The 68966-nt window shown below is 50.1% G+C and overlaps 1 protein-coding gene and 1 pseudogene across 1 annotated transcript; one reads left to right on the top strand and one right to left on the bottom strand.

Moving 5' to 3' along the window:
* Nucleotides 1-7136: 7136 nt before the first annotated feature.
* LOC138074239 (bifunctional phosphoribosylaminoimidazole carboxylase/phosphoribosylaminoimidazole succinocarboxamide synthetase-like) lies at nt 7137-31328 on the bottom strand (annotated as a pseudogene).
* A 99-nt stretch (nt 31329-31427) lies between these two features.
* Nucleotides 31428-43476, top strand: PGF (placental growth factor). The gene is made up of 7 exons (XM_068966214.1): nt 31428-31511; nt 32718-32760; nt 37057-37253; nt 38405-38481; nt 40402-40431; nt 40537-40599; nt 43431-43476. Exons 1-7 carry the CDS (start codon nt 31428-31430, stop codon nt 43456-43458), a joined length of 522 nt encoding a protein of 173 aa, XP_068822315.1. The 3' UTR covers nt 43459-43476.
* Nucleotides 43477-68966: the final 25490 nt, after the last annotated feature.

The following is a 68966-nucleotide window of genomic DNA, read 5'->3' on the forward strand; positions in this document are numbered from 1 at the left end:
GTAAAAACACCATGTTGCATATTGGCAAACAGCCCCCATAGCAGGGGAGATTCTAATAATAAACAACATCACCCCTCACACTTAGAGGATCTTGCCTTTAAGTCAAAGATATTCACAGGCCTGTCTCTTTTGGTCCCGAAAGAGCCCTGTGAAATGGGCTGGCTCTGGTCAAGAGATCAGTCATTCCACAGCTGATAGGTCCATTCTAAGTGAGACTTGCACCAAGCACATAGGTAGACGAAAACAGTCTGTGGTTCTGGGAGAAAATACGTGGAAACCAGGGCCCACCATTTTCCTCTTAGCTATGGTAGCAGTATATGGAATGTTAAACTGTTCATATACTTGGATTTGAATGTCATGTAAATCTCAGTTTAGATCTTAGTTCTGCCTCTCTGAAACTAGGTGATGTTATCTGTCAGGGGAGATGATAACAGCAGTGACATTAGATAAGAGTAGTGATTTTAAAGATTAGTGTAACTGAGTGCTAAGGTGCTTCAGTCATGTCTGACTCTGTGACCCTATGGACTGTAGCCTGCCAGGATCCTTTATCCATGGGATTCTCCAAGCAAAAATACTGGAGTGGGTTGCCATGTCCTCCTCCAGGGGTTCTTCCCAACACAGGGATCAAACCTGTGTCTCTTATGTCTCCTGCATTGGCAGGCGGGTTCTTTACCACTAGCACCACCTGGGAAGCCCTACTGTAGCTACCTGTGAGTATTTCAGAACAGCTACAGACACTGCATGACGATGCAGCCCAGTCAGGAAGCCTGGGTCCTGGGTCCCAGCACTTCTTACCATTTTTGGTGCATCTGTGACGCTCAGCCACTAACCTGCAGGCAGAGGCTACTGGTGGATCACAGGGGCCCAAGGCCACCCTCTTTCATCTGGCTCCCTCCTTCTTTCCCTGGAATAGTTTCTATCTGCTGGTTTGATGGTTTGATGCCTATGGCCAGGAACATCCTTAACAATGCACGGTCGTCATCTAACTCTAGAGGGCAATGTGATTGACTGGTTCCTGACCAGAGTGGAGAAATGAAAGGTGAGGGAGCTTCTCAAGCATGCTGGCCACATTGTGCAGAACCTGGTGGGTGGGAAGAACTGAACTGAGTCCTGAGATCAGAAAGTTCTTTCTAATCACAGCTTAGTTTCCTTCTTTGGGCTTGGGTAATAAAAATCAGTATCCTCCACTATTAAGCACCACACCTACCTTGTGCCAGAGACTATTATTATAATTACATCAAAACCATCCAAGACTCTACAGGATAAATGTTAATGTCTTCATTTCACAGTGGAAGGAGCTGAGGCTCAGAGAGCTTAAATGCAATGCCCAGGCATGTAGCCAGTGGGGCAGAGGTTAAGTTCTAACCCAGGTTTGTCTTCCCCAGAGATTTCCACAGTGCCTCCTAATTCCACATCTGTACCCTTCATGCTGGAGTGGAGGAATGGTCTTTAAGGGTCAGGGGGCCAGGCTCCCATCAGTCTCTGAGGTCTTCAGAATCTTGGGGATATAAAGTTCTCTGTTCCTACCCTGTCACATGTTTAAGCAGCTGAAGGATGAGACTGGAGCCGATGCTGAGAAAGCTGAGTGACAGGCCTCTGAAAGCTGTGCTCTGGCCTTACTGGGATGCCCTGCACACACCTGAGGGCACTGGGGTTGGTTAGGGGAATCTCCCTGCCAGCCCCTATCCCCTGAAGGGAAGACTGCATAGAAACTTCCCAGGGCTCACAAGCCCTAGCCTGGAGTGGATGGATCCGTGAAGCCCAGTGGCCAGTCATACCCCGTGGGAAAGCCTTGGCCCTGGCCTGCCTGGGAGCCACGGTGGTGCCGCCTCCTGCCCACGGCTTGGCTCAGCGGGTTCCCAAGTGGCTTGACTTCCTGCCCCCCCATCCACCACCACACTCCCCCACCACCATCCCCAGGGAGCCAGGGAGGCCACTGGCAGAGTTGGCTCTCAGTCCCGCAGGACTCCCAAAGCCTGTTCTTCCTACACCTTGGAGCCAGATTTCCCCCCAGGGAAGCAGGAGAGGAGACCCTCCAATGCCCCTAGGTCTCTTTGGGGCTTGCAGGCCCCATCCCCACTCCTTCTGCTGCACGCTGAGGCCCCAACTTCTGGGCTGCAATAACAGGGCTTTGGGTATGGGCTGTTGTTTTTGCAGCTGGGCCGGGGCGGAGCAGCAGGGGGAAGGCTTCGCGGGTACCAAACATCTGAGAAAGCCCTGAGCCCACATTCCCACTAGGGCTGTGACAGCGCTTCAGACTAGCAACTGTAGTGTTCCTACAAGAGAGGCCCCTGGGCAAGGTTCGGAGTGTGGAGGGAAGGCAGAGAAAGAGGCCAGCCAAAGGGGAGTGAGAGCGTAGGGGAGACCCCGGGGCCTTCTCTGAGCCAGCCCTTCCCCAGCAGGCTGTGTTTCTCCCCTCATTTCCAACTGCAGCTGGACGGAGCCTCTCCCGCCAGCCCCACCCCCGCGCACATCTGGGAGATGCTGGAGCAAGCTTCCTTAAAACAAACAACAAACAAACAAACAGAAATACCTCATTTTCTAGGGCAAAATGACAGAAACTAAAAAGAAGAAAGATCACCCCATAATCCCTTTACTCAAAAATATTTATTAAGGGCATTTTGAAGTATTTCCCCTATGACCTCCTTTTTTTTTTTTAATAGAGGTAAAATAAAATAAAATTTACCATTTCCACCATTTAAAAAAATACAGTCATTTTAAAATGTATATTTATATTCTTGTGCAACTGCCATCATCGGCGCTTTTTATCTTCTCACATTGAATCTCTGCATGATTAAATAATAACTGTCCACTCCCTCAAGCCCCTAGCAACCACCTCTGTCTCAAAGAATTTGACTACTTTAGGTACCTCATATAAATCATACCGTAATTGCCCTTGTCTGCCTGGCTTATTTCCCTTAGCATAATGGCTCTAAGGTTCATTCATGTTGGAGTATTTGTCAGAATTCCTTTCTTTTTGAGCTGATAATAATGTTCTATATATTCTTTCATGTTTTGTTTCTCTATTCATAACCAATTTCCCACATAATTAAGATAATACTTTGTCAGTAGACATCCTGATTTTTTTTTTCACTCAAATGTTGCCATGTCTTAGAAAATTTTTTCCTAGACTCAACTTTTAGTGCTCATTCTTTAATTCCTTACGTAGATGATATAGCGTAATATGCTTAACCAGTCTCCTCCCACTGGATACTGAGATATCTTCTTTGTATGCTTGCTACTAAATGACACTGAGAAGAACATCTTTGACGACATTTTTTCCCGGCCTTCCTAGAGCTCTGCCTGACTTCTGACGTTTCAGATTATTTCCCAAGATAGAGTACCAGAAGTGGAATTGCGCATAAAGATGATAAACACTCCTCAGTCTTCTGATAAAAATCACCCCAAACTTGCCAGAAGAATCCTGCCTACTGCTCCTCCTTCGAGCAGTATAGGAAATCCAGAGCCTTTTCCTTCCTTCATCTCGTATTTTCCACATTGCTGAGCACTCATGTGTCTGGCCCCAAGGAGCCAACAATGCTCGTGCTTCGACTTCTCTTTCCTGGAGAAAGGTCGAGGCCTCCATTAGCAGGGGCCTCCGTGGTGGCCTGGTGATAAAGAATTGGCCTGCCAACGCAGGAGATGCAGGTTCAATCCCTGGGTCAGAAAGACCCCCTGGAGAAGGAAATTGGCAACCCTCTCCAGTAATCTTGCCTGAGAAATCCCATGGACAGAGGAACCTGGTGGGCTACAGTCCATGCGGTCGCAAAGACAGTGACTAAGCACCAACAAGGCCCAATGACTCCTCTCACAAACCCTAGGCCACAGGCACCTCTGCTGTCTCCATTTTACTGACAAGGCAACTGAGTTCCATGACCATTTGCTTCCTCGTTCAAGGCACGCAGCTGGTGCGTCACAGAGCTGGGATTCGTGCTCAGATGTCTCTAGCGCTGGACCCTGTGTTCCTTTTTCCTGCTTCTTCTCACAGGGGCACCCCCAAGGAAGAGAGAGGGAAGGGACGTGGACTCGTGATGGTCTATGTGTTGAGATCTGGCTCTGCCCTCTCCGCCCAACCTGGCCAAATTCGAGACCAGAGACCCCTGGCCATTGGGAATGGGGAGTGCGCTATGCCCCCAAGGGGACCTGGGTGGGGCAGGGATGGGGGCAACCAGATAGAGTGGCTGGGGACCACACTGCACACAAAGAGTCTGCTGTGTTGCAGCCTCTGCTCTTTGGGAAAATGAGCATCATGAAGTCTTCTTGTTTTGGACAATCTGGTATCCCAGAGACCTCAAACCAAAGAAGACATGGACTGAGGACCCAGAGCAAGCAATACTGAAGCCTGCAGGTGAAACTGGCCCTTCTGGGGTTGCCCAAGGGAGCGCTCGCAGGTTCTCAACTGGAATGCGGGTGCTAATGACCAGAACAGACTCCTTGCCTGAGGCTCCTTCAGGTCCAGTCAAAGGACTAAGCCTGGAGCTAAGGGAATTACTCCACAGACAGATGGAAGCCACTGGAAGCTCAGAGATCCGATGCACATTCCCTGGGCTCCGTTGCTCAACCTGGGGAACACGCCCTGAGATGAGCAGGATAGGGGCCAGCCAGGCCTCAGGTGGTCTACAAAGCAACCTGCAAAGCAAGGGAAGACAGCTCAGTGAGAACCCCGGCAGGGAAGAGTGATCTTTTTTTCCAGAACAGGACTCCCTGCGGGGTGCAGAACAGAAGTCAGTACGCGCTAGAGTCCTGGACAAGCCTGCTTGACTCAGTTTGGGTCAAGAGGGCAGCCCACGGGCCTGGCCTCGCCAGCCAAAGCCAACACAGGAAATGCCAAGCGGACCTCAACAGCCGGGTACCTCATTTGCACTGGCTAGCAGGGAGCACCCGCCTCCCCGGCACCGCTGGGACTTAGCCATGGCATTAGCACTCAGGAGATGCACAGTCCCAGGTCTGCCCTGGTAGGCCCTCTATCCCAGGGCTTGGAGGAGCCAGGCAAACACACAGGAGGCTAGCAGGCAGTGAGAGGAGTCAGGCGTTAACCTGGATGACAGCCATCGGATTGCTGTTGTTTCACACTCCTACTCCTTGGAGGGGAGCTGTGAGGGGTCATCCCCTCCGACACACCCTGGGAAGGAGACCGATGGGCAGACAGTTGTTACTCAGGCCACCGGGGTGATTAAGGCCACTGTAATTGGCCTCACAGACAGGCAGGGGCCAGGCCTGTCCGCCGTCAGACCCCCGGGGTGTACGGGGCAGGGGAGGGGACCGAGGCACAGGGAAGAGCAAGTCCTATAGCTGCTTGTGCTGATCAGATTCGTTTGTGAACTGACATCCCATCCTCCTCAGAGGTTTTCTTTTCGGGGCCCCAGTGAGGGCCAGAACTGTGGGAGTGGGTGGGTTTTGGGCAGGGAGGGGACATGAGTCTTTGGGGCTCTTTTTACCTGTGCACTAGCTGGGGCAGCCTCCAAGGCGAGACTCTGCATCCTAATTGTGGCCTCAGCTTGGCCAAAGACCACTCTGAGCCCTGCAGGGACTGCTCGGCCCACCCCAGGTGGAGGGGTCCGCTCATCTCTTACTGGTTGGCCCCCTCATTCCTAATGCAGGTGCACCCTGTACTCCCAGGCTCAGCACGGTGCCAGGCACAGAATAGGTTTGCCAGAGATCTTGGCAAAGTGAGCACATTGGTGTCCTCTTGTGTCCACAAGTACCTTGTGGGAGAATGTCTGTGATCCTCTTTGAGGTCTAGGTGGTCCTTGTGGGCGCATTTTTCAGACAGCCTCAGTTATAGAGAGCTCTCAGGCCACTAGCCCTGACCCTGCTTCTCCAGGCAGCATCCTTTACACCATCTCTGATGGGCAGATGTCCTACATTTCAGCCAAGTTCTTCCTTTCTACATGAGAGTGTGTGTTTGTGTGTATGTGTGTGTGCGTGCACACAAGGGTGCACATCTGTGTGTATGGCTGGGGGAGACTACGTGTGCAGCCCTGGGTATTTTCTTTCCTGTCCAGCCTCTGTGTTCCCTCCCTTGGAGGTCCCAGGCAGGGAGGAGAAAAGCGAGGTGTCTGGTGTGGAGGCTTCTGGGTCAAGGCCTTTTCAAAGCCTGTCTTATTTACACTTCAGTCTGAGGAACAGGTTAGGCTGGCCTCTCACAGGCCTGTTTCCTCAGCCCCCTCTCTGAGGGGGTGTCCTAAGCCATCTGAGAGTAGGAGCCGGTCTTGGCTGCTCAGGGTCTTGGCTGGGATCCCTCTCCACTGGAGGAAATATCAGAGGCCAGGTACCTGGAGCCCTAGAGAGAGAACAGAGGCCCATTAGGTCAGCACCACAGTTTATTGTGATCCACACAGTCAAAGGCTTTGGCATAGTCAATAAAGCAGAAATCGATGTTTTTCTGGAACTCTTGCTTTTTCCATGTTCCAGCAGATGTTGGGAATGATCCCTGGTTCCTCTGCATTTTCTAAAACCAGCTTGAACATCTGGAAGTTCATGGTTCACAGATTGCTGAAGCCTGGCTTGGAGAATTTTAAGCATTACTTTACTAGCATGTGAGATGAGTGCAATTGTGCGGTAGTTTGAGTATTCTTTGGCATTGCCTTTCTTTGAGATTGGAATGAAAACTGACCATTTCCAGTCCTGTGGCCACTGCTGAGTTTTCCATATTTGCTGATATATCGAGTGCAGCACTTTCACAGCATAATCTTTCAGGATTTGAAACAGCTCAACTGGAATTCCATCACCTCCACTAGCTTTGTTGGTAGTGATGCTTCCTAAGGCCCATTTAACTTCACATTCCAGAATGTCTGGCTCTATGTGAGTGATCACATCATCATGATTATCTTGGTCGTGAAGATCTTTTTTATACAGTTCTTCTGTGTGCCTCTTGAGAAACCTGTATGCAGGTCAGGAAGCAACAGTTAGAACTAGACATGGAACAACAGACCGGTTCCAAATAGGAAAAGGAGTACGTTAAGGCTGTATATTGTCACCCTGCTTATTTATTTATTTATGTATTTTTTATTCACTTAAAAACTTTATTTTTCTCTCAATGATTTAAAATCTTTTCATCTTGATTGGGGAGGGGGAAGGCAGCTAAACTAGAAAATTATAGTTTTCCTCCTAAAAAAATGCAGTGATATTCTTTCTTATAAATTGGCCTCTCTGATTTTCTTGTCAGCCTGCTTCAAGGAAATCCATGTATTTAATACACTTGCTCACAGTCGGGCCCAGATCAAATGGTTATTTAATCCAAATATCTGAGCAGCAAACTGAGCTGATCCTTCTGGAGAAAGGATGGTCGAACAGCCAAGACCACTGGGTAATCAAAGAGAAGACCACACATCCTGAGCTTCCCAGTCTGGAGTGAGAGGAGGACAGCTGATAACTGGATATGCAGTGTTACCAGACAACACCGGCCCTAAACCATTGTTTCTGCCTGCCACTGCCACAAATACAGTAGGAATGCCATCCCCTTCATACTCAGCTTTAATCCTCAGAGTTTCATCTGGTCCTTTATGGGCAGAGGTGACCCTAAGTTCACATGGAATGCCAAAAGTTCCACAAGCCTTCTTAATTTTTTCACAGTGACAAAGATCAGAGGTTGAGCCCATCAATACTATAACCCTGCACTGACTTTCTGGTTTCAGAAGCAACTCTACTCTTTCTGCAACCCACTCAAAATTTTTCTTTACCATCTGTAGCCCTTCAGGAGTTACTTCCTTGAGATCACGATATGACTGTTTGTCTTTTTGCTGGCTTCGATCTCCTGATGGCCAGAGTCTCCAGGAATCATTATCAGTAACATCAGCAAGAACGATTTCTCTGGTGGTTACATCAACACCAAATTCAATCTTCATATCAACTAGTGTACAGTTCTGGGGCAACCAGGATTTCTCCAGTATTTCAAAAATAGCCTGTGTAGCATGACTCATGATATCCACTTCAGTTTGTCCTATAACAAGTCCAGCAAAGCAAAAATGTGCAGCAATTAGCTGTTCCTCAGACCACTGTGGATCATTATTGGCATCATCCTTAAAAAACATCTCCACTTTAGGTGGGTAGAACTTACATCCTTCCTTAACACCAGGATTTCTTTTGAGAAAAGAACCAGTTGCTATTCTTCTACAAACCCATTCAATTGGAATCATTTCACACTTAGGTGCAATGAAAGCTGTCTCCCCACATTTTCTGGTGAAAGCAGTTTTGATACCTGCTTCCTGTAACAACTGAAAAATACAGCTGGTAATTTTATTTGAGATTGCAGCTTTTCCTTCAAGGTGATTCTTTCTGGCTGTGTTTCCTGCTGTAATCTGGTCCTTGGACTGCAGGAGGACTCTTCCTGGACTATCCAACAATTCATAGACTTTTTTTGTTTTACCCTCATAGAGTTTCTTACCAATCTTCAGTACTTTGATGCCGCCATTGTCCGGAGTGGTCTCCCTGCTTATTTAACTTACATGCAGAGTACATCATGAGAAACGCTGTGGAAGAAGCACAAGCTGGAATCAAGACTGCTGGGAGAAATATCAATAACCTCAGATATCCAGATGACACCACCCTTATGGCAGAAAGTGAAGAAGAACTAAACAGTCTTTTGATGAAATTGAAAGAGGAGAGCGAAAAAGTTGGCTTAAAGCTCAACATTCAGAAAACGAAGATCATGGCATTCAGTCCCGTCACTTCATGGCAGATAGATGGGGAAACAGTGGAAAGAGTGTCAGACTGTATTTTTGGGGGCTCCAAAATCACTGCAGATGGTGATTGCACCCATGAAATTAAAAGACGCTTACTCTTTGGAAGGAAAGTTATGACCAACCTAGAGAGCATATTCAAAAGCAGAGACGTTACTTTGCCAACAAAGGTCCGTCTAGTCAAGGCTATGGTTTTTCCTGTGGTCATGCATGGATGTGAGAGTTGGACTGTGAAGAAGGCTGAGCACTGAAGACTTGATGCTTTTGAACTGTTGTGTTGGAGAAGACTCTTGAGAATCCCTTGGACTGCAAGGAAATCCAACCAGTCCATCCTAAAGGAGATCAGTCCTGGGTGTTCATTGGAAGGACTGATGTTGAAGCTGAAACTCCAATACTTTGGCCACCTGATGTGAAGAGCTAACTCACTGGGAAAGACCCTAATGCTGGGAAAGATTGAGGGCAGGAGGAGAAGGAGACAACAGAGGATGAGATGGTTGGATGGTATCATCGACTCCATGGATGTGGGTTTGGGTGGACTCTGGGAGTTGATGATGGACAGGGAGGCCTGGTGTGCTGGGGTTCATTCGGTCACAAAGAGTCAGACATGACTGAGCGACTGAACTGAACTGAGGTCAGCACCAATGGGCAGGGGCAATGGCCAGCACCTACCAATGGTGTTAGAGGAGAAATGCCCCTTCAAGCATAAGAACACATGTGCCCCAGCTACATTGGGGACTGAAATGCAATCCTTCCTTCCCTTGATAAAAATGTATTTATTTTTCATTGGAGGATAATTGCTTTACAAAATTGTGTTGGTTTCTGCCATACATCAACATGAATCAGCCATAGGTATACACATGTCTCCTCCCTCTTAAACCTCCCTCCCACCTCCCACCCCGTCCCACTCCTCTGTTCAGTTCAGTTCAGTCGCTCAGTCGTGTCCAACTCTTTATGACCCCATGAATTACAGCACGCCAGGCCTCCCTGTCCATCACCATCTCCCGGAGTTCACTCAAACCCACGTCCATCAAGTCAGTGATGCCATCCAGCCATCTCATCCTCTGTCGTCCCCTTCTCCTCCTGCCCCCAATCCCTCCCAGCATCAGAGTCTTTTCCAATGAGTCAACTCTTCTCATGAGGTGGCCAAAGTACTGGAGCTTCAGCTTTAGCATCATTCCTTCCAAAGAAATCCCAGGGCTGATCTCCTTCAGAATGGACCAGTTGGATCTCCTTGCAGTCCAAGGGACTCTCAAGAGTCTTCTCCAACACCACAGTTCAAAAGCATCAAGTCTTCGGTGCTCAGCCCTCTTCACAGTCCAACTCTCTCATCTATAAATGGCCACGGGAAAAACCATAGCCTTGACTAGACGGACCTTAGTCAGAAAAGTAATGTCTCTGCTTTTGAATATACTATCTAGGTTGGTCATAACTTTCCTTCCAAGGAGTAAGCGTCTTTTAATTTCATGGTTGCAATCACCATCTGCAGTGATTTTGGAGCCCCCCAAAATAAAGTCTGACACTGTTTCCACTGTTTCCCCATCTATTTCCCATGAAGTGATAGGACCAGATGCCATGATCTTCGTTTTCTGAATGTTGAGCTTTAAGCCACTCTCCCCTTTCACTTTCATCAAGAGGCTTTTTAGTTTCTCTTCACTTTCTGCCATAAGGGTGGTGTCATCTGCATATTTGAGGTTATTGATACTTCTCCCGGCAATCTTGATTCCAGCTTGTGTTTCTCCCACTCCTCTAGGCAGCACTATTTACAATAGCTTGGACATGGAAGCAGCTTAGATGTCCATCCACAGATGGATGGATGAGGAAGTTGTGGTACATATACAGAATGGAATATTACTTAGCCATCAAAAAGAACACGTGTGAGTCAGTTCTAATGAGGTAGATGAACCTAGAGCCTTTTTTGTTTGTTCGTTTTTGGCTGTGCTGGGTCTTCATCGCTGTGCGGGCTTTTCTTCAGTTGAGGAGAGCAGGGGCTACCCTCGAGTTGCAGCGTGCAGGCTTTTCCTTGCAGTGGCTTCTCTTGTTGCAGAGCATGGGCTCCAGGACTCGTGGGCTTCAGTAGCTGCAAGTCCTGGGCTCTAGATCACAGGCTCAGTTGTTATGGCACATGGCTTTTTTGCTCTGCAGCATATGGGATCCTCCTGGATCGGGGATCAAACCTGTGTCTCTTACACCAGCAGGCAGATTCTTTACCACTGAGCCACCAGGGGAGCCCCCTACAGGGCTGTTGCCAGCTTGAAATGTTAAGGGACCTTTATTCAATGAATGAATAAATGATGGATGAAGGCCCGCTACCCATCTGGCTCAGTGTATGCTTCTCCCACCCGCACCCCCGCCCAGCTAACTCTGACTCCCTACTTATCCATCTTCTTCTCCTGAAGGGGTTAAAACAGCAGCACTTCCGAAGCAGAGTAAAGGGAGTCCAGAAGCCCCCCGGCGAGGCCTCAGCAGGATGTGTGGTGTGACGGGGAGGTGGCACCCCCGGCAGGCTGCTAGGCCAGCCCTCTCTGCTCAGCTTAAGACCTGCTTCCAATTACCCATGAAATCTGAGCTGGAAGAGACCTATTAAAGCCCCATTTAGTTTGATCCCCTTGGGGGCCAGGGATCTTTTCCGGCGACATCCCCCTCCTTATCCGACTGGGACTCCAAGCCCTTTGGATGTTATCTCCTCCTGGGTCAATATTGTGACAACTCCAGCTGTGACCCAGGCCACCCTGGAGCCAGAGCTGATCTGAGCCTGCTGCAGTGCAGGAGGGCCCCAAACCCAGCTCCTTTTCTACCTCAAGGCTTTCAGAAGTAGTGGGCAGTCACAGGAAGCTGCCTGCCTCTTGCCAGAACCCAGCCCAGCTTGCACCCTTCATTCCCGGCTGGTCTGCAAGTGGCTGGATGGCTCCTGGCCCACCTGGTCAATCCCAAGGGGAGTTCTTACTGGTAGGGACCATCTTTCATATATTCCCAGTAGTGCCTGATATAAAATCCCATGTTTCATAACCCCCATTACTTAAGAAATAATAAATAATGATGATTAATGACCTCCTCCCCAAGTCCCTGAGCTCGCCTGGGTCAGACCTCCCACGGATGTCACAGGAACTCCAGGAGGAGTCCAGGGTGTAGAGGATACCCACCCTCCATCCACACCCGCCCCCCCCCAAACTTCTCCATGTCCTCTCCCACAGCCAGCAGGAGCAAGAGGAAGCCACCAGTAAACACATGGCAGGGGCCCCACAGTCTCTCAGAAGAGGGGACCCAGCACGGAATTGGTGGCCCAGGGCGCAGTCTCCTGTTCAGTCGGCTTTGGTTCCCTCGGAGCCACCCTGGTAGGGTGCCCTGTGCCCACCGAGGCCTGCCCTTTCCTCCTAAGGCGCCCTGCCCTCCCGAGACACCCCTCCAAGTCTTGGCCTCCAAGTACTGTTTCTGTGGCTGGGAGGCGCAGGGCTGCACTCCAGGGACCAGGCAGGACTTGGCTGGCCCTTTGGGGGTGGTCTGCTGGCAGATTCTGTGGCTTCTTTCCCAAATTCTGCAGCAGCAGAGAGGGAGCAGGGAAGCCACTTTGGGGGCAAGGCTGGGGCAACCCCTAGGAGGTGAGGGGAGGGCTGCAGGAAGTGGAGGATAAGAAAGTTTTTGGCAGGAGGGGTAGAGGGAGGTATCTTGGGGGCAGTGAACGAAGCCAGCCAGGCTGATCCTCTCCTCAGTCTCCCCCACTGGGCCCAATCAGGGCTGCAGAGGACTCCTGGCCAGTCTCCTGCCTCTGACCTCCTCCACCAGGTCGTGAATGGATGTGGATGCTGTCTGGGAATCTTCGCGGATGTGGATTTTATGGCCTTGGTCAATGAGGGACGCTCCTTCCTTCTGTCTAGCCTAAGCTTCTTTGCTGCGCTGTAAACTTGTAGCTCCTCATCCCCCCTAAAGTGGGTTCACACAGACGGACCCTCACTCAGCACTGACTTGTTGCATTGTTCCTCTGAAGTTCACTTCCCAGAGGAAAGAGGCCCACAGAGCCCTGGCATTCCCTGGGTACTCTGGCCCTGTCTCTGTCCCCCCACCTCCAGTAGCCAATATATGCAACCCAGGGAGGGTTCCTGTTGCATAGGAATAAGCACAGAGCCATTACCTCTCTCTTTGACGTATTTATGTATTTCTGTTTGGCTGTGCTGGGTCTTCACTGCTGTGCAGGCTACTCTCCGGTTGCAGCACGTGGGCTTCTTGTTGCGGTGGTTTCTCTTGTTGGGGAGTACGGGCTCGAGGACACGCAGCCTCCAGTAGCGGTGGCGTGTGGACTCAGTAGGCGTAGTTCCCGGGCTCTGCAGCGCAGGCTCAATAGCTGTGGGGTGCGGGCTCAGTTACTCCGCGACACGTGGGATCCTTCTGGATCAGGGATCAAACCCGTGTCTCCTGCATTGGCAGGCGGATTCTTTACCACTGAACTACTGGGGAAGCCCGAGCCATTACCTTTTTGCTGGACCCTTCCTGAGCCCTCCTAGGCCTGGTCACTGGCTACGTGGGGCACAAGGGGTCCCGAGGGCTGGGGGCCGGGGGCCAGGGGCCAGGTCACCATGGGACCAGACCCCTGCCGCTCACAGATGATCGTCACCACAGCTGGACAACCACACAGGAAAGATTCATTTATCTCTGTCAAAAGTCAGGATGCAGTGTGCAGCCCCTCCTCACACCCCTGGAGGTTGGGCATGGGTGGTGTGTGGAAAGCAGATTGTTTGGGCCTTGGCCTTGCCCAGTACCGTGGGCAGGGCAGAAGGAAGTACAACAGGATATGGACACCGGCATGCACAGATTCTCCAGCAGAATTCTCCAGCACACGCCTTCTCTACACACACCCCCAAAGCGCCTGCTCTGGTCTGCGAGTGCAGGATCACCCGCACAGGCTCACGTGCACACACGTGCACACACTCACTTTCACACAAGCAGAGGCACACTCATTTCCACACATTTCCAAACCCACACATAGCTCCGTGTGCTCATGCTGCCTTATATCTTCCCACGAAGGTATAAATATTCATCTCCATACAATGATACGCTTCATATGGAATCACACGGAACATTAAGGGAAGGTTTTCAGCTGCTGCTTGATTTACAATATGGACTATACCATGGAAGTTATTCCAAAGCCATTAACTCTAGACAGCATGGGAAGAGGAACCCTGGGTCCACAAGGGAAGTTTTCTCCCATGCCCTTTAGGGAGCCATCAGTCTCCCAGGGCACGAGGAGACCCCAGGCCTTGCAGAGTGGGTAGAATTTCAATAGGTAGGCGTGGTGACGTGTTCCAGGAAGAGGGTCTGGTCGGAGCAGGGGAGCAGAGAAGGAAGAGTTTCAGGCCAAGATTAAGGCAAGGCTTGGGGACGGCTTGATTGGAGTAGAGGGTTCTCTGGCACAGCCTAGGGGATAATGCAGCAGCTAGAAAGTGTAAGAGGTCTTTTGTGATGGAGAGCCATGGCAAATGTTTGAGCTGGAGAGTGTAAAGATAAGAATGGCTCCTTAGCAAACTTCGTTCACTCTATGCCTTGTGAGACGAGAGCCCAGAGCAGGGAAATGAGCGATTCTACCTGGAGCTAATGTGGGGAGAGGAAACAGCTTCACATCTGACATGAGCTTTCAAGGATGGACAGGAGTGGTCCAGATAAGGAAGGATGGGAAGAAGTCCTGAAGCTGGACCTGGCAGCTGGGGAATGGGGAGGAGGGCTGTGTTATTTTTCACATGCTGCTCATAGAGCCAAGCACAGGTTGTCTTGAGGAGCTGAACACAGCATCTAGTCCGGAGTCAGGAGTCCCAACAGCTATGACCAAGTTCACCAGGACACCCAAAATGAGGCCAGTGAACAGTGCATGATGTTATCCTGGAGCAGGCTGACCTGACCTCGAGAGGAGAACTCTTCTGAATGAGTGAGAGCCCTAGGGTGAGGACGCAGAAGGGGCCTTCAGGGCCAGTTGGCTGGCCTTCCTGAGGGACCACTCATGTCTCAAGGTCACCTGGATAGAGAACAGGTAGAGCTATGGGGACCACCTGGCTCTGATCCTTTGACACATCCCCTCCCTTGGAAACCTCACTAAAGCCATTCTTGCCAACCTCTACCCCACTGTAACTCTGCCATCCTGCAGAGGGCTGTGGCCAAGAGGCCCAGGGCCCTAGGCTGCAAACCCACCAGAGTGGGAAACACCACATCCCAGCTGTCTGACCCAAATTCATCCAGAGGCCAGCCAGCTTGGCTGGCTGAAGTTCAGCTTAGCCCAGATCCAGAAGACACTGCTGGGAAGAGGCAAGGGCTGAAAGAAAGCTGCTGGGTCAAACCCCTTCTGAGCCCTACAGTGTAGGATTCCCCCTGGCACATCCATGGGCTTGTCCATTGCCAAGTATTTCTCCAGGCATTTCTGTGCAGTCTTAAGTGATACAGGTTGCCTTGACAGCTGGTGGTTGGACCCCAACCTGACTGCCAAAGGCCTGGAGGTCTGGCCTTGACCCCCACTTAGGACAAAAGTGAATCTGGTTGAAAACTCGCAGTCCCATCTTGCAAATTTGGAGAAAGCTTGTCATCATGCAGAGACCCTCACTCTGATATCAACTCCCTCCTTCCTCCTGGCCCTCCCTTCCCACCCCAGCCCTACCCGCAGCCAACAGCTTGCATCAGCAGCAACAGCTGTTGCAGCCCTTGGGACAGCCTGGGGCCACTACCGCCACTGCAAAAGATGAAAGGAGGCTGGGCGTTGTTGGGAGGGGGGAGCGGTCATGCCGGGCTGCTGCCTCCTCCCTAGTTCTGTGGAGTAGGCTCCGCTCATCCTCCAGACACCTGCCCCTGGGCCCCCAGCCCCCGAGCAGGCTCCTCGCTCCCTTCCCTCTGCTTTCTCCTCCATCCATGCAGCTCCCAGCCAGGAGACACTTTTCTGCTGCCCGTGGCCTCTGGTGCCTTCTCCCGTCTGCCACATTCCATGCATACTCCCTCTCAGCCCCTTTTGCAGAGAGAGGAGCCATAGGGTCCCAGAGTCAGAATCAAGCAGCAGGGTGGAGACAGCCAGAGGATACAGCCTCTGAGACAGTCCCCGAGGACATCTGGTCACAGAAGGAGATGCAGAAGTGGATGGCGAGACAGAGGCCCAGGGTCAGGTGACTCCCACCGAGCAGCCCCCATGAGTGTCGTTGTGGGTGCTCCTGTGGGGGGCAGAGCCAGTGCTGAGACAGTTTCATGAAGGGTGGGCCTGAGTGGGCCCGCCCCTCCCAACGTTCCCATTGCTACTTGCCCACCGGGTCTGGGGTTCTAGATGGATCACTCTGTGGGCTGGTGTTTGGGATGGCTGAGGATGCAAGCTTTGGAGTGAGACACTTAGACCTGCCCTTCCAAGGCTATGTGATGTGGACCAAGAGCCTTCATCTCTCCACGCCTTGGTGACTTGGTGAAAATGGGTCTGCTGTTGTACCCATGATTCCTGTGGGGCGCAGATGAGTTAGTGTTGCAAAATACTCTGCAGAGTTCCTGGCACCGAACAGCGTGATCTTGGGGTTAGGCGATTATTACCCTTGTTTTCTGAGCTTTGATTTCCTTGCTTGTCAGAAAGAAAGTGAAAGTGAAGTTGCTCAGTCGTGTCCGACTCATTGCGGACCCCATGGACTGTAGTCTACCAGGCTCCTCCATCCATGGGATTTTCCAGGCAAGAATATTGGAGTGGGTTGTCATTTCCTTCTACCTACATACCTCCCAGTGGCTGTGGGGAGTGAGCAGGTAGACATCAACTCGTGGTCCCACTCTAAGCCTGAAGGCTGTGGGGCCAGGACCCACCCCTGTCCCAGCCCTGTGCCTGACTGGCCACTGAGGTCCCCAGGCAGGCTTCATGCCCAGCCAGGCAACAGGTGTCAGGGCCAGCCCGGCGCAGGTGCAGCTTTGTTGGGGGATGTAGTGGGGGTTGTCCCTCCCCACCCCACCGTTTCCTCCTCAGGCACGGCTTCCCCCAGCTGCTGGCTGGATGAGCTGTGCCCCGGAGGAAGGCTGGGCGGAGGGAGGCAGTCAACGTGCATGCGGCCGGGGCTGAGTAAGCGCCGTTTCCTGCTGCCACCGTCAGCAGCTTCAGCCCCACTGGCCAGTGGGCGGCTTACAATGCTTGCTGGGGCAGGCGCTCAGCCACGGGGCAGGGTCACTTCCCTGAATTGTCCCGGTCACCGGCTACCCCAGCACACCTGGCAGGCCTGTCTTGGGGAGCCGTGGGGTGCCTAGCCAGGCCGGAGAATGTCATACCAAAGGACAGCCAACCCCCACAAGGCCAGGGGGTGGGGGGCTTGGTTGGGCATGGGGTCCACAAGAGAGCCAGGGAAGGGGGGGGGCCTGAGTTTGGCCCCAGCCCACTATGCCCCCTGGCAGCAGCAGCAGGAGTGTCCGGATAGGACTCTACACCAAGACTGGACTCGGGCCAGCCTTCTGGCAGCATCTCCCACTATCTCAGTGGGCTTGGGGTATCACAAACACCCCAGCAGAGTACTTTGAGACAACCAAGAGGGGTGGGATGGGCTAGTAGGTGAGAGGGCGGTTCGTGAGGGAGGTGACATATGTCTACACATGGCTGATTCATGTTGATGTATGCAGGAACCGGCACAACATGCTAAAGCAATTTTCCTCCAATTTAAAATAAGCAAAGAAATAAAACCCAGCAGACAGTGAGAACAAATGCAAGTGGCTAAAGCTCATTTGGAGGGAGAATGTTCAACTCAACTCCCCAGTAACCAAGAAAACGTATGCAAAACAATCCCAAGTCTTTCCCAGACCTAATGGCAAAGATGTTAAAAAAGAATGATGATACTAAGGCCTGCCGAGGCGTGGGCATCTCCTCATTCTGGACATGGTAGGGAGGAATGGAATGGCTTTACTCTAGGGAACTTGACAGTAAGCCTCAAAAGCCTTTGACCGAGAAATTCTACTTCTAAGCATGAAGGGACGCAAGCAATAAATATGTATGTGAAAGTCACTCAGTCGTGTCCGACTCTTTGCGACCCCATAGACTATACAGTCCATGGAATTCTCTAGGCCAGAATACTGGAGTGGGTAGCCTTTCCCTTCTCCAGGGGATCTACCCGACTCAGGAATTGAACCAGGGTATCCTGCATTGCAGGCGGATTCTTTACCAGCTGAGCTACCAGGAAAGCCCACGTGCTCATTGTAGCACTGTTAATAATGGAGAAAACATGAGATACAACCTGAATGTCCAATTATAGGTGGATTTGAAAAGAAAAATTTAATCACACAGTGATAAGTCTTCTCTGGAATACAACCATGAAAAATGATGCCAGATAGCAGCATTCTCAAATGTTAATGTGCACGAGAATATCCTTGGGATCTTGTTAAAATGAATATTTTGATTTAACAGGTCTGGGGGTGATACCTAAAATCCTGCATTTCCAGCAAGTTCCTAGGGGATGTCGATGCTGCTGGTCCCTGGACCACACACTTCAAGCAGTGAAACTATAGAATTTTTACTACTCATAGGAAAAGATATTATCAAAATATGATAAAATGAAGAAGAGCATGCTACAAGCAATATGATGCCGTTCTTATTTTTAAAAAGCTATGCATGCTTAGAAAGAAATCTAGACGAATATCAAAATATTAATAGAGGTTTTCTCTGAGTGATGAGGTTGGGTGGTTTTTATTTTACTCTTTATGTTAACTCATATTTTCTACAAAGGGTATACAGTCGTCTCTTGGTAGCTACTGGGGAATTGGTTCCAGGACCACCACCTGCTGATGCTTAGGTCCCTGATATAAATGGCACAGTACTTGCGTATACCCTGCGCATGCACATCCTCCCACATACTTAAATTCTGTAGTTTTAAACATTTCGTTATTTATTTATTTGGGGCTGTGCTGGGTCTTCGTTGCTGCGTGCGGGTTTTCTGTAGTTTCCGAGGGGGGCGCCTACGCTCTAGTTGCGGTGCTCGGGCTTCTCGTTGCAAGGGCTTCTCTCGTTGCAGAGTAGGGCCTCTGGGACACTCAGGGTTTCAGGGTTTCAGTAGTTGCGGCGCATAGGCTTAGTTGTCCAGCGGCATGTAGAATCTTCCTGGACCAGGGATCGAGCCCACGTTCCCTGCATTGGCAGGCGGATTCTTCACCACTGGACCACCAGGGAAATCCCTTTCATATACTTTAAATCATCTTTAGATTACTTATGATACCTAATACAATGTAAATGCTATGTAAATAGTTGTCAATGTGCAGCAAATCCAAGTTTGCTTTTTGGAAATTACTGGAATTTTTCTCCTGAATATTTTCAGTCTGTGGGTGATTGAATCCTTGGATTCAGAACCCTCGGATGCGGAGGGCTGACTGTATTTGTTTAATTAAAACAGAGTGTCTGTTTATACTGCCAGGCCACACCCTGAATGTAAGAGGTGAGTCTCAGAGGAAGGGAAAGCATTGCTGAGACCAGTTATGAAAGGTGTGTCCCTCGGTGCAAGAGCCCGCCCTGAACTGAGAAGGCCTGGCCAGGCCAGAGGACTGGGAATGGGGTTTTTCGGACCTGGACCAGGAAGAGGATGCAAAGTGTCAGAGGAGCCTTAGATGGTATGCTTAGCAGATGAGCTGTCCTCCGCGAGGCAGGTACAGGCCAGGAACCGAGGCCCCCATCCCAGGCCTTTGACACTAGAGGGCAGACATCTCAGCCTCCAGACAGTGACCCATCCCACTTCCCTCAGTTTTTGTACCTCCTTTGTCCTTCTTTCCCCTGAGTGCCCACTGGGACCCACAGGGTGGGGACAGTGGGCACCAAGAACAGAGAGATCCCCACCGGAAGGTGAATCCTATTTCAGGGCAGAGATCAGACTCCCAGGATGGCTCTTCCAGAAACTCTTCTTCGAGGACCAGCCTCCATGGGTCTGGGTTTGCTGCAATGCAGGACAGGCTTCCCACACAAAGCGATGCTGTGTTCACCTATCTGAGGACAGGGTGACTAGAGAGGACCATCAGGCATTTGCAAAGTCCTTTGTGGGATAACCTGCTGGATGACCTTGTGTGGGCCTTTTGACCTCTACCTGAGCTTTCTCAGCCATAATAGAGAGGAAAATTACCCAGAGATCTTTTGGGCTGCATAAGGCTTTGAGTGTCATATGCTCGGGGAAAAAACAATAAACAAAAACAACTCTTTGCAAGTTGTAAAAACATGTACCAAAACTGAGAAGCTTGCCTATCCTTTTCACTCTTTTTCAGAGAGGAAATGACTTAAGTCTTCCATATTGCCTGGTGGAGCTTGCCAATGAGGGTCTGCTCCCCAGACATTATACCTATTCTGACTATGGAATTGGAATGTTCATTTTTCTATGCCACTGGTTCTTAAAGTACGGAAAGCATATGAGATGATTTGGGGTGTGTTTGAGATGATTTTAGCTAGCCCTGAATATGATCGAGTCATGAAGTGGGAAAATTATTCCCTTTCCAGTCCTCTCTCCATGCTTCTAGTGAGTTCAAGAGAAAACCTCAGTTAGGAGTTAATATGTCTCTAACACCTAAATGTCCTGTCCAAAACAAAAAGAGAGCAGACCTCAGACTCAGAGTCTTCACTGGCAATATCCGGTTATAATTTATTTTTACAGTTATTTTACTATTTAAAGTAGTGATATAACATTTCCTTTAAAAATGTTTTAAAAGTTTAAAAAAATCAATCTAAAACAAACAAACAACAGTGTAGGCGGTACTAGGATTTGGCCAGCTTCATGATCATGGCACGTGGTTATGAAGATACTGGTCCCTGGAGGGAGGCAGGCACCCTTTCAGGGAGTGATGCCTCAGGTTGACTCTTCTGAGGCTCCACCTGCCCACCCATCACTGCTTATACTGGCTCTGGTCTTAGGGGTGACTTCTCACTTTTCCTCCTCTTACTGCCAGGTTTTGAACATGTCAAGGGCTGAGAGTGTTTAAGTCTCAGAATCTCCCCCAGAACAACCCAGTACAGGGCCTGGAACAGGATAAATGTCATTCACAAAGGGCTAAAAGACTTGAGGTCAGAGGTCAGGCTTCGTGGGGCATAAGATATTTGCTATATCCAAGTATCAACTGGGAGCTGGGAACCTGAGCACTGTCCTAACTCCTACACTCACATCTATGGCCCTGGACAAGCCCCTTCCACCCCCTCATCTGACTGCATCATGGTATGTTTTCAGCACACTGAGTGTGGTCGAATCAAATCCAGTGTCATTCAAACCCTTTTGCATATAGAAAACAAGAATTGAAGACGAGACTGGAGGAACAGAGGGTGGTAAAATGGGGTGAGAGGCAGAAGGGCTGGAAAGGGAGGATGCCAAGGACCCTTCACAACCTTATCTAGGGCTGGGAAGACCTGGAAACTTCCCTCTGTGACTTTGAGCACAGGCCTCCGCTGCTAGCGGAGCTCCCCAGGTTTGTCCAGCACAAAACCCCTGGTCTTTGGAGTCACGTGTCTAGTATCACATGACAAGTTCCAGCTTGGCTGCTCACTGGCTAGGTGACCTGAGGCAAATTACTTAACCTGTTGGTTCCTCACCATTCTCAGCACTAAGATGCAGTGATGCCAAGGCTCAGGGCTATTGTGAGGATGGAGGGAGATATCACATATGTACATGCAATCTGACACACAGCAAGTGCTCAGTAAATGTGGGTTCTGGAGAACTCGTGAAGGTTCTTGGAAGAAAGATAGGGAAGTGATTCACACTATATGAAGTCATCTAGAGCACTTGATTCATAATTGGGGAGAATGGGACTCCCCAAAGCTGTTCTGTTCTAAAGCGAGAGCTGGAAAGTAGAGTGCAGCTGTCAGATCCACCTCCACCCCCATCTCCCACCTCCACCCCACGCTACTAAGGCGGGAGCCAGTTCTGCCCTCTTAGAGTCTCTTGGGCTATAGATTCGAGGCCCCTGTTCTTCTCCAAGATGACGGGAGCTGGAGGAAGAGGAGGATCTTTGGAGAAGCAGCCAAGTGTTCTTTGACTCATAAGAGAGCCAGGGGCCAGGGGGCTGGCTGGAGGACCTCTGTCTGTCTGCTGAAAGCTCCGCTAGACTTTCTGTCTCCTCCACCCCTGGGAATCCAACCATAAGAGGAACTAATCTGGCTCCCCTCTGCACCCCTTGCCCCCAACACAGTTTCCTTCCTGTGCTTTCTGGAAGAAGATGAGAGCTGGGAAAAGAGGGATGCGGCTGGGGAGGCAGGTCCAGCTCAGCTGGGCCGCAACATCTGTATGTTTAACTGTGGCCTCCCCATTCCTGTCTCGAACTAAGAACTGAGAGGGGATGGGAGAGCACCAGTTCTCCCCAGGAAGCAGTGATCTGATTCACTCTCCAGGATAAGCCATGGAAGAACGCAGCCTTTTTCCTATAAGACTCATGTAAAACTGTGGAACTCATGCTCTTACCTTTATATGGCAAAATGTGGAAGAGCACATTTGTTAACAGAAAACTCCGAAGTGATGACTTAAACAAGATGGAAGTTTATTTTCTCCTCACATAAAATAAGTTTGGACATTAATAGCCAGGGCTGGTATGAAGACTCTGCAAAGTTTTCAGGGATCCAGTTTCCTTTCAACTCGTCTTCAAGGTCTAAGATGACTGCAGGAGCTCCTGCCATCATATTTGAGTTCCAGGCAAAAGCTTGGAGAAGCAAAGCATGCTTCTTTTTTAAGGGGACTCTTCAAAGTCCAAATTCCAAATTTTCCCTTACACCCAGAACTCTTCAGAAGCCCTCAGGGGCAAGTATTGGCCAAAACTTGGTCATAAGGTCACTGCCAGCTCCAGAGACAGCTGGAAATGAGCTCTTCTATCTGGGTGACAATAGATCTTATCTCGTCTCTTCACACAACCACTGTCCTGAGTCAAACCTCTCTCAGCTCTATCATAAGCACAGATCTGGCCTGCCTGCCTCCAGGCCAACCCTCCACCTCTGGCCATATCACTCTCTTATTCAAGAACTTGCAGTGGCTCCCTGGAGCCCTTGGAATTAACTGCAAACTCGCAGTATGGCCTTCAAATCTCTTCACAATCTGACTCCAGCCTTCCTTTCCAGCCTCTTCTTCAGGTACAGATGCACACTCTCCCAGGCCTGCACTCTGTCCAGCCCCACCAGATTCTTCTGTCCTTCAAATAATCCATGCCTCACCAGGTTACTCCCCTTGACCAGAAAGCTCTTTCCCCCTTTCGATCCCTGATAAACTTCCATCATCCTGTGAGATGCTGCACTAGCATCACCTTCTCCATGTGAAACCTTCCTTGCCTGCTCTGTGGACCTCCTGGCAAGTCTCTGGAATGCTCTTCTATGTTAGCATGCCCTCCAGCGGACAGATGTCTAAGGTAAGAGCTGCTCACCTGCATGCAGTCCATGGATCTGCAGCAGAGACCCTGGACGGTTTTGTTTTGCATGGACTTGGTGTTATTTAAGACCAGAAGCTCCTCCAGCACCATCATGGCCTGGGTGTCCCCCACAGTGAGCCCAGGGCCCGGCACAGAGTAGGGCTGAATGAGTGAAGGACCCACAGAAGACGCAGCTCCTTCTCTTCCCCACTGTAGCCCAGAGTCCAGCCTATTCACCGCCCTGGCCCCCTCCCTCTGAAGTGCAGAATGACAGCTTGACCAGGGACTAACACTCTAAAGGATGACATTAAAATGGAACAGATACGGGCCCTCACAGCAAACCTCACCCAGATCCACACCATTCCAATTATGAGATGTTTAGTCTATACTGTCTCCACTAACCTTTCGACCCATAACAGAGGCAGCGTCATTCCTGACGAGAACAGAAGCCCCTCACCGCCCCCTGGGCTCCCAACATCGGGGGAGCGCTGAGCCAAGACTCTAGGTCCTTTGTGCCCTGCCAACTCCGGGAGGCCAGACGGAGGACAGGCTGGCTGGCTCCCCAGATTCTGCAGCCTCTGGACATGGTGCTTCGAGGGTGAGGGGCTGGGATGGGTCTTCTGGTTGCTATTTTCTTCTACTTCTCCCCAAGTACCCCCATTCCTACCAGGTGCTAGGAAGTCCTTCGGTTGCTACCAGAAAGCAGGCATGACTCTTTTCCTTTGGGAGGAGTCCCTGCAGAAGACTTTTGTCACACTGCCACCCGGAAGACACAGCTGGGGCATTCAGCATCCTTCCCCTAGGAGAGTCAGGCCCTGGTTCTAGGGCCCATCTCCCTTCTAGCTTCTGGGTGGAGGCCTCCCCTGGGGGAAGGAATGGTCAGGGTTCCCAGGCCAGGGAGATTCAATATTGATTTGGATCTCTCACCCCTACATGAGCGCGCTGACACACACGGATACACACACGCCAGCATCCTCCTTCCCTCTCGGTGTTCCCACAGCACTTTGCACCTGGACTCTGGTTCTTCAGAGGCCAATTCACAATGATCTGTGATTGTCTATGACCCGAGAGCATCTCTGTCTCCTTAGGTGAACGGCACAGAGAAGGGGCCCAAGAATCAGGGTGCCTGGGGGTGCCCTCTCCTCTCCTGACACTCCCGTGCTATGGAGAAGGAGGTCTCTGAGGTTGACTCCACCCCCTTGGAGGTCAGAGGACTAGCCTGGAAGCCTTGCCTCCTCTGGGATGGCTTTCCTGCCATCCATGGTAACCATGGTGACCAAGGGATGTCTGCTTGACGCTTAGAGGGGGTAATCTGGCCCATGCCGTCCCCCTCTCCCCAGGAAACAATGATAATGGCTGAAGTTATTAAACACAAGGTACCATGCTATGTGATCGACTTCTACTTTCTCACTTAAACCCAGCTGCTAAAGACGGGATTAGAAAGCTGGAAAGACTTGCCCAAGGCCACACAGCTAGAAAGAGACAAGCTCTCAAGCCCTGCCAGACACTGCCTCCTCGTATGAGTCTCCTAGTGCTCGTCCATTCTTCTCCCTTCTGCAGCTTGCCGGGCACACAGGAGGTGCTACTCGGGGCGGGCAAGAGCGGCCCCCTGCCCTCTGCCCTCAGGCCTCCTTGGCGGAGTGGGGGAGGAGGAGGCCGACCTGCCACACCAGCCACCCAGCTGTTGTTGCCGGGGAAGGACGGCCCCGAGCTGTCACAGGCCCTCCAGTTCTCAGAGAGCTCTGTTCCACATCACAGCCGATTAGTTACAAATCGCTTCCTCTCCTCTTGTATCACTTACACCCCAGAGAGAAAGGGGAGATTGTTCCTTAGGAGGACGGTCTCCTGGCCCCTCTCACCAGGGCAGCTGGGACACACAATGGGAAGGAGAGGAGGGGCTGGGAGGAAAAGGGGGCGTCGTCACAGGACATGGGACATCGAACAGCTCAGCAGCTGGGAAGGGACCCACCGTGTCCATCCCAGTAGGCAGCAGGCAGGAGGGGGACCAAGGCTTAGCAAGGGCCCTGAGCTATGGGGGCAGGACGGGAAGGCAGTTATGGTGCAGCTCAAGGGCCCAGTTTCAGGAGAACAGCTGGTCAAGGACCCCCACCCAGCCCTCCAGCCCCCTGCCCTGGGAGGACGGGCTCTGGTTGGGTAGCCGGAGCACAGCAGGTGCTGGCCTCTGGATTTCTAGAGAGCTTTGATAACTCGGGGATCTGAACAAATGCCTTCCCTCAAAACAGCCCGCCAGTCCTCCGGCTCCTCCGGTTTCGATAAAGCCCAGGCTGGAACCTGGAAGAGCCTGGAAGGAAGGGCAGTGTCAGCGAGGCTGCTGGACACGAGGTGCTGGCTGAGGCCCCTGTGCCCCTTCTGCGCCTTGACTTTGCTGTTGCCACTAAGCGAGGTCCCAAGCACGCAGAGTACCCCTTTGTCATTCCACTTCGCACAGCTGAGACCAGCTGGCATTTTCACAAAGAACTTTACTAAATACTAAGGGAGAACAAAAGGGAAATAATTACAGAAAACACGAAAAACCCAGCCCCGGCTGCCAAGTTCCCAAAGTACAAGTTTCCGATCCTCTGGTGACAACACGTCACCCCAAAAGCCTAGGCTAAGGCCGCGGGCACCTCGCCTGGCTGCCCTCATTCACAGTCTCGTGGCAGCTGCCATCTTGCTTTCCACTCCTGGGAAACACTCGGTCCCTCGTGGGTTCTACTCTTGTCTCTCTTCCAACTCGGACCTATCCTAGGCCTCCCACCAGGTTCTGGTCTCTGGCCCAAGGCATGAGCCGTGTCCCCTGGGGGCTGGCGGGGCTGTGGTGACCAACCCAGGGCAGGATTACATAGTAACGGGAGGTTGTTTTCCCACACCACCCGACCAGAGGGGCCCACCCAAGTTGTCTTGAGCCTGGGGTCTAGGAGGATTACCTCTGAAGGCTGAAGGACTTTTGGATAAGGAATGAGCAGGCTTGGGACATTTTCCTTGTGGAAAGAGGAGAGAGTGCTCTGAGGATGGGCCCACCTCAACAAACATCAAGTAAGCCCCTACCGTGCGCCAGGCACTGCACGAGGTGCTGGGGGGCCCAAGGGTGAACAAGTGTCTGTTTCATAAGCTGAGGGAAGACAAACCAGCATCTGGGTAGTGGTGATGCTGAGGGCCAGGAGCCGTTATAGAAGGGAAATTCAAAGTGCAGAGGGAGCCTGGGTTAGGAGTGCTGGTGGCCAGGGAGGCCAACGGAGCCTGAATGAAGTTCGTGGAGAGAAGGAGAGAGACTCAAGGTTGAGCCTGGGGTGGGTCCACCGGCCCAGGAGGCTGGACGAGAAGGCAGAGAGGCCAGCCAACCATCTTCTTGCTGCTGACTTTGGCTTGCTGGTGGCACAGCACACGTCCTTGCTATAAAGGCCCATGCTGCCTGCTGCCCCTTTCCCTGCCAGCCAGGAAGCAGGAGATTCTCGTCCTTGGATACTCTGCTTCTCTCTCATCTCTGGACACCATCTGGGGTTCAGGGACAAGGTCAGAGCCACCTGAGACACCACTCCAGAGGCTAATGATCAATGTCATCAAGGGAGAAGGAAGAAATCAGAGTTGGGAAATAGATCAGAGGGTCAAGGCTATGAAGAGGCCAGGCCGAAATGAGAAAATGAGTCAGGAAGCCAAAAGCCAAGAAATAGGGATGGGCTGGGGCAAGTGTTTCAGGCTCAGACCATGACTAATGCAAGGTGTGGGAAGCCTTGTGTCTTAGGGCAGTCTCAAGAGGCAGCCCGCATGCAGGACTAGAACCCACAGCTGCTCAAGGGGACTATTGTCATGGTGCAATCAACATTCCTATGGCCTAGACCCTTGTGTTTACCTGTATTTACCTGCAACAGGGCCAATTCCAGGACTGAGATGATGGTTTCTCCCTCCCACACATCAGCCTTCAGAGGTAGTCAAGCAGCCATTCCACTCGAGCAAAGGGAAGATCCAGAAAAGCTTTAGGACATCAGCCCTACCTTCAAAGTGTCTGCAATCTCCTTGCAGAGAGACCTCATGGCTCACTGGAAAGAGCCCTGGAGAAAGACCTAAGTTTTATCTCCATCTCTGTTTCTTCCCTGGTAGCTAAATGTTTTATGGGCCAATTACTTCAACTCCCAGCACTTCCATTTTTCTCTGGCGGCTTAGATGGTAAAGAATCCGCCTCCAATGAAGGAGACCCGGGTTCAGTCCCTGGGATGGGAGGATCCCCCTGGAGAAGGGAATGGCTACCCACTCCAGTATTCTTGCCTGGAGAGTCCCATGGACAGTAGAGCCTGGCCAGACACAGTCCATGGAGTCACAGAGTCAGATATGACTGAGTGACTAGGCACACACACACACACACACACACACGCAGGGTTGAGGTGAGAATTCAATGAGTTGAAGTGTGAAAAGCACCAAGTATGCTGCTTGACACATAATAGGCACTCAAAAAATACTCATTCTCTCCCTGAAACGAAGACAAATGATTGTCACACTCCGCAGCTAAATGTTGAGCTGTGAACACCGGTGCTACCCGTGGATCTGCTCAGCACCTGGATCTACTCAGAAGGCCGCAGGCACAGCTGGGGACTGACCGCCTGGATGGTGATTGGTGATGGTGATAGGTTGTGAGTGTTGTGTGTGTCTATGTCTGTGTGTGGGTGTGTGTATGCATGCATGTGTGTTAGTCACTCAGTCAGGTCTGACTCTTTGTGACCCCATGGACTGTAGCCTGTCAGGCTCCTCTGTCCGTAGAATTCTCTAGGCAAGAATACTGGAGTGGGTTGCCATCCCTGCTGGCTCAGGTATGCACGTGTGCACAAGTGCAAATCCCTGCATACTTTGTGCCTCTGCAATTCAGAATCATGAGATTCTTCATTTTCTATCTCTCGTCCAGGGTGGTGAGGACTCTACTCTGTAGTGTCTTTATATCTCCGATAAAAATAAAAAGTTGAATTAGAAATCATGCCTAACAGCTAACATTTCCTGTACTCCAGGTACGTTAGCAGCCCTCACCTATGAGGTAAGCAAGTTTTTATTCCAACTTGAGATGGAGGAAGTCTAAGCTCTGAGAAGTAAAGGAAGTGACTTGAAGTAATACAGCTGATAAGGACTGGAGTCACAGTCCCGGGGAGCAAAGCCCCTAGAGCACCTGCCCTGGACTGGATGTGAGCAACAGTAAACCTCTATCTGACCCATGGAGATTTTGAAGTCTGATTGGTTTCCGCTAGCCTACCCTAGCCAATTCATCTCACAGTGCAAGATATAGAATGATACAGTCTTCAGTTTAGTGACAAACATCTGAGGTGCACTTGCAGGAATCACAGACACTGCCCAGACACTGGGCTCACCCCAGAGAGTAGAAAGGGAGCTGTGGCATTCTCAGCCATCTGAGTATAGTAGGGCTGAAGCAATGCATGTTGAATGAAAGAACAAATGAATAAAAACAAACACACACATATGCACACACAAATATATGTTCCCTTATACTCCTTGGAAGGGAAGTTATGACCAACCTAGACCGCATATTAAAAAGCAGAGACATTACTTTGCCAACAAAGGTCCATCTAGTCAAGGCTATGTTTTTTCCAGTGGTCATGTATGGATGTGAGAGTTGGACTGTGAAGAAAGCTGAAGGCCAAAAAATTGATGCTTTTGAACTGTGGTGTTGGAGAAGACTCTTGAGAGTCCCTTGGACTGCAAGGAGATCCAACCAGTCCATCCTAAAGGAGATCAGTCCTGGGTGTTCATTGGAAGGACTGATGCTGAAGCTGAAACTCCAATACTTTGGCCACCTCATGCAAACAGTTGACTCATTGGAAAAGACTCTGATGCTGGGAGGGATTGGGGGCAGGAGGAGAAGGGGACGACAGAGGATGAGATGGCTGGATGGCATCACCAACTCGATGGACATGAGTTTGGGTAAACTGCAGGAGTTGGTGATAAACAGGGAGGCCTGGCGTGCTGCGATTCATGGGGTGGCAAAAAGTCAGACAAGACTGAGCAACTGAACTGAATACATATGCAAAGGTGCATAAGTGCTCAAAAAATTCCATTATAGACAAGCATATACAATGTGTGTGTCACTCAGTCGTGTCCAACTCTTTTGACCCCATGGACTGTAGCCCATCAGGCTCCTCTGTCCATGGAATTCTCCCCAGGGCAAGAATACTGAAGTGGGTTGCCATTTTCTTCTCCAAAGCATGTACAATACAAATATTTAAATACACCCACTCATGCACAAAACACACTCGTGCCCACAATCACAAATCCAAAAAAAGAAACACATAAACACATGCATATGTGTAAACACAGATATTATGGGCAAACATATATGATCCAGATATGCCCAAACACTCATCTACTCACCCCTCATACACATGCATAGCAGCGATGCCCAGACATCCTCCACCAAGACCCTGGGCCCAGGAAGGAATCTGTCTGCTCCATGAGCCTCAGCATGTTGGAGCTCGTCAGAGAGTTCTTGCAGCCCCCACCTAGCTGGCTGGTGACTGGCCTCTGGCTCCTAGAGCGCTGGGCTTGGGGCTAGCCAAGCAGGAGGCAGCCCCACATGGGTGGGCGGGCAGACAGCGGACGCAGAGGTCACTGGGGTGAGGGCTGGGCCTGCTCTGGCCTCTCTTTTCCTGGCTGGAATGTGAGCTGTAGGGCCCGCCTCTCAGGCCTCCCCCCTCTCCCACAGCCGCCCACCAGCCCCAGGCCCAGGCCAACCCGTGACCCCAAGTCCTGCCAGGTTATTGAGTCCAGGAAGCTGTGCGCAGAGGAGGGTGGTGGCAGTGATGAACCCTTGAAGACACACACAGATATGCAGAGAGATGCACAGTCACACACAGAAGCCGGCCCAGATATTCACAAAGACATGGGCAGGCATACGAATTCACAATCCCACTGAAAGGCACATTTAGACACACTTCCAAAGCCAGCAGAAAAACCACACACCACACACACAATCACACAGGCATGCAGAGATACCAAGAGAACAGACCCTCACACAAGTGACATTTACACAGACACTCAGACTACGCAGTGACTGAGAGCACACGGGGGACCTTCACAGCCACACCTAAATGCCCACACACAGGCACAGGCACAGACACACACACAGACCCCCTGCTGCACTGGAACACCTCCTCCTTCTCCTGGGACCTGGAGGAAATGCTGCACTCGGCCTCTCTCCAACCCACATGTGGCCAGTTTGCTGGCAAGGCCTGGGAAAACTGCTTCCCACAAGAGGAAATAGTGCTGAAGTCCTGGCCGGTGCCTGCTGTCTGAGTGCCTGGCTAGGAGGATGGTGCTTGGACTGAAGAGACAGCCACATGGCTTGGCTTAGTTACACACACACACACACACACACACACACTTTTCAAGAGTACATATGTGTGTCCAACACATACAGTCAGGGGCACTCTTGGAACCTCGGTTTCTCCATCTCTGTGCTGTGCTCTGTGCTTAGCCTCTCAGTCGTGTCAGACTCTGCTCTGTCCACGGAGCCTGGCCGACTGCAGTCCATGCGGCCGCAGAGTCGGACATGGCTTCCTCTATAGAATAGGGCTGATAATTCTTTCACCCTGGAGGATTATGGCGATGGTATAAGGTGGCACCATGAAGTGCCAGACCAAATCATTGCCTTCCTGGGGGGTCTGAAGCGGTTTCTCTGCAGAGGCCGCTAACATCAGGAGCTTTGGGCACAGGCGGCGGGCTAACCTGGCTGCCCCGCACCCGAGGTGGCCAGAGCCGAACTGTGGTCCCCTCTCCGCGGCCCGCACTGGGTGCTGCCTGAATCCGATGGTGCCCCGTGCTTGGCGGCCGCAGCAAGCTCCGAGCGTCGCCGGGGAGGATGCGGGCACGGGTCCGGCTGGCCTTCTTTCAAGTCCGCGTCGGGATCGCCCCTTCCACGCACTGCGGGCCGTGGGAGCTGGGGCTCAGATCTACGCCGCCCGGCCGCCCTCTGGCCCCGCTGGCCTCGGCCTCTCCCTGGGACTCGGGTCTGGAGCCTCGTCGGCGGTGGGCGGGGCGGCCGTGCGGCCCCGCCCTGTCCGCGGCCCCTGAAACACCGCCGCCAACAAGCTTTAAGTCCCAGAAGGGAGCTGCTGTCTGAGCGAGAAGCGGCATCACTGGCCGGCTGCGAGGGAGAGAGAGAGGACCCGGGATCGCGCTGGGGCTCCTGACCCGCCCTCCCAGGGACTCGCCTGCCCCACGCCGCCTGGCCCCGCCGGACTCTGCATCAGCCTTACCTGCGGGGGCCTCCAGAATCTCCAGGACTTTCAGAGGATGCTCAGGCCGCCCACGGGGACCTCGGGGCAACAGTGAGGGGGGCATCCAGCTCCCATCCAACTCCGGTCCTGCGCCAGGGGCTTCCCCTGGAGATGAGCATGGTGGTTTTCTCTTGGAGTCCCCTGGCTTGGTACGTCTGAGAAGATGCCTACCGTGAGACTGTTCACTTGCTTCCTGCAGCTCCTGACGGGGCTGGCGTTGCCTGCGCCGGTAAGACTCCCACCCCCAGTCTGGGAATGGGGAGGGGCGGGGCTCTGAAATCCCAGACCCACAGCGGGCAGTGGCACCCTCAAGGATGTCCACACGCTTCCCAGGAGCCAGGCCGGACTGGTCCTCTGGGAGGAGACCTCGGGCTGGACTGTCCCAGACTCCAGCCCCCCGGGGTCTGTCTTGGCGGGGGCAGGGAAGCCACAGAGAAGGGAGGGAGGTTTCCTGTCTGGCCCCTGGAGCCCCCAGTGGCTTTGCTAAAAGCATCTCTCTGCTAATCCCAGGCGGGTCCCTGGCCTTGTGGTCAGGGTCGAGGCCCTGTGACCAGGCAGGCGCCCCCAGGACCTCTGACCTGGCCTGGTGGAAGGGAAGCCAGCCCAAGAGGCCATTGGTGGGGAGGCTGGGCCCTGCCCCCGCCAAAGCTCCAGGCTGAGCCCAGGGCTCCTGGGTGGGCTGGGGCGGTGGGGGTGAGACAAGAGTCCCACTGTGCCCTCTTTCCCCCGGTGGGCAGCCGGAGGTCCTGAGTGCAGGGCCTGGGGAAGTGAGCAGAGCCCTTTTCCCAGGAGCTGGGTGAGTCTGGCTGCAAGCCAGCTGGGGCAGTGAGATCCTGACAAAGCCAATGAAGCTCCCTTCCCACCACAGTACCCCCACGGCCCTATCCCATTGCCCTGTGAGTCCCCGGCCCGGCGCAGAAGTAGGTGGGCTGGGCAAGTTCCACGAGGGGGCAGGAGAGCCGTACCACCCGCCGCCCGCCCGCCTGCTGCAGGGCTGCTTAGAGGTGTAACTTTACCGGCGGCAGCAGCTCCTGGCGCCACCAGCTCCAGCGCCTCCACTCCTACCAGCTGATGGCCTCCCCCTGGGCTCTGGCACCCAGCCAAGGCAAGCTGCACTGGACCTAGCCAGGCTGCCTGGGGGCTGGGTAGAAGGGAGACCCCCATAGTGTCACCAGATCTTTGGGACATAGCAGGCAAATGGGTCTCCAAAAACTTCTCTAGTCTCCCACTCTTTCCGAATGAGGAAACTGAGGCCGGAGAAAGTGGGACCCATCCAGGCTCCCTCGAGTTGTCAGTTGCACTGGAAAGAGCGAGCCGTGAGATGGGGCGGCATGTCTGAGCAGCAGGTGGGCAGGAGGGCAGAGGGGGCCTCTGTGCTCTTGCCAACACACAGGACCCCAGAGCACAGAGGCCCAAGGTCGTCCCCCTCACCTCTGCACCTTTCTGTCCACAGCAGTGGGCCTTGTCTCCTGGGAGCACTTCATCGGCGGTGGAAGGTAAGCTGGCTGGGTGGGGAGGGCATGGTGCAGGGAAAGGGTCGGCATGAAGAGTGGGTGCAGGCCGATCTTAAGTTGGAAGTGTCTGCAAGCTAGCTGAGGCCTTAGCTGACAGAGTTGGCAGGGCCTGAGAGATCCCCCTTCCATTGTGACCCAGAGGCCTAGAGAGGTCTCTTCCTGGGCCAGGGTCACCGGGCACCCAGAGAACAGGGCAGGAGCGTATATACCCAGTGTCCAAACAGTTGGCTCAGAGCCCTTTCCCAGCATGATACAAGGGGGCAGATGGGGTCTTGGAAGGCTGTGCAGCGATGAGTGCCAAGGGCCAGACTGAGGGTCCAGAAACAGGCTGCAGTGGGTCAGCAATCAAGAGGACCAGGGAGGGGCAAGAGTTCCCAGCAGCCAGGCTGGAGGAACTTCAAGGATCTGAGGAGACCTCTCCATTGATTACACACAGACAGAGTGAGTCGTGCCCTCCCCGGCCCCTCCACTCCCCACCCTAGGTTGCATCAAGGGAGAATTTTCAAAGGGCAAGACATTTGCCAAAGAGACATACGTGCAGAAGGCAGGAGGCCCATGTCAGGCCCCCCGCCTTGCTCCTCCCTCCCTGCCTCTCCGAGACGTGCAGGCAGGCCACACACCACTTCCCACGGAAGAAAGGGAGCGTGTAGGGACGTGCGCACGCACACGCGTGGTAGCCTCTGCGTGCTGGGAACACCCTCCCTCTACCGCCTGGTAGCCAGCTTCTCCTGGACTTGGTCATGCTCTGCCAGCTTAAGTCCCAGGCCCCCTGGGCACTGAGAAGGTGGGGGCAGTAGCAGCCACTGATCTCATTGATACCCTCTCCCTATCCCTGCTGTCCCCTCTGGGACTGGCACAACATTAGGCTTTCTGGGATTTGGAGAAGGACCCATCACCTAGCTCCACCCCATGGCCCTTTGGATCCTTTTAGTGTATTTTGGACAAAGAAGTCTGAGCCTCAGTTTCATCATCTGTAAAATGGGAGTGTTAGACCAAATGATATCTAAAGGTTCTTTTTCCCAGGTGACAGGATTTCTGACTCCATAGAGGTGTCCCAATAGTATATATATCCCAGGGACCTGGGTGAGGAGGCTTGGAAGTGTCAGCCCCTTAGGGCAGCTCCCCTGTCATCATCATCATTGATTAGGGAGCCTGTATTGTGACCAGGGAAAGAACTTTGGACCCCAGTTATCAAAACCCTGAAAACGACATCCCCTCGTAATACCAGACAAGAGACAGCACGCTCTGTATTCTGCAGCCACAGACGTTGATTTTTTTTTTACTGTTACTATTCATGGTGATAGTATCGGCCACTTACTGTAACTCCATGCTAACCACAAGCTGTGAACTAGGAAAGCACTCATATTCTCTATGTTTTGTAGATGAAGGCTCTGGGGCTCAGAGAGGCCCTTGGGGTTGCCTAAAGGCTCAGACACCCCTCAGGATATGTGGCAGAGCTGGAGTTTATGACACCAAGCCTCCCCATGGCTCACAGCTGAGCAGACATGAACAGGGTGTCTCTCGAGGCAGGCTGGCTGTGTGCTTTGCCGGTGACCGCAGAGGGGATACCTGCTGGGTTCGGGCTGGTGGCCTGTGGCTCTGCCCAGTCCTGTCCCCCCACCCCAACCCAGTGGCCTCCCCAGGAGCTTGCTCTCAGGATGAAACACTTCCCATCCAGGGATCTCCTCTGTCCTGGGTGGTAAGCAGCTGGAGCCAGACTGGAAGCTTGCCCAGGGGCTGGCAAGGGAGCCCACTCATGGCCCTGGGGGTAGCCAGGCGCCTGGCTGGGCCACAGGCAACACCCTCCCCACACATCGTTCCTCTCTCGGACCCTGGCTTCTAAGCAGGTCGGGGGCCAAAGGAAGTGCTCTCAGGAGCAGGTGAGCAGAGCTCTTTGCTGAGGGGCTCAGCCCACATCTGGGAGCAGTCATCGCACTCTCTCAGCCGGCCCCTCGCCCAGCACCCTCTGTTTCTCCCACACCCCAAGACAGCAGCCCCATGGATGAGCGGCCCTCTTCCTTGATGACCACCAGGCCAGCCCACCGCCTTCACCGCCCTCTCCCAACGCCGTCTGGGCCGTGTGGCCCAGGATGTGCCGGGCTTCAGGGCCCTGGAGCCTGGGTCCTGTTGACACAGTCCATGTGGTGGGTGTGGGGGGGAATAGGAAGTCTCTTCTACTTTCTCAGCCCTGCTGGGCTCTGCTTAGCCTGGCAGTGGCTCCACAGCCTGGCTGGGCTAGAGTCTGCTTGTGGGATGGTAGGGGGCTTCGGGGCCCCTCCTCTGCTTCTGTGCTCTTCCTGATGGCTGGTCCCGGGGCGGGACCCTGAATCTTCTATGGCACTTTGGCAGCTGGCTATTCTTCTGCTGTTATTTATGTTTTCCAAGGCAGAGATTAAACGTTGAGAGTTATGTAGTGCTCATGAAGGTTTTAGACTAAACACGCACTCATGGAGGTACATTAGGGTGCTGCTCCTCTGACCTCTCCCTGCAAAGGCCAGTTTCCTGGAGCTTGGAGCTGCCTGGTGGACATGGCCTTGTTTCCTGCTTGGGTCCAGGGAGAGTGGCCCAGAGGCCTGGAGAGGCAGGATCAGGGAGGCCTCTGGTCCCCTTCTCATCCCCGGACCCAGCCCTAGCGCCCCTGCAACAGACAGGGCAGAATGGAGCCGCAGACGCCCAGATAAGCATGGTTTATTGCTCTGTGCTGCCCCAGCCAGCTCCACGTGGACACACCGCCTCTTGGGTATTTTCCACCGGCTTGCAGTCTTTCCTGAGGGCCTCTGCTAGAGCTGAAGTTTATTTTTCCTCTGAGATTACCCTGAGACTCATGTCCTTGCAGGCTCAGTAGAATGGACTTCAGCCCTTTCTGCCTCCTAGGAAGGGCTGTGGAAGGAACTGAGGGGCTGCTGGGAGCAGCCATTGCACCAGGGCAGAGGCTGCAGGGACCCCAGGTGGTCCAGCTCCCCTGTCCTCTCCTGCCAGAGGAGAACGACTATCCAGTGCAGGGCAGGGTGACCCAGGATTGGCGATGTGTCTCCGCCCGCAGTCTCAAGGCTGGGCTGGGTCGTGTGTGCAGTGCACACAGAAACACAGAGCGCCTGTCAGAGCTGGGGGAGCCCTTAGCAACCATCTCTTCCCAGCCTTCTTCTTTTTCCCCAGCTGGAGAAACTGATACACCCAGAAAGGTGCAGTGACCTCCCCAAGGTCACACAGCCAGAGCATGGCCAGGGCCAGGAGCCAGTCTCCTGGCTCTGGCTATTCACTTCCTGTGAGTCTGTGTTTGGGTCCAGGCCCCAGGCCCTCCTCGAAAGGAGCAGCATCTTTTGAGAGACTCCAGATCAGGCCCCCAAAGATCCAGTCACAACCACCAGGACATCGTGGGGGTCGGGGATGTCCCTGATAATTTTTAGTGAACCATCATCTACTCAGTCAGTAATTACCTAGCCTGTGTTTACTGGGTGTTTGGGTGCCTGTCTACAAGGAGCCTCAACTTGCTTGTAAAAATGATAAAAGCCACCAGTGACGGAGATAAAGCAAGCTCTTGGGGCTGAGTTATGCTCAAAAGAGGAACATCTGTTCATATCAGACAAGTTGGAGAAGGCTTCAGAGAGGAGGCAGGGAGGCAGGGCCAGAGGCGTGGGTGGTGGGCTTTACTTGGTTAGAAGTGAGAAGGGGGCAAGGAGCATGGACCGAAAGAGGGAATCTGAGTGATGCGGCCCTGGGCCCATGCAAGGGTGGTCCAACCGAAAATGGAGAGCGGGGATGGGGCACGTCGTTGGCTGCAGTCTGGGCCACCAGGCGGAGGAGCTGGCCCAGATATTAGAGGAAAGAAGGACTAAGGGGAAGGTTCACCCTCCCTGCGGGACTCTGCAAGCCAGTCTTACGGAGCTTGCAGAGCTAACTGTATTCTGCCAATTACCCAAGACCAAGGGAGGACCAGGTCAGGCCCTGAGAAAGATCCAGAGGCCTGGGGAGACTACCAGAACACTCTCCTCCAAGCTCCAAGGCCCCCGAGGCCTATGCCGGCACCTGAGCTGAAAACAGAGCCGAGAATCGCAAGCCCCTAAGAAGTTCTGTTCCCCTGGGATTTCCATCTAGCAGATGAGCCGGGGCAGGCAGCGGGGAGGCCCAACTGTCGTCCCAGAGAATTGACATCAGGAGTTCAGAGCAGGGGGAGAGCTCACGTAGGCTGGGGGCTTCCTGGAGGAGCGGGTGTGGGCTGCACCTGGGAGGGCCTGCCATGCCTGGGGACCTGAGCCGGCTGTCTGTGCCTCCTTGCAGTGGTGCCCTTCGAGCAAGTGTGGAGCCGCAGCTACTGCCGGCCGGTGGAGAGGCTGGTGGACATCGTGTCTGAGTACCCCAGCGAGGTGGAGCACATGTTCAGCCCATCCTGCGTCTCCCTGATGCGCTGCACCGGCTGCTGCAGCGATGAGACGATGCACTGCATGCCCCTGGAGACAGCCAACGTCACCATGCAGGTAGGGTGACACCCCGGCTCGGGCCCCAGCCTGCCCCGCCATCCACAGCCACTCAGAGGGCCACGGAGCCTGCCCCCCGAGAGAGGGGGGCTGGGAGAGGGCAGGCCAGGGCCACAGGACCCGAACTGACACCCAGGTGTTCTTACCCACAGCACTCCTCCTTCTTGAGTCCCCACCCCGTCTTTGAGCCCCCCTCTCTTCCTCCCTTAGCAGCTTTCTCAGGCTCTGGCTTAGCCCTACCCTAGGACACAAGGTATCTGATTGAGGTTGGGAAAGAAATCTGTTCGGATTCAAGACATCCCTTTTTATACCAGGAGTGTTTGGTGCCCTGAGCTTTGCTTCCACACTCATACTCACAATGTTGGGGTTTTTTTCTGAGCACTTGAAACTTCAGAAATTTCCAAGCACTATGCTTCAGAAATGTTACCTCAACTTTCAATCCTTGGAGCCAAGTGATATTCCCATTTCACAGAGGGAAGCTGAGCTTCAGAGATGATATTTCACCTACTTAGCAAGTGGAAAAGCCAAGATTTGAACATAGGTCTTGCTGCCTTCAGAGCACGGGCCACCTTCCCACCCTGTGCTTTGCTGATGGCCCTGGGAAGAGGGGGGATAGGAGCCTCCTTGGGTCCACAGGCAGGTAGGAGGGCTGTTGCCCCATGCTCCAAGCAGAATGAGGGTGTACAGTACAGAAGGAAGGAAGGAAGCACTAGTCGCTCAGTTGCGTCTGACTCTTTGCAATCCCATGGACTATATCACAGGATCCTCTGTCCATGGGATTCTCCAGGCATGAATACTGGAGTGGGTTGCCAAGCCCTCATCCAAGGGATCTTCCCTACCCAGGAAATGAACTCAGGTCTCCTACATTGCAGGCAGATTCTTTACCATCTGAGCCACCAGGGAAGCCCAAGAATACTGGAGTGGGTAGTTTATCCCTTCTCCAGGGGATCATCCCTACCCAGGGATTGAACCCAGCTCTCCTGCATTGCAGGCAGATTCTTTACCATCTGAGCCACCAGGGAAGCCCATGTAGGACAGAGGCTGGTGGGAAACAGGGAGTCCGGTCCTCCCCTAAGGGGTGGCTGAACGGAGTATTGGAAACCCGCAGGCCACCCCTGCAGCCCAGTCACCCAACCTTTGTCTCCTCACAGCTCATGAAGTACCACTCTCTGGACCAGCCCTTCTTTGTGGAGATGAGCTTCTCTCAGCACGTCCGCTGCGAGTGCAAGTGGGTCCTTGGGTGCGGCCGGGACAGCCCCCATGCACCTGGCGGCATCAGCCAGGGGTTGCCTATCCGTGCTGCAGTCTGTGCCTCCTCCCTAGCTGACGGAGGCCAGGGAAGTCGGGGACCAGTGGCAGCCCAGGGACCTGGTCCCAGGAGCTGGAGCATAGCTACTGAGAAGCCACAGGGACAGAGGGAGCCAGGGTCCCTCCCAAACTGGCCAGGCTTGGGCACGCTGTCTCCCTCCTTGAGCTGGGATGGGGATGCCAGGGCTCTGGAAGAGGCACTTGGACCCACGGGAGGGGTCAATGGGATTGAGGAGCTCAAAGACAGACAAACCCTGGTAGGAGGGAAGAGGCAGAGGGAAGGAGGCACGGGCTTTCTTTAAAGTCGAGTCTCCACCTGGCAGAGCCTCTCCCCGACACATCTTGCTGCTGGTGCCCAGGGCACTTTCAGCATTAGTTACCGGGAGCAGCAGGCCTGGCACTGGCGACTGGTTCCGGGGCACTCCTGATACCTCTGTGCCGTGGGATGGAGGCACAGGACCAGAGGTCCTGAGCCGTATCTTGGGGCAGGAAGAAGGGGAGAACCACCGTTTATGGTGCGTCTGCTCTGTGCCTCACCCAACATAAGCACCCGACCTGAGTATATTTTCTGATTTAATCAGCAAACATCTACTGAGCACTTACTGTATGCTAGGTATGGTCTCAGATATTTGGGATACAGTGGTGAGCAAGACAGACCAGGTCCTTTGTCTCCTAACCACCCATTTTACAGATGAGGAAACCAAGGCTTGCTAAGGTTACATGATTTGCCACAGCTAGTGGGTTGACCCCAGCCTGTTGACCCCTAAACCTGCCCTTTCTCATGCTACCTCTCATGGCCATTACGACACTCTACAGAAGCCCCAGTACTGCCCTGGGCTTGGTCTTGCCTGGTGTCCAGGGCTCTAGCCACTGCTCTTGGACCTATACCACTGCTAGAAGCCCTCCCTCAATATGCTTCCTCCCATCCTCCCTTGCCAAGACTTGGCCATGTAACAGCAGTTCAGTAGCAAATCCTCCTTGGCAGTGCTAAACAGCGACCTTTCACCTTCCCCATCACCTTTGCCCTCATAACCTGTATGTTGGGGCAGACAGATGAGAAGATTAAGGGTCCAAGAGTGTCTTTGACTGATCCCAGATGGCAAAGACAGGACCAGACAGTCCCAGGAGGTGCTGGTACCCTGCCCTGGCTCCCAAGGGAGACAGCCAGCCCAGGGCAGCCTTCCCTGGCCCAAAGCTGTCCCACGCCCCCACCATGGTTCCCAGGGAAGACTGTCGCCGTCCAGAGGGCTGAGCAACAGGGCCATCTTTCTTCTCTCTTCTGGGCCAACAGCCACAGCCCTGGGAGACAGAGCCAGGACAAGTCTGGTGACTGTGGGGCTTTCGATCACCTCTTGTCATCCCACTCCCTGAGTCCCTGAGACTGCTGCAACGTCACACGTCCCCAGGGTAGAGTGGTGGCAGTTGTGCCTTGACAGGTGGCCTTGCCCCTCATTTACTGTCAGCGAGGAGACTCCCAGAGGGCACCCTGGAACAAAAGGGCACCCTGGCAGGTGCAAGGGAAGGAAATGAACAGAGAAAGGCGGCAGAGAGCAGACTCGGTCCCCAGATTTGATTCCAAGAAGCAGAGGAGAGCAGACAGGTGTGGGGAGGACCTCCAAGAGGGCATTCGCACCTCTCGTAGTGGGGCTGCCAGGGCCTAGAGTGGGAGTGGAAGCCCCCAGGCCTCTGGGCATCTCTCCCTCACTAGCTCCATGCTACCCTCTAGTGGCTTCAGCACCAAATACAGGGCCAGCCCCAGTGATGGCCAGGGGAGTCTGGCCAGGGAGCCCCGACCCACGGCTGTCCTAATTCTCCTCTGTTCCTCTCTCTGTTTTTGCAGACCTCTGCGGGGGAAGATGAAGCCAAAAAGGTAAGCAGCCTGGCAGGGGTACCGGGCTGTTCTCAGGCCTGCCAGCGCCTGCCCTAGCATGGGGGCCCCCTGCTGCTCTGTCTTGACGCTTTTGGCTTATTGCAGGAGGAGATCCAGGGTCAGGGGCCCGAGGAAGAGAGAGGAGCAGAAACACAAAGACTGTCACCTGTGAGTGCACGGGGGTGCCCAGGGATGGCAAGGAGGCTGGGCCAGAGGGGAGCCCCACCCTGCCAGCACGGTCAGTGGTCGGGGAGGGACAAAGCCATCAGTATGGGCCAGAACCTAGAGATTCCAGGCCCTAGGAAGCCTCTGATGAGCCAAGACAAGAACCAGGAAGCCGTCCTGGCTTCGTTCTAAGTCTCTGTGTGGCCTTGAGCAAGTCACATCACCTCTCTGAGCCTAGTTTTTCTGTGTGTAGAGTGAGGGTCAGCAGGGTCCAACAGGCATTTGGTGAATCTACAAACATTTACCAAGCACTTACTGTGTGCCGGGTACTTTCATGGGCAGACCAATAATATTTCTGCCCTTACAGGGCTTACACTCTAGTGTTAGGAAGTCCAAAAATTTAGGGACTGAGGCTGGTGGGCTACAGTCCATAGAGTGGTAAAGAGTCAGGCCCAGCTGAAGCAACTTAGCACACACACAGGCCAGCAGTCCAGTGGTTAAGACTCCACCTTCCAACGCACGGGTCCCTGGTCAGGAAACTAAGGTCCTACGTGCTGCAGGGTGTGGCCAAAAATTTTATTTTTTTAAAGTAAGATTTTTTTTTTTAAGTCCAAAAATTTAACCAGGACTACCTCCTGGAGGCCGTAGGGAAGGTAGAGCCCCTTGCTGGCTCTCAGGCCAGTATTTCTTTCACTCTCCCAGGGAGCCTTGGGGCTTACTTGCTTTTCTTTCTTTGTCCATGTTACCTGTCCATTAGGCTTCACCTCTGGAGAAGGTGGCTGGGGTCCAGGCCTGAGTGTTGGAAGAGAAGAATTAACAAAGGGCAACCCTGAATCTGTGAGAGTAAACAGTAAAAATAAAGGAGATCACATGCGCAGTAACTCAGCACCACGGTTCTCCTTCAAGACCAGTCTCCTCCCAGTGACAGGACTGTCTCCACAGTCCTGTCTTTTCCACAGATCTTCTCATGTCATGGGGCTGGAGCTGGCCAAGTTCTACCCTGTGAGCCTGTCCCTGCAGGAGCAGACACATCCACCCCACTCTGTGAAGCTAGGGATTCTGGGGAGGTTGGTCCCTGCAGGCATGTAGCCCTTATTTCTCCCCTGGTTCCAAGCAGTGACTAGGGGCGGGGCTGGCAGTCCCCACAGGGCTCCCCAACTGGGCAGCCCCAGATGGAAAGCGTCCTGTCCTAGCTGCTGGGGTAGCAGCCTTCAAATGTTTCATTCAGGAATCTCTTGAAAGAACTTCCAAAGCCCACATGCCCCCTTGTTCATTTTTAAGTCAACATTAACCTTTTTGATCAACATTGTAGATAGTTGCAAAGAATGTAATATATTAATATTTTAATATAAAGTCATTATATCACTCTCCAGATGTATCCTGTGGAATAAGCCACCCAAATTTAATACCATCATTCACTTTTTAAAAATTGTTTAACAACATCAAAAAGTACATGAACACTCTCCTTTAATAGCTGCATATTTCCATTGCTTCCTTTTTCCTCAAACATGTCTTTCCATTTTACTTTTCCCACAGAATTTCAGCCTAATGTAATATTTTTTAAATAGTCAAACATCTTTTATGTACCACCTTGTCTTACTTATCTGCCACAACAATGGTATATGAATTTGAATTATTTTAAATTTTCCTGTGAGCAGAAAACTTGAAATTAAATTTTTTCTTGGAATGAATTATCACAGTAATTGTTAGTAGTACCCATTGGTTCAAACAGCACAAATACATTATATTTTTCTAGATGCTAAGCACAAAAGGACAGTCAGTCTTACTGGGGTTGCATCTCAATGAGATGGTTGCAGCTACTTCTTTTCAACTAGTTGATGAACCTGGCAATGAACGTTATCTCCTGCCAGACTGAGACGGGATTCAGCAGTAATTCCATTCCTGTTCATTTTTTGCAGATGAAAAGATTGAAAAACCATGTTCATATAAATAAGTAAATGGGGCTGGGTGTTACTCAATCACTTGAGCTCCTTCCAAGTTATCAATATTTGCCGAAAACCTGAAAGTGATGTGCTATAAGAATTTACTTCTCTTGACATATTAGCTGACGATTTAGCTAATCTCTTCAATTTTGTTGAAAGCAGATGTGGAAACCACCCAACTTGCAAAAGACTTGGTTACCCAATAGTTCACCGTATTTCTTTTCTCAACCACCTGCACCAATATCTATCAAATTATTCTTTTATTCAGTGTCCCTCTGAATCCTTTTTGCCTTGGGACAAAGTACTGTAACAGGAACTTCCTTCCTTTCTGAGGGAGAAGGGCCTTTGGCAACAACATGATGGGAAGCAGACCTCTGTCGCAGACAATTTTCGGGCAGAGTGCAGGTAGAGGCTGGGAGCAGATTCCTTTAAAACCACCAATACTCACATAGGACTTGGACAATCTTCATGTGCATCCAGGGGTTCCGGTATCCTTGTTTGAAGATTGCTGCCCCAAAGTAACCAAAGGCATTGGTGCATGGAGCCAGACTGTGTTCAAAGCCGGTTTTGTCACTAACTTGCTGTGTGACCTTGGGCAAGTTTCTTAACCTCTCTGAGCCTCTGTTTCCTCATCTGCCAAAGGATGATAGTAATTGCACCCTTCCTCATGGAATATCATTAAGGGTAAATGAGAGAGTGCTTGGCGCAGGGCTGAGCACCTGGGTAAGTGCTTGGTGAAGACTATTTCCTAGCTGCTTCTCAGCCTCGTGCAAGCAGAGATCCAAGAGCACTGCAGGCTCTCCGTGCTCCCTGTCCAAACTTCCCCTCCAGGAAGTCCTCCCATCCTCCACCCTGGGCTGATACCCTCTTTCTGTGTTTGGTCTCTGGCAGGTGTGGTGATACTGTTTCCCGGAGGTAACCAGTCCCTCGGAGGAGAGAGACCCCCTACACCCAGCTCGTGTATTTATTACCGTCACATTCTCAGTTACCTCCCTGCTGGCACCTGCCCTCTATTTATTAGCCAATTGTATCCCTGCTGAATGACTCACTCCCTCCACGGGGACAGGACCCTCAGGAATTCAGTGCCTTAAACAGAACGTGAGAGAAAGAAGACAGACCCATGTGGCTTCAGCTTGAGAAGGAGCAAGACTTGCGGCTTTGTGATGATGGGCAGGCCTGGGCCCAGAGGCCCCGGGGGTCTCCAGGAGGCTGGAGAAGGAAGGACTGGAGACCCACCACTTGCCCTCCTGGAACCTTGGGCTCCGTGCAGACCAGCAACCCTTGCTGGAGCAGCTCCTGGTGGAAGTGGGGGGTGGAGGCCACTGCTCTGGCCATGCTGGCCCTGCTGAGAGGGTGGGCAGGCAGCCACTCTGCACCCTGGAGGTCGGATGTTCGGCTCTGGAGAACAGTGCTTGCCTGGGGGGCCTCTGCCACTCCTCGTCCCCTCAGTCTCGCCTCACCTCTTAACTGCTGCTTGTGCTGGAACATTGTTCTTTGTGGCCAAGGCATCATCATCCCACCCCTCTCAAGGACAAAGGCAAAAAGCGGGCCCCAAGCTGGACATGGAGCGAGCTGCCCTCGCATGGCTGTCTGACCGCCAAGCCAGATTCTCTTGAATAAAGTATTCTAGTCTGCAACTGCTTTCCAGGGGAGCGTTCCTGCTAGAGCAGCGGGTGACAGCAGGAAGTGGAAGAGGGACAGAGGAAAGAGGACCGTGGGCTCCAAGGCTGCCTGGGGGTGTGGGGTGGGTGGGGGTCCATCCTGCAGTCCCTGGGGTGTCTTCTCCAGAAGCTTTAGGCAAAACCCTGAGGCCCACTCTTCCCATAATGAGAGGTTCCCCAGAATGGAGACTTGGCCCTAAACTTGGGGGCCCAGGCCTCAGCCACCCCTGAACACCCTCAAATTCAAGAGCACAGTCCTCTTCCCCTGGTACCTGTCAGCTTCCCCAGGGCCACCCTACCCCTAGCCCAATGCCTGGCTCTCAGGTGCCACAGTTCCTGGCTCCAGGGACCTAAACCACGCCACCTCCAGCCTGCTCCGGCTGCTGAATGCAGGGACTGGCAGATGCTGCCTGATTTCTTCCACCCTGGGCCTCCCATCTTCCTCTGTCTCCTCCTGAATGCCTTGGCATGAAAGGAGGAAAAAATGCTTTCCCCCCCCCCCCCAATCCAAACCACTTATTATCTGACTCCCTTCAGCCTCCGACCCCCAAGGTGTGTCTGTTTTCCGGCTATGTTTAGGGACAGGGTGCTCCCTGTTCTCTCTGGTTGCAGACTGCTCAGATAAAGCCACAGGGCCTGGGCCGGAGCCCTCCTCAGGCTTTGGAGGGAAGCCAGGGACGGTCTGGGTGGGGTAGCGCTGCCGAGGCAGCTGCCCTTGGTGGTCTGTCCACCACTGAGGCCTGGGCCGCCTTGGAGGACATCCCGGTCAGAGTGTGCTTCTGGCCGGCGATCACAGAGTGGGTGTGGGCCAGCCCCGCAGGACATGCTTCATGGGAGAAAGGTATTTTCTCTTCTGCCTCTTCCCTCATGGGCTACACCCGTTCCGAGGGATAGATAGCTAAGAAGAGCACCCTCCCCTTTAGTCAGTCTCTGATGGGCCCCCCGGGACACTACCCCAGCCCTCGTAGCATGTCCCAGGCTCTCAGCTTCACAAGTCACCCACATGGAGGTCTGCCTCCCCACCCAGACCAGCTACCCCTGGAGAGAACTAGACCAGAGGAGCAGCCAGAGGCCAGAAGCAAAACTCTGCATCTGTGGCCAGAACCTCACAGCTGGAGCCAGTAGGAAGGGAACTGACGGGTGCATCTGACCACCCTGGCCATCCTTTCAGGTCATTCAGGACGTAGCAGGCCCTTCTCTTCTGCTCTTTATCTCTTTGTGGAGCCCCACCTGTGTACCTAGGCACCAGAGACCCAGTGGGGAATGAAACATCCAGGACCTGCTCTTGTGGATCACGTATTTGAGTGGAGGGACGGACCGTAATCATGGATTTGGGATGTGGGGTGGACTTTATTGCTTTTCACATTGGAGACTGGACCCAGCACTTAGGAGAAAGGGGTCTTAAGCACCGCCACACTTTTTAAAACAAAGAAGCAGCAATTTGGCTCTGGACACGTCTGTCTACAGGATTTATGATTAATAGGAGATGGCTGAAGTAGTCCTGCTAGGCTCAAACATCACCCAGCGCGCCCTTCTACAGCCTCCATAAGCAGAGGGGTGGGGGAGGGTACGGGGTGGTGAGGGGAGGAGAGAGAGGGAGGGGCAGTCGTTGGATACCTGGGTTGCTGGTGTCTACCCTCCTCTCCCTGGAGCGGGATTTGCCATTCAGATTAGCCCGTGTGCTATCTGGCTGGAGGTTGGAGGGCTGGAGAACTGAATAGAGGCAAGGGACAGGGAGAGGGGACACTTCAGGACACCCAGCAGTTATTTCCCACGGGTTGGGGGATGTGGGAAAGGTGAATGGCCGTGAGCTGCCTTGCCCATGGTCTCCCAAGAGGGACACCTGCAGGTGAAGAGGCCCCAGAGGCTATCGGCTGTGGGCATAGAGTTGGGGCGATCACTGAGTGGGGTGTCAGGTGCAGACCTCGAAAAGGAGCATAATAGGGAACAGAATAGCCGGGCAACCTTGCGGTGCACCCACAGGACAGCTGGCATCTCGATGCCTACCATACCAGGTACGTTCACAGCAAGAGAAGAAATGGCCCCTGCTAAGAGGAACTTGTCCCCTGATTTCTCCTGCCTGACCCTGTGAAAAAGAGAAAAGGACTTTGGCCAGGAAAGTGGTGAGGGGTCTAAGAGCAGACCATGCCTCTTCCTGCTCGCTCGAGTTCAATCCAGGCCCTGCCCAGGAGCGAAAGGAGTTAGCCTTCAATTAGATGGACCAGCTTAAATGAGGCCAGGCCTTTAATAAATTAAAGTGACAGGAACATTAGAAGATCTGCCCAAGATGCTATTAAGAGACAGGAAAAGGAGAAACAACATAGTTCATCTAGAAGCAACGATGAGAGAAGGAAACTGGTTTGTTTGTATTCCTGCGGCTTGCTCAATAAGCAATTGATACATGTAAACAGAGAAATTAATGAGAAAATGGTATTATTGCCAGAGTATGGGTCTGGCACATTAGAGATGGCCCTTCGTTTGAATCTGAGTAGACCTGGGTCTGCTTTGATTAATAGAGTATGGCAGAAAGGACCCTATAATGGTTCCAAGGCCTTTAAAGAGGACTGGCAACTTCTGCCTTGGTCTCTTGGAACTCTGAGCTGCCATGTGAGATGTCCAGCTATGGTGAGGTCACCATGTTGGAAGGAAGCCCAAGCCGTGCGTAGGGAGGAGGCGGGGGGGAGGGGATCAATCAGCCTCCAATTGTTCCAACTCCCGGGCATTACAGTCATCTCAAATGAAGCCTCAGACCCCCTAGAGAACAGACAGATTGGGACTTCCCTGGCAGTTCAGTGGTTGCGAGTCCGCCTTCCAGTGCAGGGGATGTGGCTTTGATCCCTGCTTGAGGAACTGCTGCAGGGGAACTTAGTCTGTGAGCTGCAACTACTGAGCTGGCACGCTCCAGGGTCCCTGCTCCACAAGAGAAGCCTGTGCACTGCAGCAAAGACCCAGCACATCCAAACAAATACATAATGAAATTGTTTCTCACTAAACAAAAATTAAAAAGAGAGAGGAGAGAGAAGCTGTACCCACTGTACCTTAATTGATTTCCTCATTGTTGAATTATGAAATAAAATAATAACAGAGTATTTGGAGGCAGTTGTCATGCAGCAATGGAGGCTTCATGGAAATACAGAGAGGTGATGAGACAGTGTTTGGGGAAAGTTTTCTAGACCAGGAGGTCACAAAAGGCCTCTCTGTGGAGGTGATCTTTATGGTGAAGTTATGGTCATGTGACGATTACTCCAAAGCAGGACAAGAGTTCTTCAAACATAAAACACAGCTGATGCGAAAGCCTGGAAGGAATCCCAGTGTGTCTGGAGCCTGAAGGGCAAGGGAGGAAGAGCCGTGACATATGATGTTAAAGGTAGGCAGATCATGAAGGGCTTTGCAGGGTAAGGAGTTTGAATTTTGTTATAATGTGGATGGAAACCATTGGAGGGGTTCAAGCAAGGAAACGAAGTGATAATCTGCACGTTTTTTTAAAGCTCACTCTGCCTTCCGTGTGGAGAATGGACCCCAGGGGCACGAGACCAGGTACAAATACCACTGAGAAGGCCAGAAGAGAGTTCGATCTTAATCATGCATGTGAGCTGGTTACCCTGATCATTCATTCATTCCTGAACATTTTTTGAGTCTACTAAGACCAGGCATTTTGTAATGGATACATGTGTGAAGGGGCAAAATATATTAGCACATGAAAGTCTTTCCAGTTCAGTTCAGTCGCTCAGTCGTGTCTGACTCTTTGCGACCCCATGGGCTGCAGAATGCCAGGCCTCCCTTTCTATCACCAACTCCTGGAGTTTACTTAAACTCATGTCCATTGAGTCCGTGATGCCATTCAACCATCTCATCCTCTGTCGTTCCCTTCTCCCGCCTTCAATCTTTCCCAGCATCAGAGTCTTTTCAAACGAGTCCGCTCAGGTGGCCAAAGTATTGGAGTTTCAGCTTCACCATCAGTCCTTCCAATGAATATTCAGGACTGATTTCCTTGCAGTCCAAGGAACTCTCAAGAGTCCTTTCCAACACCACAGTTCAAAAGCATTAATTCTTCAGTGCTCAGCTTTCTTTATAGTCCAACTCTCACATCCATACATGACTACTGGAAAAACCATAGCTTCCACTAGATGGACCTTTGCTGGCCAAGTAATGTCTCTGCTTTTTCATAAGCTGTCTACAATGGACAGGGAGGCCTCGCGTGCTACAGTCCATGCAGTTGCAAAGAGTCAGACATGACTCAGCAACTGAATTGACTGACTGACTGACTAGGTTGGTCACAGTTTTTCTTCCAAGGAGCAAGTGTCTTTTAATTTCATGGCTGCAGTGACCATCTGCAGTGATTTTGGAGCCCAAGAAGATAAAGTCTCTCACTGTTTCCACTGTTCCCCATCTATTAGCCATGAAGTGATGCGACCAGATGCCATGATCTTAGTTTTCTGAATGTTGACTTTTAAGCCAACTTTTTCACTCTCCTCTTTCACTTTCATCAAGAGGCTCTTCAGTCCCTCTTCACTTGCTGCCATAAGAGTGGTGTCATCTGCATATCTGAGGTTCTTGATATTTCTCCCAGCAATCTTGATTCTAGCATGTGCTTCATCCAGTCCAGCACTTCTTATGATGTACTCTGCATAAAAGTTAAATAAGCAGGGTGACAATATACAGCCTTGAAGTACTCCTTTTCCTATTTGGAACCAGTCTGTTGTTCCATGTCCAGTTCTAATTGTTGCTTCTTGACCTGCATACAGATTTCTCAGGTGGCAGGTCAGGTGGTCTGGTATTTCAATCTCTTGAAGAAATTTCCACAGTTTGTTGTGATCCACACAGTCAAAGGCTTTGGCATAGTCAATAAAGCAGAAGTAGATGTTTTTCTGGAACTCTCTTGCTTTTTTGATGATCCAACAGATGTTGACAATTTGATCTCTGGTTCCTCTGGCTTTTCTAAATCCAGCTTAAATATCTGGAAGTTCACAGTTCACGTATTGTTGAAGCCTGACTTGGAGAATTTTAAGTAGTACTTTGCTAGTGTGCGAGATGAGTGCAATTGTACAGTAGTTTGAGCATTCTTTGGCATTGCCTTTCTTTGGGATTGGAATGAAAACTGACCTTTTCCAGTTCTGTGGCCACTGCTGACTTTTCCAAATTTGCTGGTATATTGAGGGCAGCACTTTCACAGCATTATCTTTTAGGATTTGAAACAGCTCAGCTGGAATTCCATCACCTCCACTAGCTTTGTTCATAGTGATGCTTCCTAAAGCCCACTAGACTTCGCAATCCAGGATGTCCGGCTCTAGGTGAGTGATCATACCATCGTGATTATCTGGGTCATGAAGATCTTTTTTGTATAATTCTTCTGTGTTTTGTTGCCACCTCTTCTTAATATCTTCTGCTTCTGTTAGGTCCACACCATTTCTGTCCTTTATCGAGCCCATCTTTGCATGAAAATTTCCCTTGGATCTCTAATTTTCTTGAAGAAATCACTAGTCTTTCCCATTCTTTTGTTTTCCTCTATTTCTTTGCATTGATCACTGAGGAAGACTTTCTTATCTCTCCTTGCTATTCTTTGGAACTTGCATTCAAATGGGTATATCTTTCCTTTTCTCCTTTGCTTTTCACTTTTCTTCTTTTCACAGCTATTTTAAGGCCTCCTCAGACAGCCATTTTTCCCTTTTTGCATTTCTTTTTCTTGGGGATGGTCTTGATCCCTGTCTCCTGTACAATGTCACAAACCTCTGTCCATAGTTACTTCAGGCACTCTGTCTGTCAGATCTAGTCTCTTGAATCTATTTCTCACTTCCATTGTATAGCCACAAGGGATTTGATTTAGGTCATACCTGGATGATCTAGTGGTTTTCCCTGCTTTTTTCAATTTAAGTCTGAATTTGGCAATAAGGAGTTTGTGACCTGAGCCACAGTCAGCTCCCAGTCTTGTTTTTGCTGAGTGTATAGAGCTTCTCTACCTTTGGCTGCAGAGAATATAATCCATCTGATTTCGGTGTTGGCCATCTGGTGACGTCCATGTGTAGAGTCTTCTCTTGTATTATTGGAAGAGGGTGTTTGCCATGACCAGTGCATTCTCTTGGTAAAACTCTGTTAGCCTTTGTCCTGCTTCATTCTGTACTCCAAGGCCAAATTTGCCCATTACTCCAGGTATTTCTTGACTTCCTACTTTGGCATCCCAGTCCCCTATAATGAAAAGGACATCTTTTTTGGGTGTTAGTTCTAGAAGGTCTTGTAGGTCTTCATAGAACTGTTCAACTTCAGCTTCTTCAGCATTATTGGTTGGGGCATAGACTTGGATTACTGTGATATTGAATGGTTTGCCTTGGAAATGAAGAGAGATCATTCTGCTGTTTTTGAGATTGCATCCAAGTACTGCATTTTGGACTCTTTTGTTGACTCTTTTGGAGAAATGGCTGCTCCATTTCTTCTAAGGGATTCTTGCCCACAGTAGTAGATATAATTGTCACCTGAGTTAAATTCGCCCATTCCAGTTCATTTTAGTTCCTGATTCCTAAAATGTTGATGTTCACTCTTGCCATCTCCTGTTTGACCACTTCCAGTTTGCCTTGATTCGTGGACCTAACAGTCCAGGTTCCCATACAATATTGCTCTTTACAGCATCAGACTTTACTTCCATCACATCCACAACTGGTGTTGTTTTTGCTTTGGCTCCGTCTCTTCATTCTTTTGGGAGTTAGCTCTCCACTGATCTCCAGTAGCATATTGGGCACCTACTGACCTGGGGAGTTCATCTTTCAGTGTCCTATCTTTTTGCCTTTTCATACCATTCATGGGGTTCTCAAGGCAAGAGTACTGAAGTGGTTTGCCATTCCCTTCTCCAGTGGAGCACGTTTTGTCAGAATTCTCCACCATGACCCATCTGTCTTGGGTGGCCCTACATGGCATGGCTCATAGTTTCATTGAGTTAGACAAGGCCATGGTCCATGTGATCAGATTGGTTAGTTTTCTGTGACTGTGGTTTTCAGTCTGTCTGCCCTCTGATGGAGAAGGATAAGAGGCTTATGGAAGCCTCCTGATGGGAGAGACTGACTGAGGGGGAAACTGGGTCTTGTTCTGATGGGCGGAGCCATGCTCAGTAAATTTTTAATCTAATTTTTTGTTGAAGGGCTGGGCTGTGTTCCCTTCCTGTTATTTGAGGGAGGCCAAACTATGGTGGAGGTAATGAAGATAATAGCGACCTCCTTCAGAAGGTCCCATACATGCACTGCCGCATTCATTGCCCTCAACCCTGCAGCAGGCTACCGTCAGCGCACGCCTCCGCCAGAGACTCCTGAACACTCACAGGCAAGTCTGGATCAGTCTCTTGTGGGATCACGGCTCCTTTCCCCCAGGTCCTGGTGCGCACAAGGTTCTGCTTGTGTCCTCGCAGAGTCTGTTTCCCAGTCCTGTGTAAGTTCTGGCGGCTCTATGGTGGGATTAATGGTGACCTCCTCCAAGAGGGCTTATGTCATACCCAGATCTACTACACCCAGAGCCCCTGCCCCCGCAGCAGTCCACTGCTGACCTGCACCTCCTCAGAAGACACCCAGACACAGTTCTGTCTCAGTCTCTGTAGGGTCTCTGCGTCCTGGTGTGCGCAAGGTATGTTTGAGCCCTCTGAGCATCTGTGGCAGGTATGCGGTTTGATTCTAAATGTGATTTCACCCCTCCTACCATCTTGCTGGGGCTTCTCCTCTGCCTTTGGACATGGGGTATCTCCTCAAAGTCGCTCCAGCACCACACAGCTGTCGCTCCAGCACCTACAATCTTGCTGGGGCTTCTATGCCTTTGAATGTGGGATGTCTCCTTAAATTGTACTTTGATGGGGGGAAAGGGAAATAACCAACTTCAGAAACATCTCTTCATTTCTGTCTCACCCAAGGTGAAGAAATTGTGAGAGACAGCTCTGCTCCATGGTGCCATTCAGGGGTTGAGGCTCACTCCTGTCATGCAGTGGCCACCTTCCAGAGCCTCAGATTTTATATCTTCTTTCATGAAGAGTTTATTCGAAATTTTTCTTCTTCTTCATTGTTTTTTTCCTCTTCCCACTGGCAAGAAGACATAATCTCTTGTTATATATGGCTATAAAATCAACATAATGAAGCCAGAAAGGATGGATACTGTATTATTTCCCAAGATGAGTTCACTGGGGCTTCCCCTTTGCCCTTGGATGTGGGGTATCTCCTCAAAGTCTTCCCAGTTTCCCACTTACTGAAGAAAACCCCATTCTGGAAGAAAGAAGGATAAAGAGAGAGGTCTTAGTTAGAAAGGCTAAGTTGTCTACCTGAGAACCAAGAGAGAGAAGGCACGATGGGAGAGGGAAATAAAAGACATCAGGGTCAGAGCTAGAGAAGGAACTTGGTGTTCTGTTTGGAGCTTCTGATAATAAGTATGGGGTGTGAAGGAAGTGACTTGGGAAGTGTTGATACACTACTTTGCTAATGTTGAAGGCCCTAATTTTTTGTTTTGCTTTGGTTTCTTGGCTCTGTGGCTTGTGGCATCACAGTTCCCCCACCAGGAATTGGAACTGAGCCCCTGGCAGTGGAAGCACAGAGTCCTAACCACTGTCTTGCCAGGGAATTCCCAAAGGTGCTAGTGTTCTTTCCTTTAAATTTTATTTATTTTCTTAGTTATGTTTGGCTGTGCTGGGTCTTCATTGCTTCTTCTAGTTGCAGTGAGCAGGGGCTACTCCCTAGTTGCAATGGGCAGGTCACTCGTTGCAGTGGCTTCTGTTGTTGCAGAACGAGGCTGTCAGCATATGAGCTTCAACAGCTGTGGCGCACAGGCTTAGTTGCCCCAGCACATGTGGAATCTTCCCGGACTGGGGATCTAACCTATGTCCCCTGCATTGGCAGGCAGATTCTTAAACACTGGACCACCAGGGATGTCCAGCCCTAATGTTCTTAGGGCGAAGCAGAGCCCAGTGAAAAACCTGGATTGTACAGAGATATACATAGAGAGAGCTGGACAGAGATATATATATAGGGATATATATAAGGCTTCTTATATATATATAGATATCTATATAGATACATAGGGCTATATATTTATATATATATGGATATATATACAGGGCCAGGGCTTCTGTATTTTTCTGTGTATACAGATATGTATGGGGCTAGAGCTTCCCAGGTGGCACTAGTGGTAACGAACTCCCCTGCCAATGCAGGAGACATAAAAGACGCAGGTTCGATCCCTGGATCGGGAAGATCACTTGGAGGAAAGCATGGCAACCCACTCCGGTATTCTTGCCTGGAAAATCCATGGACAGAGGAGCCTGGCAGGCTACAGTGCATTGATTTACAAAGAGTCGGACACAACTGAAGCGACTTAGCACATGGATACACACACATACAGAGATAGCTAAGACATTTTCCCTGACCCTAAAAAGAGAGTCAAAGGAATCAGATATGCACAGATGACCACAATAGAAGGGGGAAAGTCCATGTAGAGTCAGCAAACGCAGATGGAGTGCTGTTAAAGAAGTCTGAACCAATTTACACATGAGGAAAATCAGGGTCAGCTTCACAAAGGCAGTGACATAGAGGAACAGGCCAGATTGAGTGTGGAGAGATGGCTGGGGAACCCATTAACAGGTTGGAGAAAACCCATTAACCAAGACCCAGGGTAGAAAAGCCAGGGGTTTTCAAGTGGTTCAGTGTAGCTGATATGATGCCTAAGGTACCAGCAGATGGAAAAGGCAGGAAGGGGAAGGTGGGCTGGACCCCAGATACCATCCTAGGGAATTAGGACTTTGCAAAGCAGTGGGAGGCACTGAAATGCTTTAAGCCTGAGTGTGGCATGATCTTGGCATTCAAGGTTGAAGAAAACTTAGAAATAATCCATTTCTGTCTCCTTATCTTGCAAATGAAGAAGCTGAGACCCAAGGATCAAACTGGATGTCCTGCATTGCAAGCAGATTCTTTACCCTCTGAGCCACCAGGGAAGCCCAAACGCTGAGGACCAGTTGTGTCCAAAGCTATGGAAGTTAAGTGAGCCAGAATTTCATGACTGACCAGTGACTGGAATGGATTTGAATACAGATCCGAATACAGAACCTGTGCTCTCTACCCCTCACCATATTATCTCATCTCAGGATAGAGCACAGAGGAGAGGAGGCGGGGAAGCAAATGGTGTCTGCTCCAAATCTGAGAAGCAGGCCAGACATCTATGAGGTGGGTCCACAGAACAGGCCCCTCTGCACACTCTGGTGGGAAACCAAGGCTCCAGACAGGGTGGTGACAGGACAGAGCCGTGGTGTGGAAAGAAGGTTCTGTCAGCACCGGAGCCCAGCAGCTGTGTTTTCCTAAAGAAAGCTGAACCTTCCCTTTCCTGAAGGGAGCCTGGCTCCCGGCCCCTCACCGCCCACCCAACATTGGCTGTGACTGAGGCAGATGAGAGCCTGGTCCCTGCTAGCTGTCTGTGGGCCCCACCTCACAGGCAATGGGGCTCCAGGCAAACAAGATGGCATGTTTCTAGTTTCTGAGGTAACTTTGTTACCATAGAAACCACCAGACAGGGAGGAGGGTGAGGGCTTCCCCACAGAGCTGGGTCCCCCGCCCCCACCGCCTCCATTTCTCTCACTTGAGAGTGTCACCTGGATGACAGGCAGAAGGTCCAGCCCCCTGTTCTCACTAGGCTCAGAATAGGAGAGACACCCCCCCCCACCCCAACCCCACTCCCGACCCCTATCTCGAAGTCTCCCCCTTCTTCTCTCCCCTCTAAGGCCCCTGTCCCACCCACCCAGCCGTCAGCCGGGGACCCGTGAGTCACCATGTGGGCCACTCGGTAACGCGAGCCTCTGCACTCACACAGCCGGGCCAGCAGCACTGGTTGTTTATAGACATGTGATAGTCCGACGCCCCCAGCGGGGCCTGAGGTTTAGACTGTAACAGTGATATCCTCCCCTCCTTGAGCTCTTGATCCCTCTCAAATCTGTCTCTGCCACAGCCCTCTTTCTGAAGTCTGTGAAGTCTTCTCGTTTGCCAGACAAGCTGGAAGGAAGTACTGAGAGGGTGAGAAATCTGCCCAGGGAATTCCAGCCCCAGAGTCTCTGGAGGGTTAGGGGGGCCCGACAGCTGGCCACGGCTGCCACGCAGGGTGAGGCAGAGGCCAAGGCCTCGCAGGCTCTGATCTGCTTGTGGACTGGGCGGTTGGCCCTGCGGGGTCCTGGAGGGCATCACTCAGGAGGGAGTAGGGCCCAGTCAGAACCTGAGGGTGGGGGGTGCCCAGGGGCTACTCCCCACCGCCCCCACCATCAACATGAAATACACCCTGTCACCAGACTGGGGGAGGTAAGGAGCGGGTAAGACTCTTCCCTCACGACCACATCCTGAGTCCAAATCCAGGAAACTCTGGATGTCTTTGGGATCCTTCTTTAGAAACCAGTCCTGGCTAATCGGGATTAGCTCCAGCACAGAGGCCCCACCTGGGCTATTTCACTGAGACCATTCATCTTCATGTATGTGTAGACTGTCCTGCTGTCTCAGTCCTTCTCCCCTAAGGAAATAACATTTCCCATCCTCTTAGGAAGAGATGAATTGCTGGGAATCCCTGGCAGTCCAGTGATTAAGGCTCAATGCTCTCACTGCCAGGGGCCTGAGTTTGATTCCTGAGCAGGGAACTAAGGTCTCACAAGCCACAGCAGCACGGCCACATACACACACAAAGATAAATTGTTAGGTGACTGTTAACACCGATGGCATTACCGACTCGATGGACCTGAGTTTGAGCAAGCTCTGGGAGTTGGTGATGGACAGGGAGGCCTGGCATGCTGCAGTCCATGGGGTCACAAATAGTTGGACACAGCTGAGCGACTGAACTGAACTCTTAACACTAGGTATAAACCTCACTTCTATGAGCACTTGCTTCAGGAACCTGGAATCTCGTGCTCAACTAGTAATAGCCCACTCTTCTGAGAACAACCAGGTATCAGCAGCCTCACTCCATTGACCGTGCTTCTAGAGGGTCAACCATTTCTAAACTCTCTGAAAGCTGACCCAGTGCTGCACTCCTCACTTCCCCAAAGTCTGTGTGAGATGACCCCTCTGCTTTGCTCAGAGACTGCCTTTCAGGAACAGCTCTCCGTTGCTGTCCACAGCAAGCAGTGGACTCAAAGTCTTTTGTTTCATGTAGTGAGTGATCACAGTTTCCTTTAAAACTCCCCCCCACCTCCAAATCTTTCTTATAACCTATCACATATTCCTCCAAAGTCTAGAGAATGAACAATACCTTTTTTTTTTTTCAGCTTTGGTATAAAGTTGGCCTAAGCTGGGGCCAGAAGGACCTTCCTTCTAACCCCTCTGCCCTCCCCACAACATCCTAGCTCCTTTCTGAACCGACATGAAGCATCCATAAGACAAATAGATCTCTCGTTTGATAAAGTGGATCACTTCCCATGGCATAATTTTTGCCATGGTGCATTATGTCAAAAGACCCCCTCCTCTTACCCCACGAGGCATGAAGACGGGGAGAAAGGTAAAGATGGAGGAGACTTCCCAATACCAAAATGAGATCATAATATACTCATTATGTTATAATTGGCTTCTTAAACTTAATATGCTATAGAACTTTATATGTTCCCCCACAACAATAGATATTCTTCTACAAAATGATTTTTTAAGCACTGAATTGCTTTAGAGGAAGATGTGACCACTCACTGTCTGAAACAAGAGTCTGAGTATACTATTGTTTGGTTTGCATCGCTTAGATACTCCATTATTCGGTTAATTGAACTGTTGTTGGATATTTAAGTTCCTTTTGTTGTAATAAACCGTGCTATGGTGAACATTCTTGTGGATGTGTCTTTGGGTGTAAATCTTTCTCATCATAAAGATCATGACAGCCAGCCAAAGTTAACCTCAGCCTTCAATGGCTTGTTAACCTTCCAGGTGCCTCTCTATCCCAGCCTCATCCTTCAGACCCACATGTTTTGAGAGCTGTTGAGGTCAACCCACTCCAGTATTCTTGTCTGGGCAGTCCCATGGATGGAGGAACCTGGTTGGTCCATAGGGTTGCAAGACTCAGACGTGAATTAGTGACTGCAACACCACTACATCTTCAGTCTCTTTCTTGGCGTGTCTACCCACTCCCGGGACACAGCTCTGCAAAAATGACTCCAGGGATTTCGGTGATGCCATCAGCGTCCAGTTTTCACCCTACCCAACAGTACACAGTATTCTGAGAATTAAATTCTCAGGCCTTTCCTCAGCCTACCAGCCTCCATGAGGTCGGATGCCTGCCCACCTCTCCAGCCTCACTTCAAGCCATGTTCCCTCTTTCTCTAGACTCCAACACACTTGTCTTAGTTCCGGGGGTGTGTGGTGACCCCCTCAGGGCTCTTGCTCATGCTGTTTCCTCTGCCGGGAAATCTACGCCCCCTCCGCCCCACCCCCTGTCCACACCCCGCTCCTCACCCTTGCTGACTAACACATACACATCATCCACTGCTCAGCTCAAAGAAAGTTTCCCAAACCCCACTCCGCATCAAACCGGGTACAGCCCACCATTAGAGGCTTGTGGAGCACCACCTACTAGCATTAACCACTATCTTCTGCTTTTAGAAATATTTGATTATTTATTTGGCTGCATTGGGTCTTTGTTGCAGCAGGCGGGCTTCTCTCTAGCTGCGGTGCACAGGCTCAGTTGCCCTGTGGCATGTGGGATGTTAGTTCCCTGATCAGAAATTAAACCTACATCCCTGTACATTGGAAAGCACCAAGGAAGTCCTGTGAATCACCATGTTCCAAAAAAGTAATTCTTTAATTTCATGTATTGGGTTGGTAAGATAAAATTTTTGGCCCACCCAATATAATAGTTAATATCATTTTAAATACCTATATTTAAAATTAATTTATTATCACAAATAATATACCAGTTTACTTTACCCTTGAAAAACATAGAACATTACAGGTATTGTAGAGCTTTATTTGCCCACTGACCATCTCCTCTCCCAAGTCTCGGTCCCTGCCTCCCCCACTCCCTGGGTAACACCACTGTTAGAAACTTAGTATGATCAGCATAGGGGTCCAGAGCTTGGTTCTGGAGCCAAACTGCTTAGATTTGATTCCCAGTGCTCCTCCTTCCTAAGTGGGTAAGATTAAGCAAGTTACTTAACCTCAGTTCTATCGTCTGTAAGGTAAGGATTAATAATAGTAACTAATAGTGTAGGATTAGGATTCACATAAGGTGTTCCTTGGTAAATAACTGGGATAGTGCCAAGCTTGTAGTAAGTGCTGGATAGATGTTAGCTATTACTGTCGGTGATAGTTAGTTTTATGCGTCAACTTGACTGGGTCATGGAGTACCCAGATATTTGGTTAAGCACTATGTCTGGATCTGTCTGTGAGAGGGTTTCCAGATGAGATTAGCATTTGAATTGGTAGCCTAAGTAGAGCAGATGGCCTTCCCCAACGTGGGTGTGTGTGCGCATGCTCAGTCACTCAGTTGTATCCAACTCTTTGCAACCCTATGGACTGTAGGCGGCCAGCCTCCTCTGTCCAGGGGATTCTCCAGGCAAGAATACTGGAGTGGGTTGCCATTTCCTCTTCCAGGGGATCTTCCTGACCCAGGGATTGAATGCATGTCTTCCGTCTCCTGCATCTCCAGCATTGGCAGGTGGGTTTTTTACCCCTGAGCAGCTGAGAAGCCCCCAGAGAGGATGAGCATCATTCAATCCACTGAGGGCCTGAACAGAACAATAAAATGGATGAGGGGAGAATTTACTCTCTCTGCCTGACTGAGCTGGGACACTGATCTGAGACTTAGACCATCATTGCGCCTGGTTCTCGGGTCTTAAGACCCAGGCTGGAACTGTGCCAGGTTTCTCTAGGTCTCCAGCATGCAGACAGAGCAGCAGATCTTGGGATAATTGCCTCCCTGATTGCACAAGTCAATGTCTTACAGTAAGAGTAACTATCTATCTACCGTCTATCCATCCTATTGGTTCTGTTTCTCTGGAGAATCCTAACAGTCTGCAAAATGTGGATAGCATTTAGTATTGTCTTGGTGTGTACTTTAAAAATGTAAATATAAATGGCATCAAATTGTAGGTAGCTTTTAGGAACTGACTGTTTTTACTCAACAAAACATTTTTGAGATCTTGCATGTTTGTACATATAGATTTAGTCCTAGTTCATTCCTTTAAAATGCCGAATAACTAATAACAAATCAATATATAAATATACTTCATTTTATTAATTCTAGTCTACACTGATATTCAACAATACATGTTTGGAATTTTTTCCCAATTTTTTTTTAAATATTGCAGGCAATGCTGCAATGAATATCCACATATATCCTTATGAATCTGGGCTAGTTTTTTTTTTTTCCTTCAATATCTAGAAGTAGAATTGATAGGTTATAGATAATTTAGGTTAAGTGTATTTCCACTTAAATAGTTCTGATAAATCACCCTCCAAAATGCATTAATTCATATAACCCTCTCCACCAAGAATATTTAAAGATATTTTCTACCTGAAGATCTTGCTGATATTCTTTAATTCTTATAAAATTGTGAGGTTGTTCTTTTTTGTAATTTAGAATTTTATACATGAATTTGTTTTTGTATATATTGTGAGGAAGAGATCGATTTTTTTCCTTAAGTCAATTGTCCTGACACCTCTCATGAAGAGTTGTCCTTACCCCACTGGTTAAAAATGCCTTCCTTATCCTAAGTCAAATCCCCCTCAGACGCATGAAGTGCTTTTATCAATTTTTTTTTTTTTGGACTCTAGTCTTTTCTTACAGAATTGGTTGACCAAAAAGAATTTTTTCTATTAGCAGCCTCTTGTAGCACATAGTTGTCTTTAATTTCATTCAAAACAATTTTGTTGGATTGTATTGTAACAGCTGTTATATTAGCATGTGTTTTTAAAAATAACATCAAAATTGGTGAATTTTTGTGTAGCCATTTTAATAATAAAAATGGAAAAAGAAGGAACATTTCAGCATATGCTTTATTATCACAAGAAAGGTAAAAATGCAATTAAAATGCAAAGGAAAAAAAAGAAAAGTTTGTACAGCATATGAAGAAGGTACTGTGACTGATCAGAGTCAAAAACGGTTTGCAAAGTTTTGTGCTGAATATGTCTCACTGAATGATGCTGAACTGTCAGGTAGACCAGTTGAAGTTGATGGCAATCAAACCTAGACATTCATTGAGAATGATCAATGTTATACCACGCAAGATAACAAACACACTCAAAATATCCAAAGCAAGCCTTGAAAACCATCTGCACCAGCTTGGTATGTTAATTGCATGGAAGTTTGGGTTCTACATAAGTTAAGTGAAAAAAATCTTCTTGACCATATTTCCAGCAGCAATTCTCCATTTAAACATAACAAAAACTTCCATTTTAAAAACAAACTGTGACTGGAGATGAAAAGTGGATATGCAGAATGATTTAGAATAGAAGAGTCAAGTGAAATGAACCACTACCAACCACATCAAAGGCTGGTCTTCATCCAAAGGTGATGTTATGTTTATGGTGGGATTGGAAGGGAGTCCTCTATTATGAGCTCCTTCCAGAAAACCAAACAATTCATACCAATAAGTATTTCTCCCAATTAAACCAACTGAAAGCAGCATTTGAACAAAAAACATCCAGAATTAGTTAACAGAAAACACGTAATCTTCCATCAGGGTAGCACAGGACCCTGTTTCTTTGATGACCAGGCAAAAACTGTCACATCTTGGCTGGGGAGTTCTGATTCATCTACCGTATTCACCAGACATTGCACCTTCAGATTTCCATTATTTCAGTCTTTGCAAAATTCTCTTAAATGGAAAAAATGTCAATTCTCTGGAAAACTAAAAGTCACCTGGAATGGTTCTTTGCTCAAAAAGTATCAGTTTTGAGAAATTGGAAATGTGACGTTGCCTGGAAAATGGCAAGAAGTAGTGGAACAAAACGGTGAATATGTTGTTCAGTAACATTCTTGGTGAAAATGAGAAGGGTGTCTTTTTGTTTTTAAGCTTAAAAACCAAAGGAACTTTTTAGCCAACACAGTTTTTATGTGCACTAATGCCAACTGCTTTTTTCAAATTTATTTGTTTATTCTTGGCCACACGGGTCTTTGTCGCTGAACCCTTTCTCTGTTTGTGATGAGCAGGGGTGAAGGGCTACTCTTTGTTGCAGCACAGGCTTTTCATTGCTGTAGCTTCTCTTGTGCAGCACAGGCTCTATCTAGGAATGGTGGTCTTCAGTAGTTGTTGCACACGGTCTCAGTAGCCAGCTGTTTTTAAAACTGCAGCTTTATCGTAAGTCTTTAGATCTGGTAAAGTGGATCCCATCGTTTGTCTTTTTTTTTAGGAGGCTAATGTAACATTTATATATACTGCATAAAACCATCATGAGATATTAGGTATCTATGTCTGTGTGTTTAGTACTGTTTTTACTGCATTAGAATAAGAGCTCCAGGAAGCCTTTTTTTGTTTTGTTTTGTTTTATTTGCCACTGTATCCTCTGTACTTAGAACAAGGTTAGGCCCGAAGTAGGCCCTCCGTAAGTTTTTGTTCAGGAAATGAAGAAACATGGATTTTAGAAGCATCCTATCAAGTTCTACAAAGAGTCTTTTGAGTATCTTGTTTGAGATTGCATTCAAGTTTTCCATTACTTTGAGGAGAATTGACATTTTTATGATGATAGTTATCCCATTATTGAACAAAACAGCTGTCCAGCATTAGTCACTCAGTCGTGTCTGATTTTTTGCGACTACATGGACTGTAGCTCACCAGGCTCCTCCGTCTATGGGATTTTTCCAAGCAAGAATACTGGATTGGGTATCCATTTCCTTCTCCAGGGAATCTTCCCAACACAACACATCTCTTCCCTTTTTGGTGACTTTCAATTTTATTGTTTTCTCCAGGAAAGTTCAAGTGTGTTCCCAAGCTTTATCATTCAGTCAAGTCTGACTCTTTGCGACCTCATGGACTACAGTGGGTCAAGATGCTCTGTCTATGGGATTCTCCAGGCAAGAATAGTAGAGTGGGTTGCCATTTCCTCCTTCAGGGGAACTTCCAGACTCAGGGGTTGAGCCTGGGTCTCCCTCTTTGCAGAAGGTCTTCAGTTCAGTTCAGTTCAGTTCAGTCGCTCAGTCGTGTCCGACTCTTTGCGACCCCATGAATCACAGCACGCCAGGCCTCCCTGTCCATCACCAACTCCTGGAGTTCACTCAGACTCACGTCCATCTAGTCTGTGATGCCATCCAGGCATCTCATCCTCTGTCGTCCCCTTCTCCTCCTGCCCCCAATCCCTCCCAGCATCAGACTCTTTTCCAATGAGTCAACTCTTCGCATGAGGTGGCCAAAGTACTGGAGCTTCAGCTTTAGCATCATTCCTTCCAAAGAAATCCCAGGGCTGATCTCCTTCAGAATGGACTGGTTGGATCTCCTTGCAGTCCAAGGGACTCTCAAGAGTCTTCTCCAACACCACAGTTCAAAAGTATCAATTCTTCAGCGCTCAGCTTTCTTCACAGTCCAACTCTCACATCCATACATGACCACAGGAAAGACCATAGCCTTGACTAGACGGACCTTAGTCGGCAAAGTAATGTCTCTGCTTTTGAATTTGCTATCTAGGTTGGTCATAACTTTTCTTCCAAGGAGTAAGCGTCTTTTAATTTCATGGGTGCAGTCACCATCTGCAGTGATTTTGGAGCCCAAAAAAATAAAGTCTGACACAGTTTCCACTGTTTCCCCATCTATTTCCCATGAAGTGATGGGACCGGATGCCATGATCTTCATTTTCTGAATGCTGAGCTTTAAGCTGACTTTTTCACTCTCCTCTTTCACTTTCATCAAGAAGCTTTTAAGCTCCTCTTCACTTTCTGCCATAAGGGTGGTGTCATCTGCATATCTGAGGTTATTGATATTTTTCCCGGCAATCTTGATTCCAGCTTGTGTTTCTTCCAGTCCAGCGTTTCTCATGATGTACTCTGCATAGAAGTTAAATAAGCAGGGTGACAATATACAGCCTTGACGTACTCCTTTTCCTATTTGGAACCAGTCTGTTGTTCCATGTCCAATTCTAACTGTTGCTTCCTGACCTGCATACAGATTTCTCAAGAGCCAGGTCAGGTGGTCTGGTATTCCCATCTCTTTCAGAATTTTCCACAGTTTATTGTGATCCACACAGTCAAAGGCTTTGGCATAGTCAATAACGCAGAAGTAGATGTTTTTCTGGAACTCTCTTGCTTTTTCCATGATCCAGCAGATGTTGGCAATTTGATCTCTGGTTCCTCTGCCTTTTCTAAGACCAGCTTGAACATCAGGAAGTTCACGGTTCACATATTGCTGAAGCCTGGCTTGGAGATTTTGAGCATTACTTTACTAGCATGTGAGATGAGTGCAATTGTGTGGTAGTTTGAGCATTCTTTGGCATTGCCTTTCTTTGGGATTGGAATTGACAAATAGCTGTGAAAAGAAGAGAGGCGAAAAGCAAAGGAGAAAAGGAAAGATATAAGCATCTGAATGCAGAGTTCCAGAGAATAGCAAGAAGAGATAAGAAAGCCTTCTTCAGTGATCAATGCAGAGAAATAGAGGAAAACAACAGAATGGGAAAGACTAGAGATCTCTTCAAGAAAATTGCAGATACCAAGGGAACATTTCATGCAAAGATGGGCTCGATAAAGGACAGAAATAGTATGGACCTAACAGAAGCAGAAGATATTAGGAAGAGGTGGCAAGAATACATGGAAGAACTGTACAAAAAAGATCTTCATGACCCAGATAATCATGATGGTGTGATCACTCATCTAGAGCCAGACATCCTGGAATGTGAAGTCAAGTGGGCCTTAGAAAGCATCACTACCAACAAAGCTAGTGGAGGTGATGGAATTCCAGCTGAGCTGTTTCAAATCCTAAAAGATGATGCTGTGAAAGTGCTGCACTCAATATGCCAGCAAATTTGGAAAAGTCAGCAGTGGCCACAGAACTGGAAAAGGTCAGTTTTCATTCTACACATGGACATCACCAGATGGTCAACACCGAAATCAGATTGATTATATTCTTTGCAGCCAAAGATGGAGAAGCTCTATACAGTCAACAAAAACAAGACCAGGAGCTGACTGTGACTCAGATCATGAACTCCTTATTACCAAATTCAGACTCAAACTGAAGAAAGTAGGGAAAACCGCTAGACCATTCAGGTATGACCTAAATCAAATCCCTTATGATTATACAGTGGAAGTGAGAAATAGATTTAAGGGCCTAGATCTGATAGATAGAGTGCCTGATGAACTATGGAATGAAGTTCGTGACATTGTACAGGAGACAGGGATCAAGACCATCCCCGTGGAAAAGAAATGCAAAAACAAAGCAGAAGGTCTTATATAATTCTAATTAGTTTCTTCCTAAGTATGTCACAGTTTTTGTTACTCTGATGAATGAAATTTTAAAGTTACTATTACACTTTCAAATTACTATTTTGTTAAACTTCTTTAAAGTTTTTTTATTTATTTCTTTGTTTATTTTTGGATGCACTGGGTCTTCATTGCTATGCATGGGCTTTCTTTAGTTGTGGCAAGAAGGGGCTACTCTTCGTTGCAATGAGGGTGTTTCTCATTGCAGTGGCTTCTCTTACTGCAGAGCAGGGACTCCAGGCAGGACGGCTCAGTAGTTGTGGTGCAGGAGCTTAGTTGCTCCTCTGCATGTGGGATCCTCCCAGACCAGGGATTGAACTCACATGCATTGGCAGTCAGATTCTTAAAACACTAGACCACCAGGGAAGTCCCATCAAATTGCTATTGTTGATATATAGAAAAGGTCTCTTGATTTCAAACATTGATCTGGTGAACACATCAGTTGTTGCTCTGGGTTTTCAAGGTGAGTAATCACATTATCACAAATAATGGCAATAGGGCTTCTTCCTTACCAGTCTTAAACCTCTTCTTTGTCTTTACTTTCTTATTGTGTTAGTTGTAATTTCCAGTATACTATTGACGAGTAGAGGTATTCGTTCATTTCTGACTGCATTGGGGGTATCATTCAAAAAAGGTCAAGGCTTGCTGCAATAACAAACAGCTCCAAAATCTAGTGGCTCAACACAATCAAACTTTATTTCTCACTTGTACCTCATATTCAACACAAGTTGTGGGTAAGGGAGGCGTTCCTTACTGTTCTTTCTCAAAGCCTCAAGCTGATGGAGGCTCTTTTCCTCCATGGACATGCGCTTCCACGATTGCTATGACAGAAGGAATTGCACACTGGCTTTGGAAGCCTCTGCCCTGAAGTAACTCGTATTCTGTCCACTAGCATTTCAAGGAGAGTCCCATGGCCAAGTCTAACTTCCAAAGGAGTAGGAAGGTGTGATCCTGCCATGTGTCAGAAAGACAGCTGAGCCACGGGAATGTGCCTCATGCTCCATCATCACATACAGTGTTTGCTCTATGTTTCTGCTAGATAGCCCTTTATCAAGTTTAGAAGTCAGTTCATGAGTTTGTTTAGAATTCATTAAGCAAAGAATGTATCCTTATCGTGAATGAGTGTTAAATTTTATCAACTGGTTTTATGCCATCTGTTTTATGTATAAATATTGTTTTTCTGCCTTAATTTGTTAAGGCATTTATACATGATGATTCTCTGCCTAAAACATTCTCCTCCACAGTCCTCTTCAAACACTTTCCTTGTGAATTCTTTCTCATTCTTTAGAGCTCATTCATTCATCCAATCAATACTGACTGAGCAATGCTATGTGCCAGATGTTATTCTAGGCGTTTAGGACAGCAGTGAACAAAGCAGATGAAAGCCTTGCCCCTGTGGATCTAACTTACCCTGAGGGGCAGGAAGAAATAAGCATATGAAACAAATAAGTAAATCAGATGCAGACCAATAGTCTTTTTTACTTTTACTTATCTGTTTACTTATGGCCGCGCTGGATCTTCGTTGCTGCGCACGGGCTTTCTCCAGCTGTGGCAAGCTGCGGCTACTCCTTGTTGTGGTGCACGGGCTTCTCATCGCGGTGGCTTCTCTTGTTGCAGAGTACAGGCTCTAGGGCACATGGGCTTCAGTAGTTGCAGCATATGTGCTTAGTAATTGTAGCTCTTGGGCTCTAGAGCTCAGGCTCAGTAATTATGACGTAAGGGCTTAGTTCCTCTGCAGCATGTGGGATCTTCCAGGACCAAGAATTGAACCCGTGTCCCCTGCATTGGCAGGCGGATTCTTAACAACTAGAGCACCAGGGAAGTCTCTGTCAATAGTTTTGGACACAGCAGAAGAGAAGCAGAGCAGGGCAAGGGAGAAATGGAGGTATAGGGAGGGTACACTCAGAGTAAGTCTCTCAAAGAGGTGACATCAGGGAAATGACTCAAAACAGGGGCAGAGTTTACTAGGCAGGTATCCAAAGGCAGACTGTTCCAGGCAGAGGGCAGCTGCGAGCTAAAGGCCCTAGGGTGGGAGTTGCCATGTGGGTTCTAAAATCAGTGAGGAAGCTCGGGAGCTGAAACTGAGTGAATGACCCTGGCAAGCAATGAAGCTGGAAAAATAGTAGAGGAGGCTGACCATGAGGGCCTTGGAGGAGGTCATAGCAAAAACTTGAGTTTTTCTTGGGCTGATGAGTTTTGAGCTCTGGAAGAGTTTGGAGCAGAAGAGGTACAGAGTCTACTGTGCTTCAGAAGGATCCCCCAATGCAGTGTTGAAAACTGCCTGTAGGCTGGTAAGGGCAGAAACAAAAAGATAGGAGGAGTCCCCCATGGTAAACCAGGTATGAGATGAAGATGTCATAGCAGTGGAGATGCTGAGCAGTGGTCAGATTCTGGGTATATTTTGAAGGAAAATACCATGATGATATTCTAATGGATTAGAGTAAAGCATGAGAAAAGAAGCCAACGTGGCTTCAAAACTTTGGCCTGAGCGATGGGAAGGATGGGGCTGGAAGATTGGAAGAGGCTTTAGGCGGATAAGGTTTCAGGTGGGGGAAAATCAAGAATTCAGTTGTTTTTCTTTTTCATTATGATGATTTTTTATTGATTATAATTCACATATCATAAAATTCACCTCTTTAAAATGTGGCTTCGATGCTTCTCAGTATATTCATGAGTTGTGTATTCACCACACTATCTAATTCCAGAAAATTCGTTGACTCCCTCAAAAGACCTATACCCACTATCCACTCTCCATTCCCCCCTCCTTGACATCTACTTTCTGTCTTTATGAATTTCCCTATTTCTGGAAACTATATGTAGATAGAATCGTACAACATGTGGCCTTTTGTGTCTGGCTCCTTTCACTCAGCATTCTGTTTTCAAGGTTCCGGACTTGTTGAATTTGAGGTGTTTTATTAAACTTCTAAATATTTAAGTCTAGTAGAGAGGTTTGGAGAAGGCGATGGTACCTCACTCCAGTACTCTTGCCTGGAAAATCCCATGGACGGTGGAGCCTGGTAGGCTGCAGTCCATGAGGTCGCTATGAGTCGGACAGGACTGAGCAACTTCACTTTCACTTTTAGGTTTCATGCATTGGAGAAGGAAATGGCAACCCACTCCAGTGTTCTTGCCTGGAGAATCCCAGGGACGGGGGAGCCTGGTGGGCTGCTGTCTATTGGGTCGCACAGAGTCAGACACAACTGAAGCGGCTTAGCAGCAGGAGCGGCAGCAGTAGAGAGATAAGGGCTAAGGGATAAAGAAGATATACGATATCTGTAAATAGATGCACAGAATCATTAACATATAGAATAACACTATTTCAAATCATGAGATGAAGTGCAATCCCTCATCAAGAAAGTAAGCACAGAGAGAACAAAGATGTCAAGCATCTGGGACACCTGAGCCCTGGAACCCTTAAACATCTGGAAGAGAAGACGCCATCACAGGAGACTGAGAAGGGTCTGCAACAGCGACTGGGGATCCTGAAAGCCTAGGCAGAAACCGCATGGAGAGAAGGCTGTGATCCCCTGGGTCTCAGAGGCTCCTAAGAGGTCAAGTAAGATGAGGACCAAGAAATGACCATTGGGTTTAGCAACCAGGAGGTCATGGTAACATGACAAAGAGCTATTTCAGACCAATGCTGGGGAAGAAAGCCTCATCAGAGAGAGTTCAAGAAAGACCGGGAGAAGAGAAACTAAGGACAGCAAGTAGTTTCTCCAGTGGGAAGCTTCTCTTCTCCAATTTCTCTTCTCCCCTGGGGTGATAGAGAGGGGAGAAGTGAGGCCAAGACTGGTTTTTGTATGGTTTTCAAGATGCAAGAATCAGCACGATGTTTGTTTCAGATGAGAAAGAAGGATGCAATAGAAGCCAAAAATTAATGGTGGAGGAAAGAGAGGGGAGAATTGCTGGAGGAGGTTCCTTGAGTAGGTGATGGCACAAGATTGACCCCAAGGGGAAGGCTGGCCTTTGATGCGGCACAGACAGGTCATCTACGGAAAGAGATGGGGAGACGGTGTGTGGATGCAGACTTGGCCAGCAGGCAGAGTAGGGGTCTGTGTTCCTATGTTTTTGAGGGATGGAAGAAGCATGCTCTTTGGCTGACAGTAAGGATGGGAGGAAGGCACTGGGAATCAGAAGGGAATGGAGTGACATCTAGCAGGGAGCAAGTGTACTAGGGAAGGATAGTATAAGTCCAGGCAGCACTAGGGTGCAGATGAAGTCTGTGTGTCCAGTTCAGAAATCACCCCCTCCCAAAGGTCTTCTGACCCCAAAACTAGGTTACTCCCCTTCCTGTGAGTCTCACAGCCCCTATGGTGCTTCTCTCTTACAACTCTGATCACACCTGGAATGAAATGTCGACGGTATTCTCTAGTTCTTTAATCCCTGTATCCCCTCACTTAGACTG

The sequence above is a fragment of the Capricornis sumatraensis genome, chromosome 2 (genome assembly GCF_032405125.1).
Source record: "Capricornis sumatraensis isolate serow.1 chromosome 2, serow.2, whole genome shotgun sequence".
Classification (NCBI taxonomy): domain Eukaryota; kingdom Metazoa; phylum Chordata; class Mammalia; order Artiodactyla; family Bovidae; genus Capricornis; species Capricornis sumatraensis.

Excerpts from the sequence above, each read along its gene's own strand:
- PGF (XM_068966214.1), top strand. The coding sequence starts at position 31,428 with ATGCCTACCGTGAGACTGTTCACTTGCTTCCTGCAGCTCCTGACGGGG. Across the intron at positions 32,761-37,056 it reads CACTTCATCGGCGGTGGAAG|TGGTGCCCTTCGAGCAAGTG; the intron begins GTAAGCTGGCTG and ends GCCTCCTTGCAG. Across the intron at positions 37,254-38,404 it reads CAGCCAACGTCACCATGCAG|CTCATGAAGTACCACTCTCT; the intron begins GTAGGGTGACAC and ends GTCTCCTCACAG.